Here is a 72,089-nt window from a genome sequence, read left to right on the forward strand (position 1 = left end):
CCACTGCCTGAACCTTAGAATTTTCTCTTAAATATGATGTGATTGATGGTGGTTGGTACCCATAAAGTGCCATAAATGGGGTCATTTTTGTTGCTGTATGGAAGGAAGTGTTATACCACCATTCAGCCAGAGGCAACCATTTGACCCATTGTGTCTGTTTATCAGATACAAAGCAACGAAGATATCCTTCCAAACATTTGTTTACTATCTCAGTTTGCCCATCAGATTGAGGATGATAAGATGAGCTATGAGCTAACTGAGTACCAAGACAAGAAAATAATTCTGTCCAAAAATTTCCAGTGAAAATGGGATCTCTGTCACTTACAATAATCTTTGGGTTTCCATGTAGCTTTTGAACTGTTTCCATAAATGCAGTAGAAACTGTACTGGCTTTAAATGGATGTGATAATGCACAAAAGTGTGCATACTTGGTAAGTCTGTCAACTACCACCATGATGACACTCTTTCCCTCAGACTTGGGTAAACCTGTGATAAAATCCATTGAAACCTCCTCCCAACGTTGGCTTGGAATGGATAAAGGTTGTAATAGACCCGGTGTCTTAATTGTTTCAACTTTATTTTGTTGGCAAACCAAACATTCTGCCACAAACTTTTGAATATCTGATTTAAGGCCATCCCAAAAAAATTCCTTCTTAACCCTGTGGTAAGTTTTTAAAAATCCTGAGTGCCCTCCTAAGGGAGAAGTGTGCAATTCCATAAGAATCTTTTGTTTTAGCTGGGAATTCTTACAGAGGTATAAGCGATCTTTGTACCATAACGAATCATTTTTCCAGCTAAATGTATCAGAAGTACTGGAATCTTGTTGTAGCTTTCGAATAAGTGCCCACACTTCTTCGTCATTCTTCCATTCCTCCTTTGCTTCGTTTATCCAATCTGGTTGGATAATAGAAATGGCACACAACAATGCTTCCACATCCTCATCCTTTCTTGAGAGTGCATCTGCCACCACATTTTGCTTCCCTTTTTTGTAGATGATTTCAAAGTCATAACCCAACATCTTTGTGACCCACTTTTGTTGCTCTTCAGAGGATAATCTTTGTTCTAAAAAGTATTTAAGGCTATCATGATCCGTTTTTACCTTGAAGTGTCTTCCCATTAGGTAGGGTCGCCATTTCTTAAGTGCATGGAGTATTGCCAACATTTCCTTCTCATAAATAGCTTTGCTTAAAAACTTTCCCTTGATTGGACGACTTTCAAAAGCAATGGGTCTTTCATCTTGCATTAGAACAACACCAATTCCATTTCCTGAAGCATCACATTCCACAATAAAGGTTTTTGTGAAGTCCGGTGTAGCTAAGACCGGTGCTTGGCACATTGCCTCTTTAAGATGTTTAAAGGCCTTTGTTGCTTCCGGAGTCCATGAAAATGAATCTTTCTTCAATAATGTTGTTAGAGGTGCTGCTATTCTCCCATAATTCTTAACAAACTTGCGATAATACCCTGTCAACCCAAGAAATCCTCGCAGATGCTTTATGGATGTGGGGATTTTCCATTCCTTAATGGCTTTAATTTTGCTAGGGTCTACCTTAACTCCTTCATGAGATACAATATGACCCAAATATTCCACCTCCTGGACTCCAAAGAAACATTTGGATCTTTTTGCATATAATTGTTTCTCCTCCAATAGTTGTAGCACCTTGTCAACATGTTCAACATGATCCTTCCAAGACTTGCTGTAGATTAGTATATCATCAAAAAATACTAACACAAATTTTCTAAGGAATGGTTTGAAAATTGAATTCATCAAACCTTGAAATGTTGAAGGTGCATTGGTAAGGCCAAAAGGCATGACCAAAAATTCATAATGACCCTCATGAGTTCTAAATGCCGTTTTCGGAATGTCTTCAATCTTCATTCTGATTTGATGATATCCCGAACGAAGATCCAACTTGGTGAAGTAAATTGATCCATGCAATTCATCCAGTAATTCATCAATGACAGGAATGGGGAACTTATCTTTAATAGTGAGCTTGTTGAGCTCCCTATAATCTGGACACATGCGCCATGATCCATCCTTCTTGTGCACCAATACTACTGGAGCTGAGAAAGAACTTTGACTCGGTTGAATTATACCAGCCTCTAGCATTTCTGCAACCATACGTTCAATTTCACTTTTTTGGACATATGGATATCTGTACGGCCTGATGTTTGGAGGAACACTTCCTGGAATCAGATGAATAGCATGATCATGATCACGCATAGGTGGGAGACCTTTGGGAGTCTCAAATACCTTGGAATGATTGTCCAGGACTTTTTGGAGATCTGGAGAAATAGATGATTCCAATGTGGAAACATCTAGCGAACATAATTGTGCAATTACACCTCTTTGCTCCTTTTTTAGAAGCTTTGTCATGCCATTAGAGCTGATTATCTTTCCTGGTTTCCCTGCAATACCCCTTAATTCAACTTCCTTTCCTTCCACAGAAAATTTCATGAAAAGTTCTTGAAAATTAAAAGCTATTGTACCCAAGGATTGTAGCCATTGGACTCCTAGTACAACATCAACACCTCCCATTGGAATGGAAAGCATTGGGCTAGTCAATACATATTCTCCCATGGATAGCTTGATATTATGGCACTTTCCAGAACAATTTATTGTTCCTCCATTTGCAATCATCACTTGACACTCTGGTGCTGGATATAGGAAGCAATTCAATTCTTTTGCTACCCTACAATGAATAAAATTGTGGGTGCTTCCTGAATCAATCAACACTATTACCTTTTTCTTCTTGATTTGTCCTTCTATCTTGATGGTTTGAGGAGTGGTAATTCCCGCCAATGCATTACAAGATATGGTCGGATTTATTTGTTCTTCATCTAGGCTTTGTTCCTGGAATATATCCTCTTCTTTTGACCTTTCTTGCTCCTTTTCTTCTTCCTCTTCACAATCTATGTAGAATAATTTCTTCTCAGCACACTTATGACCTTTTGTGTATTTGCTATCACAATTGTAACAAAGCCCTTTTGCTCTTTTTTCTTCCAATTGTTGTGGTGTCAACCTTGTAGGTTGTGGAAGACTATGGGCAACAACACTTCCGTCTTTATAGTTGTGAATGGTATGCTTCCTAGTTGCCATAATTTTGCTTTCCATTTTTCTTGCTAACCTGAATGCCTTCTCTAATGAATCAGGTTCCCAAAGGCACACATCATGTTGGATATTATCCTTTAAAGACCCTATGAACACATCAATCCTATGCTCCTCTGGAATATCTTTTACCCTTATGTTCAATTTTTGGAACTCCTCAATGTGCTCCATTATTGAACCCTTTTGTTTGAGACTTATCAATTGGCTAAAAAAGTGTTGCTTTTTGTATCCTCATAATGTGCTATCAATTCTTCCGTAAAAATTGCCCAAGTGATAAATTTTTTACGAGAACAAAGCCATTGATACCATACAAACTGATTTGGTTCCAAATATAAAGTTGCCATACGTACCTTTTGTGTGTTTTGCACATTATTGAGATCGAAGAATTGCTCCATCTATAATATCCATGTGGCAGGATCCTTGCCATCAAACTTCCTCATATATATTTTTGGAATATGGTGGGTCTTCGATCCAACATTAGAGTCTATGGAATCATGATTAACATTTCTTTTGTTCACATCATGAGTTTTCTTTACAACCTTTTCACCATTAGTAAGTATTTCTTGTAGAAAATTTGTCAAATCTGTCTTCAAATCTGCCATGTCTGTCTTCAAATCTATCCTCAAATCTGTCTTCAGATCATCCATCTTAGCTTCCATGCCATTTATCTTAGATTCCACGCCATTTATCTTAGATTCCAGGCCATTTATCTTAGCATCTGTTAGCTTTTGTGAGCGTGACATTTGTTGCACTTGTTCTTGTAATTTTGATATATCATGTAGCATTTCTTCCTCTTCTTCATGAGTCATGCTAGAGCTTTCAGGTTCCTTACTAGGTGTTTGCATTTTCTTTCCTCGGGGCATCAGTTACCGATAATAATGCTTTACTATGCCCTTTGAATTCCTTCAAACCAAGCTTATGCAAAAATTAAAAAAAAAACTACACACCTTTTTTTACTTTGTAGAAGCCTAATATTGAATCTGATGTATCTCTGTAATTTCGAATCATCCAGTTCTGAAATTCTGACCTGTAGTAGCCTTGTATGTCCTCTTTCCAATGCCACTAGTCTGATCCAAATTGGATTCTCCAAGGAAGAGTTATGCACAATCTCCCGCAGTGACCTGATTATAGACTATTTCAGTAGAGCGAACTTGTATGAAGAGCCATGTGTCACTTCTTCAACCTTTGACTCTAAAAATTATATAAAAGAAAACTACAGACCGTCCTCTTTCTGTAACTTCTTACAAAATTTCAATCCGATGCTCAAAAAGAAAGTTATGACGATTTTCCCCAGGTCACCTGTTTTGAGTGTAATTCAGGAGTCTGCAAAAAGACCAACTTCCTCAGATCCTATCTCCGAAAATATCACGCGAAAAGCTCTGAAATTCGGACCCAAGGTTCAGCGCGATTTCTTCTCAAATGGGTTTTTTTTTTTGCGACTTCTGAAACGTCACAGAAAGAAAGTTATAGCGAAAATGCCACGATGACCTGTTTGGAGCAGCGAAACCCTAGAATCCAAAGCTCTGATACCAAATGTTATGAAACCAGCTCAAGAAAAGATAGAAAAGAAAGATCAACGCCTTAGAATTCAGCCTCTTCGAGGGGGCAACCTCCTTTACATTACATAAATGAACAATTCTTGGATGATACAAATGACAAAACCTCCTTTCTATATATAGGAGTCTAAGGAGTCACAATATAATCCAGCCGACCTAACAATAATAATATAAAGCCACAAAAATAACAATAGAGGGATTCTATGGGCACAGAAATAACAATATGGGGGTAATAGGGGCACAACAATATAAATAAGGGGCATAACTACAATAGTAATGGGGTAATCACTAGTATTATAGGGACCCAACACTATTACTCATACCTTCTACCATACCTTTACCATGAAGTATTCAAAGGCCCTTCTCTCTAATATGTCCAAGCCTTTGATGCCATAACATGGTCTTCTCTTGAGAGACCACTAGATTTTCTGCTCCACTTTCAGGAACCATAGAACTATTGCACCCATCAATAACAGTGCTACCTGGCAGATTGTATAGAGTTCCAATTCGAACTCCCCACATCAATACCAGTGCAGCCTCCCTGAACCATTTTGTAGGTATCCTTCTCGAACATTATTTTTACAGCAGCATCATACAGCTTACTTACAGAAATCAGATTTCTGGCCAATGCAGGAATATGCAGAACACTTGGAAGTGTTCTAACCCTTCCACCTTGTAACTTCAACTTTACTTTTCCGCGATCAATGATTCTAGCCTCCCTATCATCCCCTAAGAAGACATCACCACCATCGTATTTCTCATACTTGCAGAACCACTATCTATGGGGAGTGATGTGAAAGGATGCACCTGAGTCGATCAACCATGCCTCATGATCTACATGTGTACTTGAAGAAGCCAAGTACACATCCCCACCTTCATCTGAGGTGGTTTTTGCCTCTGCAAAAGGAGCATCATCAAATCCCTTTCCTTTATCAGGAGCATTAGATTTACAGTCCCTTTTTTAGTGCCCTTCCTTTTCGCATTTCTAACACACCACCTTTATAAGTTTTCCTGGAGATTTAGATCTCCCTCTAGATTTAGATCTCCCACTCGATGATTTATTTTTGTTTCTATTTTGGGACCATCCTCATACAAACAAGGCATCACCATTCTGGCTCTCCATATTTTTCTGTCTCATCTCCTCTGTCAACAAGGATGAGACTATTTCATCAAACTGCAAGGCAGTTGCATTGCTACCTATTGCAATAACCAGACTATCCCACGAATCTGGTAGAGAACACAACAAACTGATGCACTTATCTTCATCTGAAATTTTAATATCAACAGATGCTAACTGACTTACCACAGTATTAAATGCATTCAAATGCTCATTCACCGAGCCTTCATCTTTCATCCTCAGGTTATATAGCTTTTTCTGCAATAACAATTTATTCACCATAGACTTATTTTGGTACAAAGTCCCTAACTTTTCCCACAAAGTGTTCGTCGTAGCTTCCCCTAATACATTCAATAATACTAAATCTGAGACACACAATCGTATTGTTCTCTTTGCCTTCCGATCCAACTTCTTCCATTCTTCATCGGACACTCCCATTGGTTTAGTACCCGGATCTACCACGATCCACTAATCTTTATCCACCAGCAAATCCTCCATCTTGAGTTTCCACAACTCAAAACTCTGACCATTAAATTTCTTGATCTCTAACTTTCCACTGCTCGCCATATTCTTTCACTACCAGAATCGATTTCGCAGATCTCCCACTGAACAAGGTCTACCACAGGCCCGAGTGAAACCCCTCAACAGCAAAGGCATCCCCTTGAAGCCAAAACTTCTCTCATACCAAATGTAGGTTTTAACCTCATACAAAAATTACCTACATACGAATTCTAAAACAAAGAAATCAACAATGCGAGAGAAAAACACATAAAACACATATACATAAAGATTTTCCCCTAAATCCCAAAACCAGGACTACCAGCTTGATTTTTCATTATGTTCCTTTCAATGTTATAATACATATTTATACATGCCAAAGCATCTAATAATATGGACCAAAAAGCATCGCATCCAACACAATGGACCAAAAACCATCATGTCCAAAAAACATGTGCGAAAATCATGCACAAAACCATAGGTGGGTCCGCCCAACCTAACATAGAGTCCAAAACGAAAATTTTCCGAGGCGCTGCCCCAAACCCCATAAAGTGGGGTTACAAGTATACCTCAAACCCCCTGTGACCCCCCCCCCCCCGCCGCTACACAATCGCTGCAACGAAGGGGAGCTCCGCCCCCCCTCTAACCCCCGGCTTAACTATGTGGGCTAGTCATGGAAAGAATATAACATGAACCAGCAGGCATTCTATGATGTGGGTATGGTCCATCAAGGGTTTTCAATATGAAAGAGGTCTGCCTAATATTAACACAAGCACAACTGGAGGCACTTAATCCAACTTGGAAGCATCTTTGGAGACTCAAGCATTGGCCCAAGATTACCTTTTTTCTATGGCTACTCTTAAGAAACAAAACTCTAACCTAGGATAAACTTCGAAGACGTGGCTTTGTAGGTCCCTCAATTTGCAAGTTTTTCAAGCTCACGAAGAGGATCTGAACCACATTTTCCTTTCCTTTTCTTTGTCCTCAGTGTTATGGGATTAATTTTGAAGCACATTATGAATATATATCCGTATAGCCCAACCCATCTCGACCTCATTAGAGAACTTCAGATGCTCACCCTTCTCAACTCCCATCCTCAATAGCGCTTGGTTGTTAATTCCAGGACTCATAACCTAGAACATTTGGAAGGAGAGGAATTATCATATCTTCAAAAGTGTCTCCTCCTTAGCGAAGGATGTCTAACATTTCATCCTCTCGCAGCTTCAGGAGACAATCGCCTCTATGAAATAGGCCTCTCAAGATTGTGATTTTCCCCTAGCAAAACAAATTATCATGTCCCTTCTTGGGATCAAATCTAAATCTTGCATCTTTGTAAGTTCCTTTTGCACTCCTAAGCTTATTAATCCTTTGATCAAGTTTCCCCCATATAGCTTCATAAATCTTAATTTTTATGGAGCATATTGTGACAATCTAGGTCCAACTGGTTATGGCAGAGTGTTGAGGAACAACTCAGGACCAATCCTCAATATTTATGCAAGTAAGCTTGACACCACCACCGACAATGAGGCAAAACTATGGGGGCTTGAACAAGGCTTGATTTTTGGTTTGAAGAAAAATTATCATCGACTCCTAATAGAAGGAGATTCTTTGCTCATCATTTCCATTTTGAAAAACCTCCAATGTGGCTCGCCTCTCTCCAAAATCTTAGGATTTATGCACATTGAATTGCATATCACTAAAGTGCTCACTTCTTACGTATATCCATGCTCCTATTCTCTCACATGTTCGTCGTTTAGGAAACAAGTTAGCAGATCATCTTTTTAACAACGCTCTTGATTTAGATGGCCTTTCACTGGATGCTCAGTGTTCCGAAGCTCTTCCAGATTAGTTGAAAAAATCTTTTATCACCATTTCTCTGCAATAATTCTCCCACATAGTGAGTGATGATTCTATTAATATGTCATTACCATGATGGGATAATCTGGAATCATAGGCCATCTATCTTGCTAAACGTTTTCATTTGAGCTAGTGCGCATGTTTTGAAATTCTCTTTCGAGAGGAGCATTTACAGATTGAAGGTGGTTTTACTATTCGCCTTGAAAAATACTGATGGTAGTGAATTATGATTCAGAATACCTGCTTGCATGGATGAAAGTGCTCCACATCACTCAACGGTGGAGCTCTCCCTTAGATGTGTCTCTGTTTGTAGGAAGAAGTACTATCAATCTTTCTTTCTGTCTACACATGCAGTTATGAGGTAACCATGTTAATAATTTACACTGCTTATATGCACCCCAAGGTCGGTCCAACTATGGGTATCTATTGATTCTCTTGGGCTTGGAAAATTTAGGTTGTGTTGAATTTTTCTTTGGGCCTTCTATCTCCCCCACAATTCACTTGATTTCTTTTTGGCTCAAGTTGGACAGCTCACCTTATGCTAATAATCCATCTAACAAATTGCTTCTCCTACAAAATCTCAATTCATAAAATGCTTTGATGGGTCCTCTTCTCATTTGTGCCTCCATTTGTAGCTTTGGCGCAAGTTTCATTGACCCAAGGAATAACTATAAGGTGTTCCATAACCCTGGGATAATAGCATTTAAAGGGTCTATCATCCTGCTCCATAATCAATTAGTTATTCTACTCAGGCTTTAGAGAAATTGGAGTAACGCAGGCAATGGAAGCGAGAAAATAATATTACATTTATTTTTTCTTGGTGAAAATTCAGAATCTTACTAGGCTGGGTGGTAGTTCGTGGTATTTTGCAGGTGATTTCTAGTGGCTCCTAACTCCAGTGTTCATGGCTCATGGTTCGTGGTACCCAATCTCATGGCTTGTGTTTTCGCTCATGGCTTAATTTTTGGTGCTCGAGTTGGTCTTCACAGGTTGCTCAACATGCGTGGTTCCAAGTATATTGAGGCCTCTTGGCCTGACCTTATTCATGGAAATCCTTTCAACCCACTTGTGCTCTTGGAATGTCCCTCTTTTACATTATGAATATTCTATGTTATCTTATATTTTGTTTTAAAAAGCAAGGCCTATCTGTCTGCTGCCTCTCAACATCTTCTGTAAACATGTGGAATGTTTTCATACTATCAAATGTCTTGTTTAAGTAAGGACAATGTAACCTCAACATCTTAAACTTATGCTATTGGTCTGGTTTCCCTTCGAGCAAAATAGTAGCACACGACAACCTCTTATGTATTGCCTTCTTTGAATAATAAGTAAGCGAATAAAAAAAACCAATAATTTTTAATAAATATTAAAAAATGATTATTTTTATAATTATTGTAAAATTTTAACTTGTACATTTGGCAAATTTCTTTTCGAAATATAAAATATATTTCTGTATAAAAATGTATCTAGTATCTTTATTTCAACATTTACAAAAAGGATGCCCACGGGTCTTTGGATGACGGTGAATGGGTGCACTGTTAAGGCAGTCCTTGCGATAGGTCTTTCGATGGCGGTGAATGGGTGCACTGTTAAGGCACTCCTTGCAATAGGTCACTGGTTCAAATCCCCCGTGGGTGCTTACTTACCAAAAAAAAAACATTTACAAAAAGGACCGTGATATCAAAAAGTGAGAAAATTTTCCTATTTTATGTTATTATTAACACAATGATATAAATTATATTACTAGTAAATATTAATATACATAAAGAAAAAAAAAAAAATTGCATCATACATCCATATTACCAAAATTTTAAAAAATAACTAAATAAATATATTATGACTTTATTATTATTAATCACTGTGAAAATATTTAATATCTGAGTTAAATAGATATACATTTAAAAAAACATGTAACACGATTCTTAACTATGGAGATTTAAATCCACTTTATCATGGAGATTCATGTAATAGGATTTGTTATAATACCAAAAAATAAAACTTATTCCATACTCAGATTATTTTATATAGATTTTATTTTTATTTAATTTTATAATATTTTTTTAATAAAATAGGAAAAATAAATAAATAAATAACTACTTTTAAAATAATTTTCAACATTTTATCTATAACTACAACTAAAAATATTCCATAAATATTTTATATAAGTTAAATCCTTACCATCTATCTATTTATTACTTATTGATAATTAAATTAAGATTATAAAAACTTTATTTAAAAATAAACATTTCTATTAATATAATTCTAAATTTTCATGGGTTACTTGTATTTATTTGAAATGGCAAGGAAATGATTTAATTCGATAAAAGTAATACATAAGTTCTCCATTTCATATTTTATAAAGATAATTAATATAGTTGGAAATAATTATATTATTTGTGTATTAATGGAGAAATGGTTACATAGTTGTAACGTATCTCCTTAGTTTAGAATTAGTTCCTAGAATATAGGAGTCTGTTTACAACTTCCTAATCTCTTGTGATGTACTTAAAGATGTATTTTCTGATTAATGAATGTAGAGTGATCTCTCCATTTGAGTGTAGTCTCCAGGTGCAGTACTCACCTGTGAGCTACAACTCCTTCTTTTCAATTCTGTGTATATTTTATCTTGGTATCAAAGCTCGGATTGGGTGAGCTTGATTTTTTTTATATAAATCGCCTTAGTGGCTACATCGCCTTTGTGGCTAAATAGCCTTTGTGGCTACGTGTACACAGGAGCTTTGTGCTTGGTCAAGCAGGTGGACTACAGTAACACCTCGCTCACGATCTCAGATGATTCATTAATCTCTGAGCAGAAGGGTGTTGGCGCTTATTTTCTGTTGACAGTCACGCTGAGAAGTGCAATCAGCGCGACTGTTAGGTATACCCGCGCCGACGCGCCAAATCACGGGATTGGCGCGGAAGTGCACGAGATATCCACGCCAGATTTGGGCCTTGCATAGTTTTTATTCTGGGCGCAGATTTTTCACGCAGAAAGGTGTCGCCTTGCCTTCGTTGGAAGTTCTACAATAAGTTGCAGATCGGAGAAGTTGCAGATCTGTCCAGAGGGGGAAGATCAGACCAGTTTGGTGGTCGCATTTTGAAATCGTGGATATTCCCAGTGGAGGCAGATCGAGATTGTCTGTTGATGGCGTATTGAACACCTGATTTACCCAGAGGAGCAAAATCAATTTGCAGATTTGCTTGGTAGTGCTGGATCTGAATCGAAGATATAGTTGGTGGATCAGGAGAACTAGCAGATCAGTGGAAGCTCGATGGTCAGGAAATAAAAAGTGTATCTTGTACAAATCAGTTCGGTAGATTTATTCATTTATAGATCAGTTCAGAATGAGTAACACTATGGAATCATATCTCCACGAGTCTGGAAAACTCGATGGATCTAACTTCACCAATTGGAAGTTCAAGATACAGACCTTGCTTGAGGGTGCAAATGCATGGTCGATAGTTACAGGAGATGAGCAGAGACCAAATTCAATCACATGGCTCACTATGCAAGAGCGAGATTGGGATAAGAGAGAAAACAAAGCAAAAGTTTTGTTGAAGATGTCCGTCAAGGACAACATTATCCCACATATCAGAGAGTGCAAAACGTCCACTGAGATCTGGATGACCATCAAAAATTTATATCAGACCCAGAACACAAATCGTATTATGGCACTCAAAGGAAAGCTGTTTGCAATGAAGATGGACGAAAATGAGACCGTTGCTGCATTCATCGCACGAGTTAAAGATGTGAAAGACGGATTGGGAGACATCGGAGAGAAGGTATCTGATTCCGATCTCGTCACAATCACGCTGAATGGGATGAGGGATGAATACTAAATGTTCATCACTGGATTGGCGGCAAGGCAGAAAGCTCCTACGTTTGAAGAATTGACAGGGATCTTGCTGCAAGAAGAAGAGCAGCGGCAGAATTTGAAACCGTAGAGCGATGATCTTGCTCTGATGGCGAAATGACGACACTTCAGAGGGAAGCTGCCACAGCAGCAATCACAGTCACAACAGCAACAACAACAGAGAGGAGGAGGTACATTGCAAAAGAGACCGTATAGAGGTATGCCTGCAAATAATGCTTTAAGAAGATGTTATTATTGTGGGAAAGCAGGTCATATACAGATTGAATGCCTTAAGAAGTAGGCAGATGATGCAAAGAAAAAGAAGGCAAAGCACAGAGGATACTTTGTTGAAGAATATGAAGATCTCAACCACGAATTTCGACTGTTCACAGCTGACTATGCCCTTTCAGCATCTAATGAGGACGACATCTGGTATGTCGATTCTGGTGCATCCTCTCACATGACAGGTAAGAAGGAATGTTTTGAAACTCTTGAAGAAAGTTCATATGGATCAAAAATTTATTTAGGAGATGATAGTGGATACGAGATCAAAGGGTATGGGGATATTCCGGTAAAGTTACCAAATGGTGACATTACTCGTCTTAAAAATGTTTTATATGTACCCGGGATTAAGAAAAATTTGATATCTATATCTATGATAACTGATCAGGATATGCAAGTTGAATTCTTCAAGACTCACTGTGTCATAAAGGATTGCAAGAAAGAAATTGTTGCAATAGGCGTGCGTGTAGGGAGCCTATACAGACTAGATGTAAAAAGTATGCCATAGCAAGCCATGGTTGCAGCTGGATTGACAGCCGAAAAACTCTAGCACCAGAGATTCGGTCACCTGAATTTGCAGGACCTCATGTTATTACAGAGAAAGTCGAGGGACTCCCTATTTTTCACAGTATTCAGTTAAATTGTGATGGATGTGCCTTAGGAAAAATGCATAGAGAAGAGTTTCCTGTGCATGATAGAAGGAAGGAAAGAGATATCCTAGAGCTAGTGCATACTGACATATGTGGACCTATGCAGACAAGGTCGCTAGGTGGTGCATATTATTTTCTTTTATTTACTGATGATTGCACTAGATACTCATGGGTCTATTTTTTGAGTAAAAAGAGTCAGACTTTCCAGTACTTTATAGAATTTAAAACCTTGGTGGAAAAACAGTTAGGAAAAAGCATAAAAATTCTCCGCTCAGATCAAGGGGGAGAATACAGGTTATGGGAATTCATGAAATTCTGCAGATCTCATGGGATTGTTTAGCAGTTTACAGTGCCTCACACACCACAGCAGAATGGAGTGGCAGAGCACAAGAACAGAACTCTTGTGGAGTGTGCAAGGAGTATGCTACAAGGTAAGGGTCTATCTAATAGTTTTTGTGTAGAAGCTATTAACACTGTGGTCTATTTAAAGAACAGAAGTCCTACTAAATGTCTTGGCTTCAAAACCCCTTTTGAAGCATTATATGGACTCAAACTAGCAGTAAATCATTTGAGAGTATTTGGGTCAAAATCCTTTGCTCATATACCCAAAGCTGATAGGAAGAAGTTAGACCCTAAAGCCATCAAATGCATCTTTGTAGGATATGGCACTGAATTTAAAGCATATAAGTTATTCAATCTTGAGTCTCATAAGATATTTGCAAGCAGGGATGTAGTATTTCATGAACAGGTTCAAGAAGGAAAGGATGACAGTGATGATGATTGGCACATTCCATTATTAATGGAGGAAAGCAGTGAGGATGATCGAGAGCAGGAGCAGAAACAGGAGCAAAATGAAGAGTGGAAAGAAGAGCAGGAAGAAGGTGATATAGTCAATAATGCGAGCCTGAATAAGTCTGAAGCAAAAAAATTTGAGGTAAGTCCCCTACCAAGGAGATCAGGTAGGAAGACTCAAATACCATCCAGATTGAAAGACTATGCTTTGATGTCAAACATTTTAAACATTGTAGAACCCACAAATTATAAAGAAGCAAGTCAATCTGAGGCATGGAGGGCTGCAATGGATGAAGAGATTGAATCTATTATTAGAAATAACACTTGGGATTTAGTTGAACTGCCTAAAGGTAAAACACCCATAGGATGTAAATGGCTGTATAAACCTAAGATGAATGCAGATGGAAGTATAGAAAAACTAAAAGCTAGACTGGTTGCAAAGGGGTATTCACAGCAAGAGGGAATAGATTTTGATGATACCTTTGCTCCTGTAGCAAAATTAAACACTATTAGAATGCTTATTTCTTTAGCAACAAAACACAATTGGGAGCTACACCAGCTAGATGTTAAGTCTGCATTTTTAAATGGTGAATTGAAAGAAGAAATTTACTTAGTACAACCTAAAGGGTTTGTTAAGAAGGGGCAGGAACATCTTGTTTGCAGATTGAAAAAGGCACTATATGGCTTAAAACAAGCACCCAGGTCATGGTATGAAAATATTGATTCTTTCTTTTTACAGCATGGTTTTCATAGGAGTATGAATGACCCAAATTTGTATACCAAGTATAATAAACAGGGGCAGATTATTTTGATTTCTTTGTATGTGGATGACATGATTATAACAGGCAATGCAGATAATTTGATCAAAGAAATCAAATGGCTGATGGCACAAGTTTTTGAAATGAAAGATCTCGGAAATCTCCATTACTGTTTGGGATTGGAAGTATGGAGAGATTCTGGACAGACTTTTCTTACTCAAGGAAAGTATGCCAGAAGTCTGCTGGAAAAGTTCAACATGGAGTAGTGTAGGTCAGCAACAACACCATTGCAGTAGAATTTGAAGTTGTGCAGTGACAATGGCACTAAGGAGATGGATGCCACTATGTATAGACAACTAGTTGGGAGTTTGATATATCTCACAACAACTAGACCAGACTTGGCATACTCTATTAGTGTGTTGAGCCAGTTTATGTCTAAACCACTTGAAAGTCACTGGGTTGCAGCAAAAAGCGTGTTGAGGTATCTTTGTGGTACTAGTAATTATGGTATTTTATACACTGACACATCTGATGTTACTCTAGCAGGTTTTTCAGATTCAGATTGGGTAGGTAACCTGGATGATCGAAGGTCTATCACAGGTTACGCATTCAGCATAGGATCTGGGGTCATAGCATGGAGCAGTAAAAAGCAAAGTACTGTAGCCTTATCTTCATGTGAAGCTGAGTACCAAGCATTGTGTGCAGCCACATGTGAAGCGATCTGGTTGAGAAGACTTCTCAATGATGCAGGAGAAGAATAGAAAACATCAACTATCATTAAAAGTGACAACCAGAGCACCATCAAACTAGCATACAATCCAGTATTTCATAAAAACACCAAACATATTGATACTCAGTTCCATTTTGTTAGAGAGAAACTACAGTCAAAAGAAATCTTTGTTGAATATTGTAAAACTTGTGACAATATGGCTGATATTTTTACTAAACCTCTTGCACATGTAAAGTTTGAACTGTTTAGAGGGATGTTAGGAGTTCAGGATAATCCTTTCTCCATTAAAGGGGGGAGTTGAAAATAATTATATTATTTGTGTATTAATGGAGAAATGGTTATATAGTTGTAACATATCTCCTCAGTTTAGAATTAGTTCCTAGAATATAAGAGTCTGTTTACAACTTCCCGATCTATTGGGATGTACTTAAAGACGTATTTTCTGATTAATGAAGGCAGAGTGATCTCTCCGTTTGAGTGTAGTCTCCAGGTGCTGTACTCACCCATGAGCTACAACTCATTCTTTTCAATTCTATGTATGTTGTGTATATTTTATCTAATATAATAATATAAAAATGAATTACACGACATCCTTAACACATCATTCAATTATATTTAAATTAATAGAAATAAAAATGAAGCGAATAGATTATAACTGACATTTAATTATTGTTATAATGGAATCCTTCGCATCATTCTGGAGAAAGTAACACATAAAATGGCATAGAAAGTTATGTGTACTACACTATTTTCTTTACTACTTTTCCACGGGCAGAATTATTATGCACGTCCTATAGCATACAGACTGGAACATTGGACATAGAAAGGGTCGCTTAATGATAGCATTTAAATGAATATCAGATATCTGGTTTTGTGATATTCATCATATCAATCCAAGGGTAAAGGGAATTCCTGCAGCAGGAATCCACAAATTACCAAAAATGAATTGGCCAACTGTGAATCTAGCCGCTTCAGTGGCGCTTTTGATAACATGAAATCCATGCCAACGGACACGTCTTGATGTTACTGCACCGACGCCTGTGTTCATATACTCGCCATAGTACAATGTTTGAAGCGCAAAGCTTCCTTGCCATTCGAACCAACCGGCGGGATCGATCAAATCGTCCAGAATGGATTGCATGAACACTGTGCGAGAGTATTGCTTCCACGGTCTTCCGAGGTATGTTTGGATGGACTTTTTAACAGCTTGCAGATCGGGAGCTGGGCTTACCCTGCAATTATGAATGGAAATTCCGGTGTTTTGATTGGGATCAGTTCTTCCTTGAGCTGTAATTGTGTTCTTTTGTTGTCTCATAGGCCTTCTAACCAAGATATTGCTATTTTGGATTACCACAGCTGCGTTGCCAAAGATAAAATCAACGGTTCCATAGATATCTACTTCTCTGTAAAATTGGCGAAGGGAGTAAACATATAAAGTGTCCTGGTATCCTTTGATGCTGCAACGATATACCACCGAGAAGTCTGCGCCTACTCGAAGTGCTACGGCCTGGTGCTTTTGAGGTCCAGCAGTGTTCTCGAACGTCATGTCTCTCGCAATGAACCCTCTTCCAGAAACAGCTATCGCACAAAAGACAATTTGTCGTTTAATATGGGAAAAACAAGAACCGTTAATACATTTGAGAAGTTATACATTAGATCCTGATTCAGAAACAACTATCGCACAAAGGCTAAATACATTTGATAAGTTATACATTAGAACCTCATTCAGAAACAACTATTGCACAGAGGCAGTTTGTCATTGCACACAGAACAAACAAAACAAACGGGAAAAACATTTGGGAATTATACACTACCTAAATTTATGAATTTTTTAGAGTCTAAGTAGAGTTAACGACATCAAATCTTTTTTGAAATGCAATTATATAAATTATATAATTAAAAAAATAGTGTGTTGTTACACTGATATCATATCATGTTTAATATATAAATTTTATAATGGTACCTAATTGATTTAATATGTGAAACAAATTTTAAGAACATTTGGAAATTATATATTATCTAAATTTATAAATTGTTTAGAGTCTAAGTAGAGTTAACGATATCAATTTTTTTTTGAAATACAATTATATAAATTAAAGAAATTGTGTGTTATTACATTGATATCATATCATGTTTAATATGCCAATTTTATAATGGTACTTAATTGATTTAATATGCAAATTTCAAAAACATTTGAGAATTATACACTACCTAAATTTATGAATTTTTTAGAATCTAAGTAGAGTTAATGACGTCAATTTGTTTTGAAATTCAATTATATAAATTAAAGAAATTGTGTGTTATTACTCTGATGTTATATTTTTTTAAAAATGCAAATTTTGTAATGGTACATGATTCCTAGGAGAGATAGGAATAAAAAGGACAAGTATGTGTTATATTGTGATAGTCAGAGTGCCATTCACTTTGGCAAAAAACCCAACATTTCATTCAAAAACCAATCACATTGACTTAAGGTACCATTGGATCTCGCATGTGTTGGAGGAAGAAGATTTATCCTTGGAAAAGATCCATACAGATAGAAACCCTGCTGATATGCTCACTAAGATTCTACCACGAAATAAACATGAGTTATGTAGAGGCATGGTAGGACTTGGTGTGACTTGATGACTCTTATTTGGCTTCAAGTGGGAGAATGTTAAGAGTGAAGCCAAATTCACGCAAGATTCTAGATCCTTCTAGATCAGATTTTTCTAGATCTCTAGGATTCTAGAAAGATCTGATATAGAAGTGTAAGGCCTTCAAAGATGTGCGATGGTTAGGCGCCGGGTGACTGGGCACGCGCACAAGGGCGCGCGCACACGGACGCGTGAGGATGTGCGACGGACGATGGTGCGACCAACCGATTATGCGATGCGACGGAGGTTGTGCGATGTGACGGAGGACCTTGCGACGAACACTTGGTGAACAACAAGTGTGAGCATTGGCTTATACCCATGATAGGGGCGCCTTGCGATGAGGGTTGGCCGACCTATGATGGAGGGCGAGGCCGACATGTTAAAGGCATTCAACAGGTGTGTGTGGCATTGTGTGGGCAGTCGGCTGGGCAGCCCACCCACATGTGATGAAGCATATATATGTTTGTGTTTGGAGCGTTCAAACTCATTCAACTCGCTCATTCGATCATACGCACTTCGCTCTTGGAGAAGAGGTACTTGTGCGCAGATTTGAGGAGAGGTTTAGGCGCATAACTCATGCGCTCTCCTTGGGTCGCACTTGGTGGAAACGCTCTTGGTGAGAGGTGAACGCGTTGGGCAAGACGTGCCCGGGGTGATCGTGCGTAGGTGTTGGTTGTGCCTAGACTTGGCGAGGGTGTCTTGGTGGCTCAGGTGAGCACCCGCCCATCGTGCAAGGGTGCACAAAGATTGTAAAAGGCTGTTTTGCCTCTATTGTAAAATTGGCTAAGTATAGACTTGGATTTTGCCAAGGATACTTGTGAAGCTTGTATTATTGAAGAAAGATTGATTAATATATATTGTTGGGCAGACTCATTGTTCAGGGAGTTGCCCCTCCCTTTATACTGTGCAATTGTTGTTCTCTTTTATAATTGCTGATGATAATGAATGAGTATGGGTGTTCATTAGTATAAAGGTTATGCTTAATAATACTTGGTTGCGAAACACAAACTAAGTAAGAGAAAGTGAATTAGGTGTAGTCCATGAACATTAGTATTGGTGAAAAGAAAGTGTTCGGTGGTGCCGCACCTCGCCAAGAGCGGTTGGAAGACTACCGCAGGCCTGGGGGCGTGACAGTTGGTATCAAAGCAAGGTTGCTCGTGACGAAGTGCAGACATTGAAGTTGATTCAGGGTTGAAGAAGCTTGACGATTGGTGATTGAGAAGGGTTGCTCATGACAGGTACTTGCAGGTGAAGGAAGCTGTTTCACATACAAGTGGAACAAGAGATGGTTCATGGTTGCAAGGTACTTAGTGAACATGGAGAAGGCTGGAAAGGCAGAGATGGTGGATGAACCTACGATAGGTGAGTCTAGCCATAATGTAGTTGAAACCTTCCAGTACAAAGTGTTGGAACAGATGAGTCGACGGAGTTCTAACTGGGTTTCGATGAAGGCTAAGAACATGAAGATTCAGGAGAGCTGTTCAGAACTAAGAAGGGAACTTGAAGAACTCAAGAGCCAATGCGAAAGTATGACAGATGTTGAACTCAAGGAACTTAATGAGGAGATCCAACAGAGTGGTCTTGGTCTTCAAGAGATCTTCGATGAAAGAGGCCGGTTCAGGAAGGAAAGTGCCAGGGTGGAAGCCGAAATCAAGAAAGTTGAGGAAGAGATAAAGAAGAAGCTTCTTGGTAAGAAGGTTGTTGTGATTGAGCAGGAAGAGCTCGACTACATTGACAGGTTGGGAACTCACTACCGAGACAATCCAGAGGACATTCGGAAGTTCAGTTCTATGAACTTGGTCAGTGGACACTTGGTGGGTGCACTTGAACAAAATGTGATGGAGGGCAAGCTTGAAGGGAATCAAGCTAGACCATGATCGAGTTGTTTAGAAGAGCCAAGCAAGGAGGTGAAGTACCTTAGGAGGAAAGTCAAGACGGAGCATGAGACAACTGACACTTCTGAGGCATAATTCTTGAAGAAGGTTGCTGATGTAAGGTGCAAGACAAAGCCAACGGAGGAAGGTGATTCCTTGAAGCTAAGTTTTGTGCAGGTAATTGTAAATGGCAAGAGATTTGCAGCTTTGGTGGATACGGGAGCTACTCATAGCTTCTTAAGCATGAAGGCAGCAAAGTCTTTTGGGAAGAAATCAAAGATGGAGAGGGAATGGAGTGCTTTCAAAGCAGTCAACTCTACCATAAGAGCTATTGATGGTGTGTTGAAGGACACTCAGGTGAAAGTAGGGTCATGGTTTGGAAAGTTGGACTTGAGGGTTGTGGACATGGATGATCATTCTATGGTGTTGGGGCTAGACTTTATGGAGCTTGCACAAGCCATACCAATGGTGGACCGGGACATTCTCTTGATCACAGCTGAAGGGAGAACCATGATGGTACCGATGAATAGAAGAAGTTGCTTGGGGTATAGGCCAAGGATGACTTCTATGGTTTTGTATCCCAAAGATCCGAATGTGAAGCATGAGGATGTGGAGCAAAGAGGACTTGGGAGTGTGACTCAAACAACGAAGGAAAAGAAGTTGATTGACTTCGTTGCAAGAGCCGGGAAGAAGGATGAAGAAGGTGAGAAGGCAACCTCACGAACATGGAGACACTTGATGGGAGCATCTTCTACTAATGATCTTCACAATGGAGTTGCAAATGAAGGGAGTCCGAGTACTACTTCAGAGGCAGTGGTTGATGAGGATTATGGAGGTAGAGATCCTGCTGGGATAGTGGACTTCTGCAGGTATGCCATGGGCATATATGACTTTCAGTTGACAAAGGACAAGCTAGGTGAGCTTGGATGTACATGTGAGGAGATTGAGGCTGTGCATAGATACTTGAGGACACAACATCAATCTGACACATGGGTAGATGAGAGTCAGAGAGGAAACTTCCTGGCCCTCCTTTCTCTATAGACAACCTTGGAGATGGGTTGGTGTGGAGGCCTTGGTAGGGAGGAACCACACCAACTTTACAAGAGGCCTTGGGGGAGGCTTCTTTATGACAGATACAAACATGGATGCAGATGACAAAATGTTGGGATGGAGTCTACATGGGTTGGACATCATGGACAACTAGAGTCATGGACATCAGGTTGAAGATATGGAGCATGGCAGTTGTGCAGGGACATGAAGCAGGTGCATGTGTGGAAGTGTCATTTATGGACATTCTATGAGGAGTGCCGAAGCAAAGGATGTTGTGCAGGTGCTGTTATGGAGATGTATGAGCTAGTGGAGAGGTTGTACACTCTTGTGCAACAAGACCATGGCTTGGACATGTTGCAGATGGGATGGAGTTTCCATGGACCTGAGCATGGGATGATAGATAGATTCTTGATGAGTCCGAGATGTAGCAGAAGTCAGGGGAAGACTTGTGGTGGCATAAGGATGTGCATTCTTATGATTTGGGCGTATGGTTGGACTGATCACCCGACTAGTTCGAGTCATGAGGGGTACCAATGTACAGAGAGATGTGACTATCAGTTTTACACTTGGCAGGGGAATACAGAGAGATGTTGTTGTTGGGTCAACATGGTGACACATGGTACGAATGTGTTGGCATGGTGGAGCATCTGATGAAAGACTACATGGAGGGATGACACATGATGAGGTCGACACAGGATGTTGTAGTGAAGATTGTGGCAAAAGGGGTCGATGATCATGGATCGAGATGATATCTGATACATGACATACCGATGAGGTGTATACCTTGGTATGGAGAGCTTGGTGGCAGTTGGTCACTAAGGTGAGACATGATGGAGATGGAGTTCTGCATATGTTGCAGGGATGTTTGCCGTTTGTGGAGGAGTTGACATCATGGATAATAATAATCTTGGTGGATGGCTACCGGGATGGTATGTTGACGAGGATGACAACGATTTCAGGTGGAGGATGATGTAAGGCCTTCAGAGATGTGCGATGCTTGGGCGTCGGGCAACCGGGCGCGCGCACACGGGCGCGTGTGGATGTGCGACGGACGATGGTGTGACCGACCGATTATGCGATGCAACGGAGGTTGTGCGATGTGACGGAGGACCTTGCGACAATATGCGACGAACACTTGGTGAACGACAAGTGTGAGCGTTGGCTTATACCCACGATAGGGGCGCCTTGCGATGAGGGTTGGCCGACCTATGATGGAGGGCGAGGCCGACATGGTAAAGGCGTTCAACGGGTGTGTGTGGCGTTGTGTGGGCGGTCGACTGGGCAGCCCACCCACATGCGATGAAGCATATATATGTTTGCGTTTGGAGCGTTCAAACTCATTCAACTCGCTCGTTCGATCATACGCACTTTGCTCTTGGAGAAGAGGTACTTGTGTCCAGATTTGAGGAGAGGTTTAGGCGCATAACTCATGCGCTCTCCTTGGGTCGCACTTGGTGGAAACGCTCTTGGTGAGAGGTGAACGCGTTGGGCAAGACGTGCCCGAGGTGATCGTGCGGAGGTGTTGGTTGTGCTTAGACTTGGCGAGGGTGTCTTGGTGGCTCGAGTGAGCGCCTGCCCTTCGTGCAAGAGTGCACAAAGATTGTAAAAGGTCGTTTTACCTCTATTGTAAAATTTGGCTAAGTATAGACTTGGATTTTGCCAACGATACTTGTGAAACTTGTATTATTGAAGAGAGATTGATTAATATATATTGTTGGGCAGACTCATTGTTCAGGGAGTTGCCCCTCCCTTTATACTGTGCAATTTTTGTTCTTTTTTATAATTGTTGATGATAATGAATGAGTATGGGTGTTCATTAGTATAGAGGTTATGCTTAATAATACTTGGTTGCGAAACACAAACTAAGTAAGAGAAAGTGAATTAGGCGTAGTCCATGAACATTAGTATTGGTGAAAAGAAAGTGTTCGGTGGTGCCGCACCTCGCCAAGAGCGGTTGGAAGACTACCGCAGGCCTGGGGGCATGACAATAAGGATCTAGAATCTTGCGTGAATTTGGCTTCACACTTAACATTAATGTGCAAATTTTATAAACATTTGAGAATTATACAATACCTAACTTTATGAATTGTTTAGAGTATAAGTAGAGTTAACAACATCAAATCTTTTTTGAAATGAAATTATATATATTAAAGAAATCATGTTATTACACTGATATCATATCATGTTTAATATGCAAAATTTATAATGGTACCTAATTGATTTAGTATGTAAATTTTAAAAACATTTGGGAATTATACATTACCTAAATTTATGAATTGTTTAGAGTCTAAGTAGAGTTAACGACATCAAATCTTTTTTGAAATGCAATTATATAAATTAAAGAAATAGTGTGTGTTATTACACTCATATCATGTTTAATATGCAAATTTTATAATGGTACCTAATTGATATATTTGGATTAATAACATTTTTACATGGCAATTTAAATGTTGAAAAGATAAAATATAAAGTAATTAATATTTAATATTTTGCGTATGGATGTAAATATGCTAATGTTTTTTATTTATGGGTATAAAATAAAAATTTTGATTAGCTTAACCATATATATATAAATTAAAGTGTAAATAAATATGGATAGGCATTAATTTATAATAAATTTTAAAATATTTAGTTCTCCATTATACATGTTTAAATTTAATAAATTAATTTTAAAAAATTATATATATATATATATATATATATATATATATATATATAATTATAATTATAATTTTATTATGGTTCGCTCTCGGTCGCAATGGAGGACTTTCCGGTAACGGACCTCGTGGATTATTCCGAGGATCCGCTATCCGGACAGGCGGTGTTCACCGACCCTATATTCTCATCTCCGTTTCAGGCAACTGTTACAGATTCTGACCTCCTGTCTAGGGCAAACTTGTCGTCTATTTCCACTGCTGATCAGGGTCTCGAGGCACCTCCCCTATCGCCTGCTACCGCTTACTTGCTCGCATCTTCATACCCAGAGACTCTGACTCTGGATGACATTCCTCCCACACCGATTATTCTTCCTTCCTCACTCCCGGATCCTAAGGTTCATGTGCCCCCGCTGTCGAACCCGGCTACCCCTCTTGCGTCATCCGGGTCAAAGCCCTCTGGATGTTTTGGCACACCAGTGATAAATTCTAGCGCTCCGGGGTCCTCCTCGGCGGGCAATACAAATCCCCTCTCTGAACACCCATCCGCCCCGCGAACAAAGAAGCCGAAGGCAAGATGTGTTAGGGCTATCAGGAAGGACACCACCGTTACCTTTGGGAATTCGACAAGCTTCGAAGAGACCATGGCGCTCGCCTGCACCGTCTTGGTGGGTCACGTGCGAGGGCGCACATTCTCGGTTGATCGTTTGATTCGATGGGTGAAGGAAATCTGGGGCTCTTTGCTTCCAAAGCTCCCAGAGGTTGAGGTACTCCCATGGGGATGGTTTACACTCCAATTTGCGCACGAAGATCACACGAACATCGTACTTGAGAACTATTGGCACATAGAAACAGCCCCTGTACTCCTGAAACGTTGGACCCCGCTATTTGACCCTGAGCGGGAGCAGATCGCTGCTGGACCTCTGTGGGTAAGATTGCCTGGACTCCCTAGGCAATATTGGTATGAGGAGGCGTTCATCAAAATAGGAAACGCTCTGGGGACATACCTGGATCATGACCGCTCTTATATAGACACTCGGAGAAGAACCTTGGCTCGCATCCTGGTACATCTTGACACCAGGGAAGGATTGGAGGAGGACATCACCCTGCAATGGGGAAGGCACAAGCGCATCCAGATTCTGGACTACGAGGGTGTCCCATTTCGGTGCAACAGATGCCACCAGGTAGGGCATCTCTATAAGGATTGCCCTCTCAATAATCGTGTGAACAGTCCACCAAAGCATACTCCCATTGTTTCCCGAAGATCGGCGCCACAGATCTCCCCGCCTCAGATGGCTTCATCAGCACCACAAGGAGGGTTTCAACATCCACCGTCTTCTGCAAAGGGCACAGCCACTCCTCCCATGACGAGGACAAGGGCAGCTGCGGCAGCTTATCAGAAATCAGGTACTGACTTACCTCCCTTATCACAATCTCTCTCCCTTACATCTGATTGCATTCACTCTATCTCTGTATCTAAGGCTCAATGCTCAATTCCGCCGCCCCCTCCTACTACTGCCACTATCCCCCCTTCCCTTACCCATGATCGCTCCCTGTCCCCATCTCGCCCCAATGTGCCTCTTTCTGGATCAAATCCGCCTCACCATTATTCACTCCGGCCCCGTCCCTCTCAATCTGTATCTGAGGGTACCTCGGGGTTGTGCATTATTCCCCCTGAACCTGGTCACACCTCATCCAGGGGTCGAAAATCCAATTTGAATAAAGCCATTCGGCGTGCTGGGGCTGAAGTTGCTTCGGGACGTCAATCCACCATTGTCGGGGCCCTTAGAGCTACAAACCCCCCTCGGAGGGTTCCCCCATGAAGTGTCTCTCATTCAACTGCAGGGGTCTAGCTAGCACCCCGAAAAAGCTAGCCCTAAAACGACTTTTTCAGGTCGAAAATCCTGACATCATCCTCCTTCAAGAAACCCTGGGTTCTGCAGAAGCCATATCTCTTGCCTTGAAATCGATTGCGCCAAAGTGGCAATACATGGGGTTGGATGCTATGGGCCGTTCAGGTGGTCTGGCCATTGGGCTCAACCCTCTTTCCATCAGATTGGACTCCTCATGGGGCGGACCTGGATATTTGGGTGCTGACATTTTTTCAAAAGACCTTGGGATGCCACTGCGCATCATCAATATTTATGGTCCTTGTCAGCAGAGGGAAGGATTCTGGCGCACCCTCCTTAATCGTTCTTTGCTGCAAGAGGAAAACCTGATCATTGGAGGCGACCTAAACTTCTCCTTGGGATATGGTGAATCTTGGGGCTCATCTGCTCAATCAGATCCCATTTCAGACTTCATGAGGAATCTGCTTGAACAGCACGATCTCATCGACATCCCTATGCATCACCCTCTTCCCACATGGAGGAACCGAAGGATCGGATCAGCAGCCTTGGCTCGTCGACTTGATCGTTATCTGATCAAGGGACCGTTGCTCCGCAATCTCCATCACTATAAACAGTGGGTAAGTTCGGGGGGAATCTCGGATCACTCTCCCATCCTGATGGAAATTCTGGGCCCTCACCCTAAACCAAAAGCTCCTTTTAAATTCAACCATCATTGGTTACAGGACCCTGGTTTCTCTAAGCTGGTCACTGACTTTTGGGCAGCTCACCCTATTGACAGAGAACCCTCTTTGGCCAGGGGATTTGTAAAAAATTTGACGGAACTCAAGCATATTGTGATTGAATGGGCCAAGAGGAAAAAGGCAAGGGAAGATGAACTGCTCACCACGATAGAAGCAGACATTCACGCCCTGTTGGATGAACAAAACTTGGGCTTTATCTCTGTGGAAAGCAAGCATAGGCTGGTTGATCTAGAAGAGCAGAAGTCTAGCATTCTCAGACTCAGAGAAGAATCGATCAGGCTGAGAAGTAGAGCTACTTGGCTCAAGGCTGGGGATGAAAATTCCAGATTCTTCCATAATTTTGCAAATGGGAGGAGGGTTGCAAATACCATCTGGAACCTTCCCTATCCGGATGGGGGTCTGGCAGACTCTTTCAACAAGCTCTCTAGCATGGGTACCTCCTATTTCAAAGGCATCTTCAAATGCCCTGAGGGCTCCAACCTGGCTGAAATCTTCCGTGTCGCTTCCCATTTCCCGAGGTTCGTAAACAATGAAGACTTGGAGGATCTAAATGCTCCTGTCACCATGATTGAATTGGAGAACACCATTAAATGGTTTCAGAAGGAAAAGAGCCCGGGCCCTGATGGATGGACCATTGAATTCTATCTGGCCTTTTTTGACATCTTGGGTGAGGACATATTAAGGGTGGTAGAGGAAAGCAGAACCTCAGGTCAGATCTATCATGCTATAAATTCTACCTTCATTGCGCTTATTCCCAAGTCCGACTCGCCATCATCCTTTGCTGATTTTCGTCCCATTTCGCTATGCAATGTACTCTACAAGATCATATCCAAGATCATAGCCAACAGGATCAGACCCATCCTTTCCAATCACATTGCTCCTCAGCAATTTGCTTTCTTGGAAAACAGGCAGATTCATGAAGCCATTGGCTCTGCCCAGGAAGCCATTCACTCTATCTGGACCAAGCACCTCAAGAGTATTCTTCTCAAAATCGATCTCTCAAAGGCTTTCGATAGAGTCAGCTGGCTTTACATCAAAATGATTCTCATTCACCTGGGCTTTCCACATCAGCTTATCACTTGGATTATGGCATGCATTACCTCTCCTACTTATAGTATTCTGATAAATGGTGCTGCATCCCATTTCTTCCACTCTGAAAGGGGACTTCGTCAAGGATGTCCCCTTTCCCCCCTCTTGTTCCTATTGGTTACAGAAGCGCTCAGTCGTCTCATCATTGATGCAAAGAGGGAAGGAACTATCCGGGGCCTAAAGATCTCAGAAGCTTGCTTCCTAACTCACCTTCTATTCGTGGACGATGTCCTTATACTTCTCGATGGTAGTATTCGGGATACCTCATCTTTCAACAGAATCCTTAATCTTTTTTCACATGCCACGGGCATGGTGGTCAACCATGAGAAGTCTTCCATCACTATGGTTGGTACATCTGTAGCTGAATCACAATCGGCTATGCAGGCTTTTCCATTTATCACACAACCTCTGGATCGAGGTCTTAAATACCTTGGATATTGGCTAAAGCCTACAAACCAAAAAATTGCCGACTGGGTATGGCTTGTCACCAAGATTGAAAAGAAAATAACTTGTTGGTACTTCAGATACCTATCCAGAGCAGGCAGATTAACTCTGATCAAATCTGTGCTGGAAGCAACTCCTGTTTTTTGGATGGCTTTAGCATGGATTCCCCGAAACATTCTCTCAAAGATTCAGAGACTCTGCAACAGATATTTGTGGGCTGGAAAGGAAGAGAAGCGCACCTTTGCTTGGATCTCCTGGAGTAAGATTGCCCTCCCTAAGAAGTGGGGGGGCTGGGGATTAAAGGACCTGGCATCCTTTGCAAAAGCCCTCGCTGCTAAAATGGGTTGGGCATTGCTGACTTCCCGCAGTTTATGGACAGAGATTGTATACCATAAGTACATCTGGCCTCTCGACATCATCGATTGGGCCAGACTCCCAAGCTAGAACAGAACGGGCATCTCTTCCATTTGGAAAGCCCTCCTACACTCCCTCCCCCTCCTCAGGAGCAACATCATATGGCGCATAAAAAGTGGGAACAGAGCACGCATCGGAATGGATCCATGGAGTGGATGCGGAGGAAGACACAGACTTCACTCAGACCTGATTGCCCTCCTAAACTCCCGTGGCATTAGAGTGCTTGCGCAGATCGCTGACCCTGAGGGCTCGGACATATTGCATCAGGCTTGGAAATCTGGCACACAGTTAGACATCCCGATCAGATGGCACGAACCATGGAAAGCATACTGTGACGCCCTCTCAGAATCCCATATCAGAATTGTGGATGGACCGGATGAACTCATCTGGCAGATTGCTGATAGTGGGATTTACTCTCCTCGTGAGGGATACAAAGTCATTATTTCTCACAGAAAGCCGGAGGTGCTTGATAGATGGTGGCACCAGATTTGGAAGCTTGATGCATCGCCCAGGTCTAAGTTATTTACTTGGTGTGTCCTTCGCAACCGCATTCCCACTGACGAACACCTCAAGCGCAGGGCGGTATCCGGTCCTTCGCGTTGTGTGCTGTGCAAAGCAGACACAGAGACCACCGAACACCTATTTTTAAGATGCCCCATTGTAAATCAATTATGGCATCATATCAAACATCACATACAGTTTTCGGGCGATTGGTCTGGTACAGACCTTATCAAAGCGTGGATGGATTGGGGGAACAGACACAGTGGTTCAAAATCTGTAAACCTTCCGATCATAGTAAATTGGTCTATATGGAAGACTAGGAACAGAATGATATTCGATGGATGGGAGCCTACATGGTCTCTCGTTGAAGCTGGTATCATTACAACATATAACGAACTACCGAATCCCCCTCCCCCAAAACAGCGACGGTCGACCCCTCCTCCCAATATCGACATGAGCTCACCTTGGGCTTTCTTCGATGGGGCTGCAAACGAACATGGCTGTGGAGGGGGCATCATTATACACAAATCATTGAGGCACTTCTATCACATCAAAGTAGGACTGGGGGCTGGCACAAACAATTACTCTGAGCTCATATCTCTCCGCCACTTACTTCATTTTGCACTCAGCCATCATTGCACCAGCATCAACATCTATGGAGATTCTCAGATTGTCGTTAATTGGGTCAATAGAGTTACTACATGTCACTCACACACTCTAAATATACTGCTTGATGAAGTCTTTATACTAATGGAGGCTTTTAACTCATTTCACATATCTCATATATACAGAGAACATAACCAGACTGCTGACAAGCTTTCCAAGGAGGCCGCGGTGATGGAAAATGGCTTATGGGAAATCACTGAATCTTTGGAACAGCAGGAGCAGAAATACCACCATCGGCCATATATAGACCCGTCATATCCTACTGCGGGTCTACAAGCGACTTAACAATCTGTCTTTTTTGTTATTTGACTGCACAATATGATATATATGTAAATAGATCGAGGTTTGCCTTAAATGGCACCATTTTTGCACAATTTTTGTAAATGTAACAGACAGATATACAGCACTGAATCTGCAAATATCTTGAAAATGCACTGAACAGTTTGGCATATGCGACAAAGCATCTACATATGTAATCTTTCATATTTATAATGAAATATTACGGATTTTTCCAGTGGAAAAAAAAAAATTATAATTTTATTATATATATATATATATATATTAAATTGTAATTTCTCTTTTATATATATATATATTCAGCAAATAAAGTTTATTGCAAGAGTTATATTGTAATATGATGATTTATCAATAAAATAAATTAAAAATATTTTGTAACGACATATTTAAAAAACAAAACAATTATACAATTTAATATTAATCCAATAGAACAATATCCAGAGCAATGTATAAATATAAGAAAGTATATTCGAAAAACTATTTTTAAATTCTTACCCAAAGTGGCAGACTTGAACGTAGTTGAACCATCTAGAACATTCTTGCTTCCCGTGAGGATATCGATATCGTAGTCCTTTTTTATTACGGTAATGCACGTAATCCGTAAGGTACAAGATACGTGCATCACTGTAATAAAAAAGGCACCTAACAGCTAGATGGAAGTAGCGAGATTCCACGCCGTAGCTCATCCTTTTGATTTGCCTCGTTTCATTCAGCAAGTGGGCCAGTTTTGTACTTTGTTTGTACAGCGAAATATTGGGAAGTCTTTTAGAAAAAATTGAACATAGTGTAGATTTTGGAATTAGTTTTTCAACGGTTAAAAAAAAGCCAGTTTTGTAGATTTGGGAAATAGGTTGTACAGGAACTAGGAGTAAATTCTACTATTATTCATCAAATGTAAAATATTCCAAAAAACTATAATTAATGGAAAAATCCACTTTAAACAAATTAATAATAAAGCTGAAATTGATTTAGGGTTTTTAATTATGTCATTAATAGAATTTAGACAAAAATATATTCATTTTAGGAGGAAAGGTTGTTTGAAAAAGTGTGCAAAGAAAGTAGACTAAGGTCTTTTAATCTAATTATAAGGTTTTTTTTGTTGTTTCATCCTGTGTTTAGATTTTTTTATGCATGCAAACTTTTATGCCAGGAAAATCTTTTATGATTTATAACATTTTGTTTTTGTTGAAAATGTTTCTTTAGTTCTGTGTTTACATCTTTTTTATGCCTGCAAACTTTTATGCAAGAAAAATCTTTTATGATTTATAACATTTTGTATTCGCTCTTTTTGGGGTTTCTAAAAGTAATATGCTGTAGCTGAAGTTTGTTTTTAAAAGTAATATCATGTAAATGAAGTTGAGGGGTTTATGTAATTGCGTTGGGATTTAAATGTGAGGGCTGTCCATCCTGTTTTGACGAGATAACGAGAATCTTTCAAGATTAAGTTTTGCATATGAAATGCCGAGAGAATTTTCAAAAATGTAAAGTTACAATCCTTTTGTACAGAAAAATGCGCCGAAGCTTCGAATTATCCTGTGTCTTATTAGACCCTTACAATGTAAATGATTACAGTAGACTTACGCATCACCAGTAACATATGCCAACAAAACACAATTTACGCATCACCAGTAACATACAAATTGCTTAATTAATATAATTTAAGTTTGGCTGCATGCATTAAATGATTGAAAAAGTTCCAATGGTATTTAATATTAGATAATGAAAACACTTTTGTTGGTCAAGTGTGGCATGAAATAGAAAGCTGAAACGAGAAATATAATATTGGAGGATGAAAAAAGCGATGTGAGTGGATATTTCATTAAAAGATTTCTTTTTAATTTTTGATTTATTATATTATCAATTATAGCTTTTCGAATTATGAATATTTTCGGAAAAAACTGTTTATATTTAAAAATATTTAATTCTTAGCCAAAAAGTAAATTTACCATAATTACATTTGTTTTAATCACAATCATTATATAATATTTTTCAATAATATATGTTTACATATTATATTATTGCATTTTTTTTCTTACGGCTATGATTATTTTATTCATATACTTCACAAATAACTTGAGGATACCATTTAAAGTTCATTGGAGAAAAAGAAATCATTTAGACCAATCTGTTTGTCTTTAATGGTGCGTAGTGTCGCGTAATGTTAGACTAATCTGTTTGTCTTTAATGGTGCGGGTAACGTTAACACTAGGGTTACGCGTAGTGTCGCGTAATGTTAGACTAATCTGTTTGTCTTTAATGGTGCGGGTAACGTTAACACTAGGTAACCCTATTTAATGGGTAAACAACCATTTATGGTTCGCACCATTTAGAGGGTTTTTCTCTCTCTGAAAAACCCTCTAAATTGTGCGAACCATAAATGGTTGTTTACCCATTAAATAAAAAATGAAAAATAAATGGTTGTGGGAGAATATACAAAATATCTAAATACATCCCTGAAATATAATCAATTACTTTTATTTATACATCAATCAAATATAATTAATTATATATATAAATATATATTTTATAATTAATTTTAATTTGATTATTAAATTGGTTATTAAAAATTTTTAATATAAAAATAATTTTTAAAATAGAAAATATATGCAACTTGAGGATACCATTTAAAAGTCCATTGGCAAATGAAGCGAGAAAACGAAATCATACCATTTAAAAGTCCATTGGAAAATGGAGCGAGAAAAAGAAATCATTTAGACTAGTCCAATCGAGCGAGAGAAAGAAATCATTTAGACTAATCTGTTTGTCTTTAATGGTGCGTAGTGTCGGGTAATGTTAACACTAGGTAAGCCTCTAAATTGTGCGAACCATAAATGGTTGTTTACAAATTAAATAAAAAATGGTTGTGTGAGAATATCCAAAATATCTAAATACATCTATGAAATATAATCAATTACTTTCATTTATACATCAATCAAATATATTCAACTATTTTTATTTTATTTTTTATAACTAATTTTAATTGGATTATTAATTTGGTTATTATAAAAAATTTTATATATATATATATATATATATATATATATATAATATGTTATGAATATTAATTATAAAAAAATAATAAAATTAAGATTTAATAGAGTTGGTTGGTGGACTTGATCCCACTTCGAGGTGACGGCGCTGCGGGGAAAGCACAGAATGAGAGTTTGGACCAACATGGCATTATTGCTGGTAGCCATGGAGTTCCACTCCCTCCTACAACCATGTAGTGGCAAACAAGGGCAAGGAAGCGGGTTCGAATTGCTTCAAAAAACCAATGGAGGTAGAAACAGAGAGGATTATCACAAAAAAGCGGAAAAACATCAGTTCTCATGAGCAGGAAGAGAATCATGAGGAAGTTAGAGGAGAGAAGAGAACAAGAGGCAGCAGTCAGAGAACCGAGCCTAGGAGTGTGATAGGACTCTGCAAACCCAGCTCAACCATTAAACCCCCGGGCTATTTTAAATAATGCAGCGCTACAGGAGCACAGGTGTGACGACCTGCGGTCATTGGATGACCGGGCGCGCGTGCCTACCTCTGCAAAAAACAACTAAGGCAGAAATGCGATGGGCACCAACGATGTGGCGCGGTTATGATATAGCGTGCAGACAGATTGGCGCCCTACTTATAGGTGAGTTGGGCGTATACGAACGGTGTGCGAGCCGACTTGACATAGGGGTGTCGCACCATCGGTTGAGGGCGTCGGCTCATGTTGAACAATGGCGTTTTGGAGGGTCAGCCAGTTGGAGGTCGCCCACGGTTGGAGGCGTATATACACTTGGTGGAAACGCTCATTTCAACCATCGAACTTCGCACTCTTTCATCGCATAAGGAGTAGTGCGAAGTCGCACTTAAGGCCGCAGCGCGCAGTAGTGTGGAGATGCGCCCGCCGAGTCAGGCAAGGCACGGGCACGTCGTGTAGGGCGGTTGAGGCGCGGGTGGAGGGCGTAGTAAGGCGCCCGCTCGCCGACTTGGGTACATGGTCTCGGTTGAAAAAGGGGCGCGGGTGTGCACGGGTGCGCCCGCCCGTTTGGGCATAAGATTGTGTGTATTTGTTAGGTGAACGAGTTCGGTTGTGAATGGGCACGGGTCGTGCACGGGCGTGCCCGCCCGTTCGACATAAACTTGTGTATTGTATTTTGGGTGGAGTGTTGTGGTGTGACCGCTGTGCGCTCTTGCATGGGCGGGCGCCCAACCTCGTTTATGAACGCTGGTGGAGCGCCGCTCCCGGTCATTGTAATATTTCTTCATATATAATAAAAGAAGATTTCCTCTTGCATATTGTTGGGTTATTATTGTTGTTCATGTATTATTAATGGATTCCGCACATTAATAATGTTAATTCATGGTTATTATGAATTGTTGAAGGCGTAGTTCGTAAAGTTAATCTAACTATGGAAAGAGTTGGTAACTTAGGCGGTGCCGCACCTGGCCAATTTAAGGAAAAAAGAATTGGGGGCATGACAGGTGGTATCAGAGTAGGTTCATAGGGAGTGAAGCCGTTGCTTGATGATGAACGCAGAGAACAAACATGTATGCAGGGAAAAGTTATGGAGAAATCATGGATGAACAGTCTGGGTTTCGTGGACTTGATGGTTCATGGCAAGACCATTCAAGATCTGGTGGACACGGGGGCCACTCATAACTTCATGACAACACGGTTGGCAAAAGAGGTTGGACTGATGATCTTCCCATCGAATGTGGAAGTCAAGGCAGTGAACTCTAGAGCTAAAGTGGCAGGTTTGGTACACGAAGTACCTGTGCAGATAAAAGACTGGAAGGGTCAGTTGGACTTCACAGTGATGGAGATGAATGACTTTGATATGATACTCGGACAGGATTTCTTGAAGGGAAACAAGGCTATTGTTGTCCCCTTCTGTGATGAGGTGGTGCTAGTTGGACAGTCACAAACTTGGACTTTTCCCACTCATAGGCAAAGGGGGGAAGTCAAGGTGCAGCATGTTTCGGCACTGAGTTTGGAGAAGGCTATGAAGGAATTAGATATGGAGACATATGCGGTGATGTTCAAGGATGTCGAAGGTGATGGAGTAGGGACGCCTGCTCCAACCGAGATTTCCGAGGTGCTGACCAAATATGCAAATTTGATGCCTGATGAGCTACCAAAGAAGCTTCCACCAAGGCGTGCAGTGGACCATAGCATTGAGCTTGAGCCAGGAAAGCAACCCCCGGCTAAAGCACCTTATCGGTTGTCAGGACCTGAGTTGGAGGAGTTGAAACGACAGTTAAAGGAGTTAGCTGATGCAGGTTTCATCAGACCTTCAAGGTCCCCTTATGGAGCTCCGGTATTGTTCCAGCAGAAGAAGGATTCGAATGAGCTACGGATGTGCTGTGATTACCGTGCATTGAACAAGCAGACGGTAAGGAACAGGTATCCTTTGCCATTGGCTGCTGATTGCTTTGACAAGCTTGCGAAAGCCTGAGTGTTTTCCAAGCTGGACTTGAGGCATGGGTATTATTAGGTGCGGATAGCTAAAGGAGACGAGAAGAAGACTGCGATAGTAACAAGGTATGGTAGCTTTGAGTTCCTTGTTATGCCATTCGGGTTGTGTAACGCTCCTGCTACATTTTGCACTTTGATGAACGATGTCCTACGACCATACTTGTATTCGTTCATAGTAGTATACTTGGACGATATAGTGGTGTTCAGTGACAACATGGAGGATCATAAGAAGCACTTGGCGATGGTGTTTGAGGCACTGAGGGCAAATCGGTTGTTCTTGAAGAAGTCTAGGTGTCTGTTCGCTCAGACTGAGATTCCGTTCCTTGGACATATTGTTGGTCAAGGGTACATACGGATGGAGCCGAGCAGAGTGAAGGCGATTGAGGACTGGGTTGAACCGAAGAATGTCCATGAGATGAGGGTGTTCTTGGGCATGACCAACTACCAACGGAAGTTTTTAGAGGGGTACTCCAAGGTGACATCGGCACTGACATACCTATTGAGGAAAGACAAGAGGTGGAGTTGGACGGATAAATGTCAAAAGGCATTTGATGACTTGAAGAAGAGGATGGTTACAACACCGATACTGAAGTTGCCTGACTTCGAGAGACCATTTGAGGTACACACTGATGCTTCAGATTTTTCCATAGGAGGGGTTCTTATGCAAGATGGGCATCCGGTGGCGTACGAGAGTCGGAAGTTGCAGGATAGAGAACGGAGGTATCCGGTCCATGAGAAGGAGATGACTGCGATCATTCATTGTCTTCATGTGTGGAGGCATTTCCTAATTGGGAAGCCATTTGTTGTCAAGACTGACAACGTTGCAGCAAGTTATTTTGCATCACAGCCAAAGCTTTCTGCGAAGCAAGCTCGTTGGCAGGACTTCTTGGCAGAATTTGACATGACTATCGAGTATAGACCAGGAAGGCACAATGCGGTAGTAGATGCCCTTAGCAGGAAGGGACAACTTGCAGCATTGGAGGGAGAAGACCGGGCAGCTAGGAGTAGGAGTCGAGTTCAGATGTCAGAAGAGATGTAGAATAAGATCAAGGAAAGTGTTGAAACCGATACTTTGGCGCAGAATATAGTGAAGCAGATAAAGGAGGGGAAGACATGAAAGTTCTTTCTACGAGATGGGTTCTTGTTCTTTAGAAACCGACTCTATGTTCCAAAGTCATCTGGACTTAGGAGGCACCTTTTGAAGGAGGGCGATGACTCGCCATGGGCTGACCACCCAGGGATGCATCGTTCTTTGGCATTGTTGGAGAGAGGATTCTTTTGGGAGAAGATGCGAGAGGATGTAGAGTATGTACATACGTGCATCATTTTTCAACAGGACAAATCGGATACTCAGAGACAAGGAGGACTGTTGCAGCCTTTACCGATTCCTGAGAGACCATGGATGAGTGTCTTGATGGACTTCATCACTCAATTGCCATAGGTTCAGGGGTATAATGGGATAATGGTCGTGGTTTATCGTTTTTCCAAGTATGTTGTCTTTGTTCCTACAAAGATGCCTTGTGGAGCCGAGCAGACTACGGAGTTGTTCTTTAAGAACATAGTGAAGTATTGGGGAATTCCATTGAGCATCGTGTCGGATAGAGATCCGCGTTTTACAAGCAGATTTTGGACCACATTATTCAAGTTAGTCGGGACAGAGTTGTTGATGAGTTCGAGTTACCATCCGCAGACAGATGGGTAGACCGAGAGGATCAACGCATTGCTGGAGGACTACTTGAGACATTATGTGATGGTTGATCAGAAGAATTGCCCTAAACTCTTGGATATTGCTCAGTTTAGCTACAATATTCAAAAGAGTTCTGCGATGGGGTATAGTCCATTTGAGTTGATGAATGGGTAGATGGCGGTTGCACCGCATACCGTAGTGACGTGAGGCTTCTTAAGGAGTCCTCATGCGAAGAAATTCATGAAGGCTTGGGAGGAGACCTTGGAGTTAGCACGGTTGCGCTTGCACGATGTTGCAAGGAGGATGAAAAAGTATGCTGATCGTGGGAGACGGGAGGCACACTTCAGTGTGGGAGATATGGTGTTTCTCAGGATTACTGGGGAGTAGTTTCATCCAGCCAAGGGGACTGCGAGCAAACTGACACGGAAGTATGAGGGACCATTTCGAGTGAAGAAGAGAGTGGGGGAAGTTGCTTACGAGCTGGAGCTTCCACACCATACACACATGAAGCATCCAGTTTTTCATGTGAGTCATTTGAAGAGATGTAAACTTGATTCAGACCATCCAGAGAGAGCTGAACCGCCGAGAGGACCAGCCAGGATTATGGACAAGCTAGGACTGGAGTTGGAGAATATTTTGAGCTACAACACTACAGGGATTGGTTGCCACATGAAACGGGAGTATCTTGTCAGATGGAAGAATGCACCAGAGGAGGAAAGCTGGGTATCGGAGGACTCACTTTGGATATGGATGAAGAAGATTGCGAAGTATGAATGGAAGATACTGAGGCAGTCGGGATTGTCGAGGGCGACAATGATTTCCAGTGGGGGAGGATGTGACGACCTGCGGTCATTGGGCGACTGGGCGCACGCGCCTACCTCCGCGAAAAAAAACTAAGGTAGAAATGTGACGGGCACCAACGATGTGGCGCGGTTATGAAATAGCGCGTGCACAGATTGGCGCCCTACTTATAGGCGAGCTGGGCATATACGAACAGTGGGCGAGCCGACTTGACATAGGAGTGTCGCACCATCGGTTGAGGGCGTCGGCTCATGTTGAACAATGGCGTTTTGGAGGGTCGGCCGGTTGGAGGTCGCCCACGGTTGGAGGCATATATACACTTGGTGGAAATGCTCATTTCAACCATCGAACTTCGCACTCTTTCATCGCATAAGGAGTAGTGCGAAGTCGCACTTAAGGCCGCAGTGCATACTAGTGTGGAGATGCACCCGCCGAGTCGGGCAAGGCACGGGCACGTCGTGTAGGGCGGTTGAGGTGCGGGTGGTGGGCGTAGTAAGGTGCCCGCCCGCCGACTTGGGTACACGGTCTCTGTTGAAAAAGGGGCGCGGGTGTGCACGGGTGCGCCCGCCCATTTGGGCATAATATTGTGTGTATTTGTTGGGTGAACAAGTTCGGTTGTGAACGGGCACGGGTCGTGCATGGGCGTGCCCGCCCGTTCGACATAAACTTGTGTATTGTATTTTGGGTGGAGTGCTGTGGTGTGACCGCCATGCGCTCTTGCACGGGCGGGTGCCCAACCTCGTTTATGAACGCCGGTGGAGCGCCGCTCCCGGTCATTGTAATATTTCTTCATATATAATAAAAGAAGATTTCCTCTTGCATATTGTTGGGTTATTATTGTTGTTCATGTATTATTAATGGATTCCACACATTAATAATGTTAATTCATGGTTATTATGAATTGTTGAAGGCGTAGTTCGTAAAGTTAATCTAACTATGGAAAGAGTTGGTAACTTAGGCGGTGCCGCACCCGGCCAATTTAAGGAAAAAAGAATTGGGGGCGTGACAACAGGGATCACATGGCGGCATACGCAATTATATGTAAATGTATGGGGCTATGGCCAACAGAGAAGGCTTTGTAGGTTTGGATAAGAAACCAATGGAAACCTAAGGCGGAAATAACCCTCCACCTTGGGTCCAAGGGTTTCTTCACAGTGGTGCTCACAAACCTAGAGGACAAAGCCAGAGTGTTCGAAGGAAAACCATACATTTATGCTACGTCTGGATTCTATATGCAACCATGGGTGATGAATTTTGTCCCGGAATGAGAAACATTCACATCAGTACTGATATGGATACGACTCTACTCCCTACCTTTAGATTACTAGCTACCTGAATCCTTAAAAGTCATAGGCAATAAATTATGTCATTTTTTAAAAATATTAGAGGTGACTCTGCGAGGAAAATACACCTCCTTTGCTCACATATGTGTAGAAATGGACCTATCAAGAGCACTTCCGAATGAAATCATTCTAGAAGTATACGATGAAGAATGGGTATAAGCAGTGGTCTATGAACATGTCCCATTCAAATGCCGTAAATATCATGAACACCGGAACCTCATCAAAGATTTCCCTTTAAACAAACTGGAGAACAACATGAAAACCAACACAGGAAAATACCCCGAAAGACTTTACCAAGATGGGAGGCAAAGGGAAAGGAGGGAAAAAGTACGAAAGGAAAACTAGTGAGGATAAACACCCAAGTCATAATAGTTTCAAAATTTTAGAAGAAGAAGGTGGGAACAATGCGATGAACCAAGCATCAGAGGATAATCCTGCAGAGAAGGAAAAAGATGCTAGTATGGAGGATGTTCCTAACAACAAAAAACTAAAGGAAGATCTGCCAAGCATCATGGAACTCGGCAAAGACCATGAGATGACCCCTAGTGAAGTTGGAACATAGGACCACGAACTACAGGAGATTCTTGAGAGGGAGAATCTCGATCTAGTTAGAGTAGGGAACCACCATAGGGGTTGATTCTCTACCACAAGACGAGTTTGACAAAGTACAATAGCTCTTCCTCTAGAGATCTCAAGCAAAGGGTTGTGGAGTCAAAAGAAACCATGAAAACCAGGAAAATAGAGGGGTTAAGACGATGGAGGCAACATCAAGACACTCTTCCAAGAACCCAGGAAGGAAAAGAGGAAAGAAAAGACAGAATGGTCTGATGACAGAGTGTGGGAAACTCATGATTAACTCAGGTAAGATGAAAGATCTTACTAGTTACTCATTTATAAATCTTTCATAATGAAGCTCGTGACCTGGAACATTAGGGGTCTAGGAAGTAAAAGGAAACAAAGCAATCTTAACAATAGAATAAAAGAAGAAAAACCAGACATGTTGCTTATCCAAGAAACAAAATGTTGAATAGATAAAATCAGAGAGATACACAACAAATGGCTCATTAAGTATGAGTATCTAGAAGTTAAAGCAGACAACATGGCAGGAGGGATTCTCACACTCTGGAATCCCCAAAAACTTGGAATCCTGGATGTTGAAGCTTCCAGGAACTACCTTTCAATGGTGATCCAACATTTGGGTGATAAGGAAATATATATGATCACAAATGTCTATGGTCCTCAAAAACTTGAAGACAAACTCAGGCTTCTCACTTCATCGAAGGAGTTGAGAGAGAGACATCTTGTTATGCGCTGGATTCTAGAAGGGAATTTTAATATGATTAGATCTCTTATAGAAAAAAAGGCGGGACCAGAACACTAGGCAGAGACTCCATTGCCTTCCAAAACTTCCTAAATGACATGAGGCTAGTGGAAATGGAGACAATAAATGGTACGTTCACCTGGAACAATAAGAGGGGAGAGGCTTCCCAAGCTTCCTCTAAACTAGATAGATTTATAATCTTGGAGGACCTCCTTCTCCCTAGCCCTGACTTGACTGCATCAATCCTTCCTTTTGGAGGCTCAAATCACTCACCTATCCAACTTCAAGCTTCTTTTATAGGCACTCCGAGGAATAGAACTTTCAGGTTTGAAAACTTTTGGCTCACCCACCCTGACTTCATTAGTAATATTCGTAAATGGTGTGTGGAAGATTTTCCCGTTCAAGGCACTAACATGTTCCTTCTACAACAGAGACTAAAACACATAAAACTTAGGCTTAAAGAATGGAACAAAAAGGAGTTTGGAAATATTTTCAGAACCAAAAGAGACGTTGAACAAAAGCTACAAGGAATTAATAAGATCCTTATCACAGATGGCTTTACTGAGGAAAGAAAAATGCAAGCTGATGCTCTTCAACGAGAACAAGAAGACAGATGCAAGCAAGAGGAGATCTTCTCGAGACAAAAATCGAGAGTGTAATGGCTTAAAGAAGGGGATAGAAACACAAAGTTTTTTCACAACTCAACCATGGATCGCAGGTCACATAACAAGATTTCCAAACTCAGAGACACTAAAGGGAAAGAGCTCAACACCCACGAAGAAATGGAATGTGCTATGGTACAACATTTCCAAAGCATAGCAAAGGAGCCTCTCGTAGACCGATCATGATTTATGAACAACTTCACAAAGTACATTCCAAAGCTTGTAACCAGGGAAGACAATTACACTCTCAAGAGGCCAGTGACTGAAGAGGAAGTTAATGAAGTCATCAAACAAATGCAAAATGGGAAAGCTCCAGGACTAGATGGGTTCAATATTGACTTCTTCAAAGCATGATGGGAAATAGTCAAATAAGATATCCTTGAAGTTGTGGAGGACTCGAGAAGATCCAAAACCATTTTGAGGGCGCTCAATGCTTCTTTCATAGCTTTGATTCCAAAGGAGGAAAAAGCTATGGCACTAGACAAATTTAGATCCATAGCTTTATGCAATGTGGTGTAAAAAATTGTTTCCAAAGTAATTGAAAACAAACTCAAACCCCTACTTCCAATGTTAGTGTGTGAGGAGCAAACTAGTTATGTGGAAGGAAGCCAAATTCCAAACAACATCATTCAAGCTCACGAGGTGGTTCATTCTCTTAAGAGCAATAAGAAAGTGGGATGATCATACAACTTGACCTAGAGAAAGCATATGACAAGCTAAACTGGTCGTACATCAAGAAAGTAGTAATAGCATATGGCTTCGACCACAACTCGATAAGATGGGTAATGACCCTTCTTATTAGAGCTAGTTTTTCAATCCTGCTTAATGGCTTTCCATCCAGAACCTTTAGGCCTTCGAGAGGCTTCCGAAAAGGACATCCGCTCTCCCCCTTCCTATTTATACTCATGATGGAAGGATTAGGCAGAGCGATTAAATCTTCCAATATAGAAGGAATAATCCAGGGTCTCAAACTCACCCCGAATGGGGAAACCTAGACTCATCAATGATTTGTGGATGACACTATACTGCAGGGTACAACCAAAGTCAAGGAAGCTAAAGCGTTCAAACAAATCCTGAACGACTTTGCTATGGCAGCGGATATATAGGTAAGCCTTGCCAAATCAAAAATTTTCTTTTTTTAATACTGACATTGCAATTCAGAGAAACCTCTCTAGAATTGTTGGCTTTCAAAGAGATCAGTTACCATCAAAATATCTGGGAAAACCTCTCACTAATAAAACTCCGAGCAACGAAGTTTGGGAGCTAGTGACTAATAGACTGCAGGATAAAATCAAGAAATGGTCAAGCAGGTCTTTGAATTTAGCAAGACGACTAGTGCTTATAAAGGTTGTCCTATAGACTATTCCCACCTTCATGTTTTCAGCTCTTCCTGCCCCCAAAGCAGTTCTACAACTCATTAGGAATATTCAAAGAGATTTTCTTTGGGGAAAAGGGGAAGAGAAAAATAAATGGGCTTTGGTAGCTTGGGATAAGCTCTGTAAACCTAAGAAGCATGGGGGTCTGGGACTTCATGACCTTGAAACCCTTAGCAAAGTCTTGGGGGGAAAACATTGGCGGAGATGGCTAAAGGAGTCGACAACACCATGGGCCAAGCTCTGGAAATAGAAGTATGCAAACAATTGGCAAGAAAGGGATCATATTTGGATGTCTGGGCACATCAAGGGCTCCCACATTTGGAATAGTGCTTGGGAGAATAGAGCCATAGTTCAGAAGCACAGTTTCTAGGAGATCAGAGATGGAAACCTAGCATGGTTTTGGGAGGATAACTGGTAGCAGTAACCTAACCTGTGTAGAGAAGAATTAGCCAATATTAAGAATGACATTGACAATAAAGGTTTACTCAGGGTAAGTGATTTCTGGGATCAAACAAAATACAAGGATACATGGAGAACATGGAATAACATAGGATACATTGAAGAAACCCCTTTGAAGGCCCAAGCAGAAGCTCTTGTAGTCATCTAGGAACAAAGAAAGATTTTAACATCTACATTGTCTGACCAACTAAGATGGGGAAGAAACGACGAAGGTAACTTCAACCTCAAAGAAGCCAAAAGAATTACCTTTCGGCTTGAATTTCCAAACCATGATAAGATATGGAAGGACCTATGGCAGAACTTGCACTGGATGAAAATTAAACTATTCATGTCGTTGGTGCATCGTAAAAAGATTTTGACTTGGGAAAATCTTCTTAAAAGAGGTTTAGTTGGTCCATCTAGATGCTAGTTGTGTGGTCTAAAAGAATAAACGATGGATCACCTACTTAATCTCTGCCCATCCACCTCTACCTTGTGGAATTGGGTAGCCTCAATCTTCAGGCAAACTGATAGGGACACATCCAGTGTTACTGGCACTCTAAAAAATTGGCAGAAAGATTTCTCAGAAAATGAAACACTCAACAAAGCCTCGACTCTGATTCTAGGTTTTTTGATCTGGGATGTCTGTAAAGAATGCAATAACAAGATTTTCAAAAACAGAATAGGCCCAACACAGAGCATCATAGCTCAGATTATAAGACAACTCAAAGAAATTGTAAGTACCTGCCTAAAGAAACCCCCTGAAAACCCTCCTCTAAACCAGGATGCACATATTCTTTTGTAATTGGGTCTCTAGTTGCCGATCCCCCAGGGCATAAGAAAGATAGTAAGACACACAACAACAGGAAAGGACTTCTGGCAACTGCCTCCTCATGGATTTTCGAAATTGAATATAGATGGGGCCTCAAAAGGAAACCTTTGGGTGGCTGGTTATGACAGAGTCATAAAAGATGAGCAGGGTTACATAAAAATCATCTTTCATAGTCATTTGGGAAAGACCACTAATAATATGGTGGAACTCATGGTCTTAGAGCAATGCCTAGAAATCTTGATTAACTCCAATTTTCACAATGCCATCATAGAAGTAGACTTTGAGCTGATAATAAATTTGGTCAAGAAGATAGGCAATGGCACAACACCAGAAAAAGTTTCAAATCACTAGCGGTTATTGCAGGTCTATCAAAGAATACAATCCCACCTAAGAACCCTGAGAACACTCAGATTTGTTCATGTGCACAGAACAACTATTAGGTTAGCGGATCGTCTAGAAAATGGAGTGCTCTGCACTAAAAACAACAGAAGTTATGCTTGGGAGTCGACACCCTCAGGAAATTTGCGGGAGGAATGTAACAGACAGGTGATCGAAGACAAGGAGCATTATCAATCTATGAAAGATAAGTAGTAATTAGACCAATGGTAACAGAGGAAAGTGAACCAATCACAGGAAAGAAGAAAAGGGTAAAAAGCGGGCAGGTTGACAGGCAGCCGACCAATGATTGTAGTGAACTCTGGCATCCTACGGATTTCGGGCGGATAAATGCTCAAAGGATAAGCCTTCAAACGGACCCCAAAAACTTTAGAGCGGTGGTTTATGCTACTCATCGGGTCCGAATGGAAAAATATCGAATGGGCATGTTGCCAGCCCAAAATCGGCTCAGGACCATTAGATCAGCAAAGGCTAGATTGCACGGTATTCGGGCCATAAAGCTAATAGATAGTTAACCCTAAACCGGACCCGAAATTGTATAGAATGGTGGTTTTGGCTTCTCATCGGGTCCGTAAGAAAATTTAAGGAGCGGGCATGTTGGTGACCCGAAATCAATTTTAACCATTGGATCTGCAAGGGCTAGCTCGCTCAATTTTCCCACCATATTAATGCTTAATTCTTAAATGCTTAAGGATTAATGCTTAATGCTTGTTTTTAGTTTACATATTGTGGGCCCTCAACATCAAGGCTTCGAGTTCTTCGAGGCTCGAAACTTTTGTCGTTCAGCGGACCCAAAAGGACTTTATAACCCTTTAATTTTGTCTTTTGGGTTAAGAAGGCAAGGTTCTTAAGCGTTGCTTTTAGCGCTGGTTAAGAGAGTCAATCCTTTTGTAGGTTTTTTTAGTTAGGTAAGGGGTTATGTTTGCCCAACTATCTGCTGAGTATACATAGGGCTGGTGTTGTTGTTCTTGATCCCGTACATTATGTAATTTTCTCGATTAATGGAAGGTACCACTCTTACTCGATAAAAAAAAGTATTAAGATTTAATAATTTATTTGTGTGTTATAGTTAATCAATTACTTTTATTTATACATGAATGAAATATAATCAATTATTTTTATTTTATTTTTTATAGTTAATTTTAATTTGTTTATTAATTTAGTTATTAAGAAATTTTAACATAAAAATAAATTTTAAAATAGAAAATATGCTATGAATATTAATTATAAAGGAATAATAAGATTAAGATTTAATAACTTATTTGTGTGTTATAGTTATTTTCTTTTTTATTATGATGAAGATGTAATGTTTTTTATATAATTGTGTTATTGAAGGGGAATTTTTTAGCTGAGAGGCTTATTTTACAACCCAGTATAATGTGTAAGCTTGTTCGTTCGTCATCAAATTTTGCTCAAGTTAGCCAAACTAGAATTTTTAAAAATATCTTAAAAAGAAAACAAAACATTATACAAAACATTTAAATAATATGTGCTCATAAAAAAAATTGCAAGTGAAAAAATTGGATCTCTCTCAGCTCATGTTAGATTCGTAATTAAGATGGATCTATGCTACTTTAATCAAAATTTTATTTGTGTAGAGTTATTTTACTATAAAACATTCTTCTTGAAGGGAAAAAATTTTAACATAATGTTCTTTGACAGGAAATATGAAGATTTAAGAAGTTAAAAAAAAAGAGTATGTCGAGTAAAGAAGAATCCAAATTCCAACCCTGGTGACTTTTGCCATTGTCGAAAAATAGAATACTATAGCATTCGTAATTTGTAAAAGGTTGGGACCATTGATTCATGCTCCACGTGTACCACGATCGGGCCCCATTAGATTACATTGTTTTCACTGTCGTCTTCATTTATTTGGTTTAAGTGTTAGTTATTAAATTTATCAGTTGAAAGGTTATTATTATGTTTTTCTTCATGGAAGGATGAAATCAATTATGCCTTTGAAACGAAAATAAAAAACTCTAGATCAAATGTTTCTAGAGATATTTTGAATAACTAAAAAAACAAATTAACTAACCTCTCTTAATTTAACCATATATTAAATCTATATATTTTTTTCATAATTCAGTTATATATTAAATTCATATAAAAAAATATGAAAAAGTGATTTTGGAACTTATCCCAAATGAATAAACTTGATAAAAAGAGATTATCCAATATCTCTCCTAATTTGACCATGTATTAAATACTTTTTAAGAAACGTGAACAGGTACTTTGGAACCTATTGAGTTTTGTTGTTAATTTAAATGATAAAACTTAATAGAGAGGGAAATATTATCTATTAACCATGTTTTATATTATTTTGGAAATAGAGAAAAATGTTTTTTTGAGTTGATTTTGAATTATCAAATTTTGTTATTCAATTTATCATTTGACTAAGTATTATATTTTTTTCGAAAATATGAAAAAAATAGTTTTGGAAGTTGTTTTGGTTGTATTTTAATTGTTTTTAAATTAATTTTTTTTTATATATTATTTACAAGTCACACATGCATCTTTGCTAACATCGAATCTCTGGAAATCTGTTTGGTCTCTCTTTTTCCTCTCAAAGGTGAATTTCTTCAGTTGGTTCCTCATGCATAAAAAGGCACTAACAGGAGAAAATCTTAACAAAAGAGGCTTCCACATCTCTTTAGATACTGCCTATGCATTTTTGCTATCGAAACCTCTGACCATTTATTGGTTCACTGTGTTTTCACACAAGAAGTATTTAAGATGGTCCTCCATGGACTTAGTGTATGCAACCCCTCCCAGATTTCAGTCGTTTCTCTCTACACCTCCTCGGTGGATCAAAACCCTGAGAAAATTTCTTAAAGCATAGGCTGGAAAAACATTTGGCAAGCTATTCCAAAATTCCTTTGGTGGAAAGTGTGGTTGGCTCAAAATGAGTGTGTTTTTAACAATAGGATCCCAAAATCAGTGGAAGTGGTTGCCAAAGTAAAATCTCTCTTATTGGAAATAATAGATAAATCAACTCTTTCCTTTATATTATCTATAGAAGTCTTTGCGTGGCTAGGACCATGCGTGTTAGGAGAAACGAAAGATTCAATCAACAAACTGATGAAAGATCCTACTTGACGCCTACATCTCACTAAAGGTGACTTTCTTACGTGGTGGCAGGGGACCCAAAAAGCCACTATCTTCTTTGATGGAACCTCTAAGGGGAATCCAGGCACTGCAGGTGTAGGGCGATTGATTCTTTCCCCAAATAGATCGAAAAATACCAGCTTCATTTGGGGCCTAGGCATAAGTTCGAACAATCAAGCAGAGAGTTATAGTCTCCTAAAAGCTTTTCAGATTATGAAGGAGTTAGATTACACAGCAATCCAAATATTCAGAGACTCAGAGCTTCTGATAAAGATCAAACTCCAAAGATTATTTTCATAACCCAACTTTAAACAAAACCTTGCTGACAAATCGAAACACTTTGAAAGACTTTGACACAGTCGACTCATATCATATCCTACAAGATTTAAACAAACAAGCACACTTGCTAGCAAATAAAGGTTGCCTGCTGTCTCAAGGTAATCTTAGCCTTAATGGAGGACCCTATACGATTCATCCTTTGCCTTAGACAATATTCAGAAGGCAGAAGGAACAACAACCAAAATAAACAACAGCATAAGGAATAACACCAAAAGGAACAAAAGAAGAAGGAACAACACCCAAAGTAACACTAGGTCGAAGGAATAGCAACAGCAGAAGGAACAATAAGCATATTAAGGAAAAACAACAGAAAGAACAAGAATCAGAAGGAACAACAGTAGAAGGAACAACAAGCAGATTAAGGAAAAACAACACAAAGAACAACAATCAGAAGGAACAACAGCAGAAGGAACAACACCAGAAGGAACAACAAGCAGAAGGAACAACACCAGAATGAACAACATCCGAAGAAACAATAGGCCGAAACAACAGTAGGAACAACATCCAAACGAATAGCAGGTCGAAGGAACAACAGGCCGAAAGAACAATAGACCGAAGGAACAACATCCAAGGGAAAAACAGACCGCAGGAACAGCAGGCCGAAACAACAGCAACAAAAGGAACAACATTCGAAGGAACAACAGGCCGAAGGAACAACAGACCAAAGGAACAACATTCGAAGGAACAACAGGCCGAAGGAACAACGAGCAGAACGAACAATAGCAAAAGGAACTACAAACTTAAGGAACAACAAAAAGAAAAACACGAGGAAAAGGCTGTTGAATTTGTTATTCCGGAGATAATATGTAAGACAAAAACAAGAATAGCCAAAAAACTCACAGAACTTTTGAATATAAGCATAGGAAAAGGGACTACCATCAGCTCATTCTCATTGCTCAATTTTTAAAAGCTAATGTCGATTATAATAGAAGCTTCCTCCACTTTTAGAAATAAATACATTAATCATCCTTGTATAAAAAATATCTATCTATATAAATATATAACTTAAAAAATAAAATTGAAATAAAAATGTAATTTAATCTAAAAAAATTAATCATTAAATTTATAAAGAGAGAAAAATCATACCATGCCTTATAATTTGACCTTGTACTTAATCTTTATGAAAAATTAGAATAATGTATTACAAGGAATAGGTGTTAACCACGTTCGAACCTCAATCCCTATTAGGCCTATGAGTGAAAAATACAAGGGTGCCCTGCATTTGAACCTCAATTTGTGAAAGTTCCTACGGGCCCTATCAAATCCACCACGTTATGACAATCCCAAAACAATATGCCCGCTTGTGGTACAAAACAGGAAGGATAATAATAGAAGAATGTGTAAATTTAATGTGAAGTAAAATTAAAATATATTATATTTATATTCTATTCGTTTTTTATTTGAGATAATTTATATCAGCGAGAAATAAAATGTTATATATATGGTTATGTTGTTGAGTAAACTGAAAGAATTAATTTCTTAAGTGATTTAGTTTTTTAATAAATATCAAATATCACAACTGTGGTTAGATAGGTAAGTCACGATAAAATATTTTGTTCTGATGATTCTACAAATGATTTTAGCAATTTTTAAAGTCAGCAATATAGGTTTCTTTAAATAGTGGATTTGGTGAATTTTGTCTATTGTCAAGTAGACATTTTAAACTAAAAGTAAAAGTAAGAAGGTGCAATGGGCTTAAGTAATTCCACAAATTGATGTTAAATATTTTGGAAATTATTTTCTTTTAATTCAAAATTTTAAAATGCCCCATATTTTTAGATTTTGTTGTATTTAATTATTTTGTATCTTTGAATTTTTATTTCATTGTTTTGAATTTTAAAATTTATATTAAGTTTCAATTTCTAGAATGATACAATCATAAAATTGTCATATATGCTATCAAATAGCATATTACAAAATATAAAATAACAAATTACATCATACAAAAAATAAATTATCAAATAATAAATAGTATATTTCATTTTGAGAAATATAGAAATTATTAAAAAATGTAATATTTAGCTAAATTATTATTTTACAGTGCTTAAGTTACATAACTTGTAATCTATTGGTTCTTGAAAGACACCTTGAATGTCTTTGATCTAATGTTTAGTTAAACTATAATTTTATATTGTTTAAATGACATTTTTAATATCAGTTTTTCCAAATACTTTATTCATTTCGAAATATCATAAGGTAATTAATGCAAATGAATATCTTTTATATTTTTTGCAATACATTGGAATCTAGTTATGTAAATCATGGTCAAATTATCACTAGTGAATTTTGCCTAAAATCAAATAAAAATTAATTGAAATATCTTTAAATTATTATGCATTCAAAAACACATTATTAAAAAAATATATATCACAATTTTGCTAAAAATTATGTCACCTAAAATTAATATTTTAAGTGTACCTTTATTATATAATATTACGACATCAATATTTTCTTAATTTATTAGTTCGTTTATTGTGTTTGGTAAAAATCTCTACTTGAGTGTTCCTTTCACCTTTAGTATATTCATATATATTTGTGAAGTTTATCTTGAGCATATTCATATGAATTCGTACAAATGTAATATTGCGTAAAATACAATTTGATGAGAGGTTATATATATATATGTTTTAGCAGTTTTAGTTAGCAAATTTCCAATGCAAGATAACAATAATTTTTTTACTACTTTTGGTAGAAACATTTTTTGGTTTGGAAGTATGGTTGTAGAATTTTGGTTTCAACTTCAATATCAATAATGTTTTTGCGACTTTTGTTCGAAACATTTTTTTGTTTGGAAGTATGGTTCTAGGATTTTGGTTTCAATGTTCAAGTACTAAATCTCAAGTCATTAGCAGTATTTTATGGCTACGAAAAAACACTTTCTTCATTCATTCATGTCTATCTTATTTGTTTCTTACTCTAATTTAAGGATACAGAAACTAAGCAAGAATATCTACAAAGTAGCCCTTGTTCAAATACAATAGTTAGTTCATACATTTCAAAATTCAATAATTGAACTAAGTGGCAGGGAACACTCCTTGTTAAAAATCTAATTTTTAATCTATTCGTTTATTTTAACTTTAAAAGAAATGATAATATTTTATCTATGTACATGTTATTGCGCACTATGGTAATGAGTAATTATTTAGCTGAAGATGCTGATTAAAATTTGAGTGGAAGCATAAAATTATATATATATATATATATATATATATATATATATATATATATATATGTGTGTGTGTGTTAGTTAATAGATGGTAATATTTTGACTAAAGAATTTGTCTCTTGACATGTGTACAACTTGAAAGTGAGAAAAGACGGGAGAAAATGGCGAGGGTTCACGAGAGGGTTTCTGCTAGGGTTCACGCGAGGGTTTATGCGAGGATCTCAGCGGCCAAGCTCTGCGATGGCGCTGGCTCATGGAACAATGGAGGACGCGGAAGGGCCAATCGTAGATCCGGCAAGAGGAATGGAGGAGCTATGAAATTCTTTGCAAGCCAGAACTCAGATCTGCAGCTCTGTGACGCAGATCAAGCAAACAAAGGGTCCAAGCAACCGTCATCGAGCTGTGATCAGGCTCCGTTTTCCTTGATCCGAGGGCTGATACATAGATCCAGCCTAAGGCACCCTCTTACAGCCATCCGATTGACAGATCGACCTCTGCTATGGTCAGATCTGGAAGTTTTCTTTCGGGGAGACCGAGATCTTGGAGCAGCAGACAGTGCAGCCGAGGGGATCGATGCCGCTGCCCTGAAAATGGATTTCCGAACCCAAAAACGAGCCATAAATCAGATGGATTTTCTTCATAGGAGGCCAGATCTGGGAAACGGATCATCAGATGGTGCCAAATGTTGTAGATTCGGGGTGGATCTACCAGATCTGGCCAGATCTAGGCAGAAGCAAAAGGAAGTTTCGCCAGATCCAGAATATCAACCCGAAAAATGGGATCTGATCAAGGCAGACACAGCGGATCTGAAACAAATCTTCATCAGATCAACAGAAGGCAGACACGTTTGTGTGCAGATCTGGGAACGGATGAGTGTTTTGGAGCTAAAAGAAGAGATCCAGGACAAACTGGGAATTCCAGTTGCTTTTCAAATTCTAATATTTTCTGGGATATGTTTGCAGGATCAACAAACTCTTCTGCATTACAAGGTTGCAAAAGACTCAACTATTATCCTCAATCACCGATTGCGAGGCGGATCTAAAGGATCTACCTCAAAATCTACAGGCACCTATCGCGATGCAGCCAAAGGGAAAGAACCCCCAAAAGGGGAAGCACCCAAAGCAGTTAATATACCTCCAGGGCAGTATATCGTGGATCAAATGCCAGAGAGCCCCTCCATCTTGCTGGATACTCCAGAGGTAAAATGCATATTCTCAGATCTACAAAATAAAGCTGTTATTTGTAGATTTAACGGTTTCTGGCCCAGAACAGATGCTTTATACCAATGGATTCACACGGTCTGGACAAAAAACTGCCAGATCCACCTATGCTCGAAGGGTTTCTTCATAGTCATCTTCCTCGGAGAAGGAGAAAGGGAAAAAATTCTCAATGAAGGACCATGGTTTTGGGGCAGTGCAGGATTGTTTGTTACCCCATGGTTCCCGGAGTTTGATGCCAATACTATGGTAGTATCAAGGATGCCAGTATGGGTAAGGTTGCATAATCTTCCGATACATTTTTGGCACTTCAAGACCTTATCAGCCATAGGGAATACTCTTGGAAGAATGTTAAAGATTGATTCTGAGAGACATTTAAAAGGAATCTTTACATTTGCTAGGATATGCGTCGAGATAGATCTTAGCCAAGGTTTACCGGAAAACATCATACTGAATTTTAACAATTCTCAGTGGAAACAACTGTTGGACTATGAGAATACAACATTCAGGTGCAGGGGATGTCAACAAACAGGTCACCTGTTCAACGCATGCAGAAGCCCCAACAAGAGCAAACCACAACAAAGAAAGCCCAAAGGATGGCAGAACATAGATGATGTCATAAAGAAGAGAGATGCGGGAAAGAAAGCCTCGTCGGTAAGAGAAGACGAAGGAACATAAACAGAAGAGAATGATACCACTATAGAGGAATTTGAAATAGAGAACCAGAGGGAAAAAATAGCAGTCAACAAGGATCCACAACCCCACTCAAATCAAGCAGAGACCCAGCAAAATCAGGCAGAGATGATAAGCGTGGATCAAAGCATGGGAGGCATCAAACGGCATCATCATTCAGACACTTCAGACTCAGACAAAGAAACAGGGACGCCGAATGAAACAACACAGATAGTTATTGCCTCGACTGAACCCACTCAAGGAGAGTGGCGCAAGGTCGAAAAGAAAAAGGGGAGAAAAACTTGAAGCGTGAGTTTTACTCACAACTGGAATTCAGGTTTTCACCCCTTTTTTCTCTTCTCTTTTCTTCTCTTATTCTTTGTGCACGTTAGTCCTCTAACGTTGCGAGCCCATGTGGCAATTTACTGAATGCTTCATTGCATCTGCTAGTGTAACTTTTCATTAATTTTTTAATAAAAGGTTACCGTTTTTTTTCCCTGGAAAAATAGATGGTAATATTTTATTTTTGGTAAATATTTTAGAATATTCTTAGTAATATTTAGAAATAAAAGATGATATTCATCTTTAAAGTAGTTATGTTTTTTTTATCCTTTTAATTAAATTAATTAATTAAAAAAATCATATGAACATGTGCCATATAAAATGAGTTATTTTTCTTTGGACATGTAATTGATAAGACATGGTATAGTAATGAACCCTATCTATATCTTAAAAATCTTGTTACATATTATTTTATATATATGTTTAACTTATATACTAATTCTTTTGTTATTTAGTGCAACCATATAAATTAAATGGTTGGTAAACGGAGTTATGAATCCATTCGTAACAAGCACCAAAGTCCTTACTTCATAATACATTTCACATTGTTAAAATTAAAAAAATCATAAAAGTAGCTCAAAATAACATATTACAACATATCGTCCTTCATTAATAAACACAATAAAAAAAACTATGTTTACTACATTCTCTATATATTCATCATGGATTTTTCCTTTCTTCCTTTTCTTCTGTGGACGTTAATCCATTCCACAGAATTGTCATGAACAACTGTAGGGGGAACATTAACACCTTTCTTTGAGATAATTATGATTCTTAAGGTTCCTCCATATTTGTCATTTCCCTCTCACTATCTGATTAATCCAACTCATGTGTATGTTTTTTCACACTCATTGTAGAAGGCACAATTATGTCTAAGTCTTTTTTGTTTTCATTTAAAGGATGGGCTCCTCCAGTAATGGATGAGATGGTCCCTACATTGGCTGAGTTTAGTTTGAAGTATTTGATTTGGTTGTAGATGTCTTATGTTGTTTAGGGTTGTCCAGGTTTTGACCTAAAGTATTCTAGGGTCCTTTTTCTCCCTTCGAATGTTTCTATCCACTGCTTGCAAAAAGGGGCATACAAATTGAATACGACTGGGCTATTAATAAGCTATATAGTAGAAAGAAATATTATTTTAATCTAATGGCTGCGTGAAAAATATCACCCCTCCACTTGACTAGGATTTTATCTAATAACAGTTTATTGAGGTTCACCTCGACACATGTGAACAAATGTGAAAATTCCTTTTGAAATCCTTCCAATATATATTTTGATGAAGCAACCTATTAAATTTCCCACATATTTTAAGATATCTGGACGTTTCATGGTAAAGGTAGGAAGCCTTACCCATACTATAGTTGTGGAAGATGTCATAGAAAGAGGATTAAAGTCAGGAAACAATGGTTGCATTAAGAAGCCCGAACGAACAGAAAACTAGGGCCCCTTGAACAAAATCTTCTGTTGGTCCTCTAAATTTTTGAAGAGCACCACAAAGAATCCTTTTGATCAAAATAAGAGCTCTATGTTTGGTGATCATTTATAGTGTACCCATTTTCATAGAGTAGATGTTAAGGAAAAAAATACATTAAAACGACATATAATCACTTATATTTCATAATATGTAGCCACAAAATTGGTTAAATCAATTTACACTTTAAGAGATGGGATATGTGTTTCCTGATCCACAATGAATTATGGCCCTTATAGAATGTTGGGGATTGAGATGAATGTCCTAACCTTAGTACTTGAAGTGTTGGCTTGAGAGGAGGAAGGTGTCTCCCATCTCTTGCATCCACCTACTAATATGGTGATTTAAGAAATGGATGCATCCTTGGATATGGCATATTCTTTGAGGGATTTCAGATCCTGAAGCTACCTTCCACCACATATGATTCAGAATTTTCCACACGATATTCACAAGTAATCCTAGATTCTAGCGGCAAATGAAGAGATAATATCTAGCGCTTTGAATAACATGCATAAGGAACCCACTTAGAATGGCCATATAAATATTGGAAAAGTCACCAAAAGTAGGATAAAATAATCATTTCAGCTACAAGAAATATTTTAAATAGAATAAGAGCTCTTCTAATTGGCCAAATCTTGAATCTGGATGACTTTCTTCAGACCCTCATGAGAAAGTGAATTAATGCCTACTAAAGGTGCAAATTCATTGATCTGAATCCTCGTAGTGGTCTCCTCATTTAGACTCTTTGTCATTCGAACATGTAACCTATCTCTTTGGCCATGGCCGAGAGCTTGCAACACAGAGATGATATTAGGGTTTGTTGTTTGGTGTCTTCCTTGATATAGCCCCATATCTTCTTAGTGGCCTTGGTGCAGCAGGTCCCAAAGATGACTAAGAATATGTGCATGGAATGGGATGCAATTGAGTAATGCCTCCTCCTCTATGAATGTCAATTTATTCTTGTGTTTCTATGCCAAAAAGCCCTATAATTATTTTTATCATTCTTATTAATTATAAAAGGTCATATATATATATATATATATATATATATATATATATATATATATATATATATATATATAAAACATGGAACAAAATTCTTATTCATGGGGATTCACTCTCACTTGTAACAATATTCTTAATTTAATATAGCTTTGTTACAATGCAATGCACCAATACTATGACTAATCAATACCACATGCCCAAAAAATCATAACTCCTTTCATATGAAAATTGTTTATATGGGGTTTTTTAATTAATTGATTTAATAAAAATAGAAAAAAGGCATAACCAGTTTGGAGATAAATCTCCACCATAGACTTAATAATTATTGATAATTACATTAAGATTTTAGAAGTACTAATCCAAAATGTACATGTCTATTAACATAATAATAATAATAGTTTAAAATAGATTTTCAATTTAGTTTATTGATTGATGCTTACACATATTTTACAAAGGAAGAATCAATTTTACATATGTTTCTCTAGCTATTCTTAAGATAAAAAACAACTATAATGTTTAAGCATTGACTACCACATACAATATGCATGCACAATCTTTTCCTATATATATACATAAACAACAAAAGAATACTCATCAACATGACATCCCAAATATCGCCCTTAAGTTGAGGTGACACACGCTTCCTTAACCCATCAAGAGATTGCTCTAGTTTTTCAATTAAGGATATAGGTGTTAAAGATGTCTTTGGCCTTTCTTCTCGCGAAGGTTTCAACATAAGCTCATGTTTTTTGGATAGTACAACATATTTCTCTATAGGCTTTCTATTCCCCAACCCCAAAAAACGCTGAAACTATAAAAAAAAAAATCTTCAGAGCTCCTGAAACTTTCTCCCATTCGAACTACAGCTGAAGATATAACGTTCCATACAATTCCAAAACTCCCAGCGGCATAAAAACCATTAGAAAAAATTTCCCACCTCTCAAAACAATTTTGGTGTAACAAAACATATATAACTTCATATGTGTTCACTAGCCTTGTACGAAAACATTAGCGAGAACGCTGATTTAATCTCAAGTTCAACTCTTTGCATAGTTGTGAATCATGGAGACTATATTGATGATCCATTCAAGTAAAATACAACCATTAATTGTCTTGGTTCTGCATATAATGAGAGTTCTGCATATATGGTTGGTATATCTTTTTTGAAGTCTGTATGTAGGTAAGTCCGGCTTAGTATTCGTTCAAAGTTTGGTGCTCGAAGGGAAAGATTGTACTTACATGAAGTGCATTGAACCCTTCAATTAATAGGATGCACACAATGGCTTCATAGTAACATTTCGTAGTATGGACCACATTTAATGTTCATGCATATTATAATGATAGTAACATTTCGTATTATGGACCACATTTAATGTTCATGCATATTATAATGATGAAGTGTGCCAATCAAATCATTTACATATCGAATTCTTTATTATTATGAAAATATGTTTCCACTCTCTCCTTCACTGAACTTTTCTTTAAAATTTTAAACGTAGAATGTAATTCTACGATTATTATTATGAAAATATATTTCCACTCTCTCCTTCATTTTTATAGTATAAATTTTTTTGACTGGGAACTTTTCTTTAAAATGTTAAATGTAGAATGTAGTTCTAGGATTATTATTATGAAAATATGTTTCTACTCTCTCCTCAACTTTTATAGTATAGGTTGTTATTATACTTGCTTAGGTAGGTATATAGCGATAGGTATGCCGTTGACTGTATATTAACTGTGTTGATTTTTTTTTATATCATTCATTTAACCCAGATTTGTATATAACCGAGTAGTGAATGCGGGAATGATAATATTTAATCAAAGTTTCATCACCATTTGATTGGGTAAGACGAATGCACCTCTTATTGCAACCTAGTTTTAGATTTAAGTGAGAGGTGCATTTACTTTGTCGTTTTAACTTAAGTTCGAGCTTTAAACTTGTTATATAAATTTTTCAATATAGTATCCTAAGTTTTATTTTGAAACCTTGTTTTAGATTTAAGTGATCAGTTCATTTACTTTTCCATTTTAACCTAAGTTCAAGCTTTAAACGCGTTATATAAATTTTTTTGAAGATCTTATCCAAAGTTCGAGCTTTAAACTCGTTATATAAATTTTTGAAGATCATATCCTAAATTTTATTTTGCAACCTCATTTTAGATTTAAGTAATCAATACATTTACTTTGTTGTTTTAACTTAAGTTCTAGCTCTAAACTTGTTATATAAATTTCTCAAGATCATATCCTAAATTTTATTTTGCAACCTCGTTTTATATTTAAGTGATCAGTGCATTTAGTTTGTCGTTTTAACCTAAGTTCGAGCTTTAAACTCGTTATATTATATAAAATTTTGAAAATCGTATCCGAAGTTTTATTTGGAGGCCAATTGCGTTTTTGTATGCAGGTTTGAGGTTGTTAAATTAACAGTGCGCAGGGAAAAAACAAAGACAGACATAGCAATACAATCATACACAAATGACACAGTAAGTTAACGTGGTTCACCCAACCAATCTAAGCTACGTCCACCAAACATAGGCATCGGCAATTTTATTATTAATCAGGAGATTACAAAATGATCATTTTCCTCACAAACTCTCACACACTCCACCCAATCCGTCTGGACACCTGTTTTATAGCTAAGAGGATCTAACTGCCTCATAAATCCTCCTACATCAAATATAGGATGCCTTAACTCACTCCCAACAAAATAGAGCTAATATAGCAACCAAATCAGATTGTTGTCATCTACTGAGATTTTTGCCTATTTTATTAAAACAGAAAATCTCAACAATCTCCACCTTGACAACAATTAGTCTGATGCCATGTTTCTTTATTATTTATTTTTTCTGCAAGCCAAGAGAAGCCAAACACCAACGCAGCTTCTCCAACAAAACTGGTTTCGTGAACATGTCTGCATAGTTTTCCTTTGTATGCACTTTTTCAAGAGAGACTCCCCTTTCAGTGATAACATGTCTTACAAAATGGTACTTAATTGGAATATGCTTTGATTTACTATGATAGGCTAGATTCTTAGCCAAATGTATTGCACTTTGACTATCACAGAGTAACCTGATGTTGTCCTGTAACCTACCAAACTCACCAAGCAAACCTTTCAACCAAACCGCCTCTTTGCAAGCATGCGAAGCAGCAACGTATTCTGCTTCAGTAGTGGATAAAGAAACAATGTTTTGTAGCTTTGACATCCAGTTAATAGCTCCACCTGCAAGAGTAAAGACATACCCTGAAGTTGACCTTCTCTTATCCAAATCACCTGCAAAATCAGAATCAACATACCCGCAAACAAATTCACTACTCTTATTGTAAGTAATACAATAACTAGTTGTGCCTCTCAAATACCGAAGCACCCATTTCACTGTTGACTAGTGTTCTTTACCCGGATTTTCCATATGCCTGCTGACAACCCCAACTGCATGTGAAATATCTGGTCGAGTACAAACCATCACATACATCAAACATCCTACTACATTGGCATATGGAATTCGAGGCATAAAATCCTTTTCTTCATCTGTATTAGGACATAAACTGGAAGGAAGCTTAAAATGGGAAGCTAAAGGGACTGACATAGGCTTCACATTATTCATACCAAACCTCAAAAGTATTTTCTCAACATACTTCTGTTGTGATAGCCACAACATACCATTGCTCCTGTCTCTGAAAATCTCCATACCCAAAATCTGTCTTGCTGCTCCTAGATCTTTCATATCAAACGTCCTTGCCATCTGAGTCTTCAACCTGTTGATTTCTTCAATACTTTTGCTTGCTAAAAGCATATCGTCAACATACAACACTAAGATAATGAACATGTTATTCCTTAACTGCTTAAAGTAAACACAATGATCATATTCACTTCTTATAATTTTTTGACTCAACATGAAAGAACCAAATTTCGTGTACCACTGTCGAGGCAACTGCTTTAGACCATATAATGACTTCTTGAGCCTGCAGACAAATTTCTTATTGCGATGCTGAACAAACCCTTCCGATTGTTCCATATAAATTTCCTCATCTAAATCTCCATGTAAAAATGCAGTCTTAACATCTACTTGCTGTAATTCTAAATCAAGCAAAGCAACTAATGCTAACACAATTCTGATTGAAACTATTTTTAACAACTGGTGAAAATATCTCATGGAAGTCTATGCCAGCTTTCTGAGAAAATCCTTTTGCAACCAGCCTTGCTTTGTATCTGTCCTCTGAATCATTCACACCCCGTTTCACCTTGAAAACTCATTTACATCCCACAGTTTTCCTGCCTTTCGGAAGTTCAACCAGATCCCATGTGCCATTCTTACCTGAGGCCATCATTTCTTCCTTCATGGCTACTTTCCATTTGTCACTCTTTGAACCTTCTACAACTTCCTGATAACACAAAGGTTCATCATCATTAGCGGTCAAAGCAACTGAAGTAACATAATCATCATACCTTCTCAGAGGACGTTTGATCCTTGTAAACCTCCTTAAGGATGTTTCTGGTGCTTCCACAATTGGCTGTCTACCATCTGTAGGAACTTCTTCATGATCACCATCTGAGACCTGTTCATGACCTCCATCTGAACCCTGTTCATAATCTGATTCTGAAACCTGTTCATGACTAGAATCAGAACTATGGTCGTCATGACTATCATTAGAAGTGCTGTCAAACTGAATGTGCTGGAAATCAAATACATCATCCTGTTTCAATTTATTATCTACATCTAACTGTACAAGAGAGGATTCATCAAACTTTACATCTCTGTTGATGATGATTTTGCTGGTGGTAGGATCCCACAATCTAAATCCCTTTGTTCCATCACCATACCCAACAAAGATATACCTTTTTGATTTTGGATCTAATTTAGTTCGCTGATGTTTAGGCACTAGAGCATATGCATCACAACCAAACACTCTGAGTTTAGAATAATCACAAGGGTGTCCTTTCCATACCTCTTGAGGAATCTTGCAACCTATCGTTGTCGATGGCGATCGATTTATCACATAACAAGCTGTAGCCACTGCTTCTATCCGCAACTCCTTCTGCAAACCAACGTTACTCAACATACTCCTTGCTCTCTCCAAAAGGGTCCTGTTCATGCGTTCAACAACTCCATTTTGCTGAGGAGTATAAACAGTAGTCTTATGTCTCTCAATCCCTGCATCCTTGCAATAGTTGTAAAAACTCCTTGGAAGTAAACTCACCACCATTGTGAGTTCTTAAACATTTTATAGTTCTACCAGTGATGTTTTATACCAATGCTCTAAACTGCTTGAAAACTGTAAAAACATCAGACTTCCTTTTCAACATGTAGACCCACAGTTTCCTAGAAAAGTCATCAATAAACGAGACAAAATACGACGAGCCACCATACGAGGTTGTAGGTGCTGGACCCCAAACATCTGAATGGATATAATCAAGTATTCTTTTACTAGTATGTTTGCCTGTTTTAAACTTTTGTTTACTTTGTTTTCCAAACAGACAATGTTTACAGAAATCTAACTTTCCATACCTTAGATTAAGAAGTAACTTGCGATCAGCCAAAATCTTTAACCCTCTTTTGCTCATATGTCCCAACCTCTGATGCCATAGGCGAATGGAACTATTGTCATGTTTAGACACCGTAGACACATGAACTAACCATGTTCTTCCTTCTAATTGAAATAGATTTCCTACTTTCTTAACTTTCATTACTAGTAAAATACCTTTGTAAATTTTCATTACTCCACCTTGAATGACAGTTTTATATCCATTTGTGTCAAGTGCCCCCAGTGAAATTAGATTTTTTCTTAAATTTGGTACATGTTTTACATCAGTTAACATTTTGGTTGTCCCATCAAACATTTGCAGCTGTATACTCCCTATTCCCACAATATTAGATCTGACATCATTACCCATGTACACGACTCCATCATTCACTGATCTATATGTATTAAACCAGTCTCTATGAATACACATGTGGTTTGATGCACCGAAATCTAACAACCAATGTTGATCATGATTTGACAAATTAACTGACAAGACTTCGTCGCTTATACCTGAACCAGATGTTGAACCTGTATCAGTCGTGTTCGCTTCCTTCTTTTCTGTCGATGAAGCTTCTTTAGAATTTTTTTGTCGCTTCCAGCAATCCTTCTTCAAATGCTCTGATTTGCCGCAAAACCAGCACTTTACTTTACTCTTCTTCCCCTTGGACTTTGAACGCGAATCACTGCGCTTACGAGAGCGTCTTTCTCTAGAATGACCTCTAGCCATCATTGCCTCTGATGTAGAGGTGTCAGCATTCGACCGCTTCCTGGTCTCCTCGGACAACAAAGCTCCGACGACATCATCAAATTCAATGGTTTCGGATGAACTAAGACATATAGACGTAACAAAATGATCCCACGACTCAGGCAACGAGCATAATAAAGTTATGGCTTTATCCTCGACTTAAAATTTTACTTCTATGCTTTTTAATTGCACCATTAAAGTATTAAAAACATTCAAATGATCAGTAATGGAAGTACCTTCCTTCATTCGCAAACTGTATAGCTGCCGCTTCAGTGGAATCCGATTTGTCAAAGATTTTTTCATATACAGCTTCTCCAACTTCGTCTACAAACCAGCCGCAGTCTTCTCTGACACGATGTTAAATAAAACATCATCAGCCAAACACAATTGAATTCCGCTCAAGGCTCTTCCATCCAATTCATTCCACTCATCATCTGTCATGGGGTAAGGCAGTTTGGATCTGCCCAACAACGCCTTTGCCATGCCTTGTTGTACCAGCAGATCATGCATCTTTACCTTGCAGATCTCGAAATTATTTTTGCCATTAAATTTTTCGATTTCAAATCCGGCATTTTGAGTTTTTGCCATTTCGTTTAAAAAATCAAAGAGTCTCCAATTCCAACTTTTTTAAAAAAGTGAATCTATAACAAATGCCAATGCTTTATTGTATAATGCTTTTATTCTATAATAAAAACCAACAAACCCCTTTGCTGTCTTTTAACCAAAAAACCCGCGCCGGAAGCAAATACACACGCACCAGAAAGGGACTTGGCGCTTGCTAAAGAACATAAGATCCGCGCCAATGAAAAAACGGTGTAAGGCAAAAAACTTGGCGCGATTTTACCTTAAAATTCTGCGCCGATCTGAAACTTGGCGCATTGGCGCGCTTAATTGACTCGGTTCCACGCCATTTCAGTATTTTGGCGCGACTGTGTTAATTTATTCCGCGCCAATCCCAAATAAAAATTCAAAACAGAAAATACGCTACTCATTAATTCATATGCGTGTTCTGGCAATCAACACGTACCCTCTGCAGCCGTTGTGTGTCACGTGGGTTATTGAACCAGTGTTAAGAACAGATGGCGTGTATAAAGATGCGTTCCGGTTCTGCTATTTTCTTATACACAACGGCTTTTCTACTCTGATCTGCCCCGGTCCCTTTATCTTCACAAGGATCGAGAGCTTGCTGCAGGTAATTCAATGTGCACGGGCGATTTCTGTGACGAGCTTACTTGTAACATTCTTATGGCATCATATACGTTTGACAGCCACGCTTCAACGCTTCAACGCTGCATAGACAGCTACGCTTCAACGCTGCATAGACAGCTACGCTTCAGCGCTTCAACGCTGCATAGACAAAGCCTTTGCCACCACTGTCTCACGCAGCAACAACGCAGGTTAAAGTTCAAGACCTGGTGTCTTTCTCACGCAGCAACAGCGCAGGTCCACGCTTTACCTCCACGCAGGTTCAGTTGGCATATACAGCGAACGCACAAGCAATCTATGCCAGACTTGGGCAGGCCACTCCTCCGCTGCGCAGCTCTGATACCAATTGTTAAATTAACAGTGCGCAGGGAAAAAACAAAGACAGACACAACAATACAATCATACACAAATGACATAGTAAGTTAACGTGGTTCACCCAACCAATCTGTGCTACGTCCACCAAACATAGGCATCGGCAATTTTATTATTAATCAGGAGATTACAAAATGATCATTTTCCTCACAAACTCTCACACACTCCACCCAGTCCGTTTGGACACCTGTTTTATAGCTAAAAGGATCTAACTGCCTCATAAATCCTCCTAAATATAGGATGCATTAACTCACTCCAACCAAATGACATTGTTGTCACTTACTGAGATTTTTCCTATTTTATTAAAACAGAAAATCTCAACAAAGGCCAGGTGCGTTTTTGCATGCAAGCACATTGATAAAAGCGTCCAGCTGTGGCTTGCAGCAGATTGGGTATAATATCATGAACTACTCCAACCCTACTACGTAAATAGTGGTCGTCTATGACTTATAGCTCCGGTCGGTTCAATTCTGATAAGAGCCAAAAACAAAGCCGACGAACACAGGAGTCCCAAGAGTTGAGTCGTGCCAGTTGCATCTCGAGCTGTGCCAGTTGCATAACTTCCAACAACAGAGTTGTGCCAGTTGCATGTCGAGCTGTGCCATTCGTAAGGAATATTAGGCGCATCAACCTCATCGAGTACTGTGTAGAATTTTGTAAGGAATACAGATTCACAATGAAAGTAAAGAGAACAAAACGACAAATAATGAGTTCTAAAGATGGAGAAATCGATAAGAATGGCAGTGTCGAAAAGGACAAACAGAAGAGAATTGTGAAATGTATTTGAGATAGGCGAGTATGTTGTCAGACTGTGAAACCTCGCAGGTTATTTTGGCCGACCATTCGATATTTCCAACACCTATGCATTACTGTTAATATTTATTTATTCAACTCAACTTTGGGTTTCTGTTTCATTAGGCGCATGAGCAATTATTTTTTCCATCAATTAGAACTGGGTCACCATCTGTGTAGGTACATTACTTGCAGCAGATAAAAGATTTTAATCCTTATTCCGCAGGTATACCGTCCGCAACGCAACGACTTGTTTTTTTGCGTGGGAACTTTTCTTTAAAATGTTAAATGCAAAATGTAATTCTAGGATTTTATTTGTAACTACTTCCAAAATATCAATACAATATTTGTGTTGCATGAGAAGACTTAAATTAATAAAATCATGTGTCATGCTTAGTTAACTTCAAATCACTACAATATCGTTTGGTAATTGGGTGTTATACCGGCTAGTTAATGCAGTTCAACTTTTTTAATATACAATTTATATGTTTCATGTATGTGAAACTCTAGACTCCATTTCTCATACTTTAATCATTTCTTTCTTTTCCCATTTCTTGGGACCGATAACATATCTATCTACCACCACTAGAAGGAACTTGCAAAATTTTTGGATGTTATTTAAAGCTTCTTTAGAAATCAATTTAAGTAATAGGAAAGTATGAAGCTACCGTCAGTAAATAAGTGTTTCCTTATAGCCCAAGTTAGGGTTTCAATTGGGTTTAGATTAGCCTAACAATTGTTACAAATTTGGATCAACCCAACGCTTTGTTCAAGCCAAAGCACAAAAACTATTATACAAGATTTTCCATATCTACTTCCCTGATCCAAGTTGATCACACAATTACAATATCGGCTGAAAATATTGAGTCACTAAATGCACGTTATGAGTATATTAATATTATTACAACGATGAATTACAAAGAAAGGCAAATAAAAATATCATTTGTATATACATGCCATTGTATTGAAAGCTTGGATAGAATTTGCAATTGTTTGAGAAACAGATTCTTCATTAATTAATATGGAATTTTAACGAAAAATATCAACATTGATATTAACAATTTAATACTTTACCAGTAAGAATTTATTAATAAATATGGAATTTTAAAGAAAAATATTAACATTGATATTAACAATTTAATACTCTACTAGTAAGAATTTAATACTCTATTAGTGTCATCTGAGCTAACAAACTCTTCATGTCTCAATCACCTATCTTGATTTTTTCTTAAAGTGTCATTGGTGTGGACATGGTGATACTTTCCTATGGGTCTCATGCCACTCTTGAGCATTTGAGTGGGCCAACCATCTGTCCAACCATCCATAAGCGTAGGACATAAATCCACACCTTAATACACTTTCGTGGCAATTCCTTCAGAAATAATGCTTTCTCCTCATCAACTAAAACAATCAAGAGCTCCTCATAACTATGTACCTTGCTGGTCTATCATTAATGAAACAAACAATTTGTTTAAAAATAATGCTTTTCTTCTCATCAACTAAAACAATAAAGAGCTCCTCATAACTATGCACCTTGCTAGTCTATCATTAATGGAACAAACCATTTGTTCAAATTAGGGTGATTGGTATGCATTGAAAGTTATGCCACATGCAAGAAAAAACTTCTATTATAAGATCATACTGTCTTTTTTCTTCTCATACATATCATAAATTCCACCCATTTCCATATGCCTTTCCAGTCCATCATTAATGACACAAACCATTTGTTCAAAATAGGGTGAGTGGGACACATTGAAAAGTTGTGCTACTTGCAACAAAAATTTCACTATTACAAGATCACATTGTCCTTGCGCTTCACATACATATCATAATTGCCACCACTTTTAGTTGCCTTACATGATTTAGTTAGAATGTTGTTGGTGATTTTGGTGACACACAATCATCATCATCAAATGTCATCTATTTTTCTTCATTTGTCATTAACATTAAGGAATTCTACTTAGATTTTCTTCTTGAGTGCTAAACCACCAACTCTTCACTGATACCTTTGTGATTAAGGCAATTTCTCAGGGTCTTCAGGGTTGCTTAGGTAAAACTTGTTGACACCTAATCTTCATGATTGGGTGAATTTTATGTAAATAATTAAATTAGGAATGTGAATAGTCATCGAGAGATGAACTGAACAGTCACTCCCTATTGTATATAACAATGACCTACCTATGGAATAATACACGAATCAGTTTTTGTTTTGTGGAGTTACTGCCTGGCCTGACATGGTATTAGAGCCAACTCCTTTTTTTAGCCTTTGTGTCTTTGTAACTCCTGGTCTGCTCCACTGCTCCCCATATAATTCAACCACTGATTACCTGCATTCTGTCTGCCATCCCTGCGTTGTACTTGCGCTCTCTTCCTGACATAGTACCTGTGCTCTGCTCTATATTCCATTACATATTCCATACTGTACGCTGCCATACTACTACGTTACCTGCGCCGTGCTCCATACAGTACGCTACCCTACCATTGACTCCTGCTACGTTACCCTGCTGCGTTTGTATCCTTCTGGCGTTGCTTCCCTTTCCACTGTTAGGATTTGTTTGAGGCACCAACCATTTACGACGCTTGGCTCGCCTCCACTTGATCACTCTTCTTCCAGCAGGAGTCCACATCTGTAATCGGAATCCATGGGTTCGAGCTCTTGACTTACGGGACCTAGATCTCTTAGTGCAGCTAAGTGCAGCCTTACCTGCTCTTACCATCACTGTTGCATTATGTCTCCTTGACTGCGCAGAAGCCGAACTGAAGAAAGACGTGTTCAACCCCAGACGAGCAGCATTCAATTTGATGATTTGGAAATCCGTGATGGTCAAACATTGGAAGACAGTCACAGTTGGGAGAAGCACACGGTTGTTTTAAATACTTTGATTGAAATGGCCCAGTACTTAAGAAGATGTAGGAGGAAGTCTAAAGACATGTATTTATATGGCCTTGGCCTCTTCCAATGGCATGCAATTAGCTGCCTCGCTTGATCAAAGCCAAGAGCCATCTCCAATCACGCCTGCGTGCTTCTTTATATGGTAATGTCATATGTCATATGTAATATAATGGGCGTATATTACATTTAAATCGTTGAAGTGATATGTAATATGTAAATATATTACATTTAAAACGTTGAAGTGATATGTGATATGTAAATATATTACATTGAAGTGATATGTAATACATAGTATTTGAATGAAATGCTGGACGCTTTTATCAAACATTGGAGAGATTTGAAGAAAATAAGTTGGGAGAAAATATATTGCATAAAGTTTTAGCGTGAGGTATTGATGTACATATTGGTATATGAGGAAGAGATTTGAAATCTTTTGAGAATGCCCTTTTGAGTACAATTTTACTGTATATTGGCAGAAGTATTTTTCTATCAGCAGAAGTATTTTTTTTACAGAATGCATTCGATCATATCCATGGTGGGAATAGTTCTCACTGGCAAGGAGAACTATCCTGAATGGTCTCGGATGATAAAACACACCCTCATTTTCAATGAGTTGTGGAAAGGAGTGTGTGTCGGAGAAGGAGACAATGACCCAGTACAACCTACCTCAGACAAAGAGCTCATCATTTGGGAAAACAAGAACAGCAAAGCTTATGCATTAATCGCAACATCTGTAAATGAAGAGGTGAGTTGCCATATTTCATCATATTCAACTGCCTTTGAAGCTTTACAAAAGCTGAAAGAACTCTATGACTCACATTTTGCACTTGAAGCTGTTCAACTTATGATTAAACTCTTCACTCTTGAACTGCAAAATAATGATCCTCTTGCTCTTGCATCTGAAGTAAAGTCTATAATGCATGATATCAATTCCACTAAGGTTGAGCTGGATATTCCTCTTATTGCTTTTCTCAAGGCACTTTATCCTACTTATTCCAACTATCTTGAGTCATTGCAAGCAAATGGAAATCTCAAAGATATAACCTTTGACTCTCTTGTGAAAAAGTTTGCTGAAAGAGAGAAAGCTTTTGGAAAGAAGATAGCCCTTGAATCTTTTGAAGAAACTGTGTGCCTTGCTCATAAAGAAAAGCATCCTGCTCAAGATTCTACAAGAGGAAGAGGTGGACGAAGAGGAAGAGGAAGATATTTCAGAGGCAGGGGGGGCAGACATTCTCAAGGAGAAAAGGCGGATCTTCAATGCATTCGCTACAAAAGAAATGGATCACATGATGCTTCTACATGCAAGCTACCATGGGACAAAATTGAGCAGAAAAGAAACCAACAGAAAGGTAAAACTGATGATACAGAGACATGTAAAGCACCTGAATCCACTCACTATATTGGGGCACAATGTAACATTGGAGTAAATGAAGATTTGTTTAATGCTTCACTTGCTTCTTGGAAAAATGATTGGTTGCTTGATTTAGGAGCAACCTGTCACATGACTCATAGAAAAGATTTTTTGAAGATTTCACTAACAATGTTGATGGAGCAGTATACTTTGCAGATCAATAAAAAATCAAGCCATCAGGCTTGGCACAATCAGGCCTAAACTGCCTGGTCTTCCAGACTTTCTTCTGGGTCATTTTTAATATCTCCCATAGCTCAAGAGAAACTTGCTGTCCTTGGTCCACATCCGCCAGCAAGGCCACTCCATTCATATGTTTGATGGAAAGCATGAGGTAAGAAAAGCATCTGACCACTCACTTGTCATGAGGGGAATAGAAGAAGAAAGGCTTCTCAAACTCCAAGGAACCTCTGCTCATGCACATCATTTCTCATACAATTCTCATCATGAGGAAGGTACACTTACATCAAGTTTATTATGGCATGCTAGATTTGGACATTTGAACTATGACAGTCTTTGCTTATTGAAGAAAAATGGTGTTACTGGTTTGCCTACAATTCCTAGAAAACTTAAGCGATGTGATGCTTGCATTCTAGGAAAGCATAGCAAACAGTCTTTTCATGATTCACATTCAAGAGCACATAGGAAGCTTGAACTTATTCACTCAGATTTATGTGGTCCAATGCCTGTTCCTTCTACAAATGGAAATAAATATATCATGACATTTATTGATGGCTACACCAGAATGTGTTGGGTTTATTTATTGAAGAACAAATCTGATGCTTTTCAAACATTCAAGAATTTTCATAAATGGATTGAAAATGATGCACAATCTCATATTGGGTCTATTCGCACTGATAATGGAAAAGAATACACATCAAATGAATTTGAAAACTATCTTCGCCAACATGGGATCAAACATCAAACAATTGTGCCTTATAATCCCCAACAGAACAGTGTAGCTGAAAGAATGAATAGAACAATCTTGAATATGGTACGATCCATGCTTTTCTTCAAAAATGTAAAGATAATGTTTTGGGCTGATGCTGTTCTATGTGATGCATATATAAAGAATAGATGTCCATCTAATGCTATAAGAAACAAGACTCCTTATGAATTGTGGTATGGACATGTTCCTTCGGTAAAACATCTTAGGGTCTTTGGTTCCACCTGTTATGCTTTGATACCAAAGGTACATAGAAACAAACTTGGTGCTAAAAGTCGTAAGTGTATCTTCCTGGGGTATTCAAACACCTCCAAAGCATACCGCCTCTATGATGAAGTAAATAAAAAGTTTGTTGTATCTAGAGATGTAATTTTTCTTGAATCATCCAAATCTGACAATGTTGTTGAGTGGCAACTTTATCGCTTGGATAGATTCGCAAAAACAAAATCATTTCAAGAATTCGATAATCAGATTCCACATCTTGAAGGGGGGATTCCTATTCTAGATCAACATGTGGAATCTTCTTCTGAAGAACACTCTCCCCCGAATGAAACTCCAACAACGGATGATGCTTTAAGTGATGTAATTGATAGAATTGGGAGACTCAATCTTGATTCACTCCCAACTCAATCAACAGAGCAGCTTGGACCATCTCAGAAAGGTCCACCAAAGTGGCTGACGAAGACACTTGAAAGTGTTCATCCTGATGAAATTGGAAAAACAGGAACTAGAAATTCAAACCGACAAAATGGACGTGATGTAGATGACTCTAATTCACCTGTTGATATGGATGTTTCTTATGATTGTGAATTGAACTTGCCTATAGATTTTGAACCAACTTCCTTCAAAGAAGTTGCTTCTCATGATGAATGGAAAGAAGCGATGCAAAAGGAGTATGATTCCCTCATAAAGAACGATACTTGGATGCTGGTTGATCCTCCATTTTGAACCAAACCAATTGGCTGCAAGTGGGTCTAGAAGAACAAGTATAAAGCTGATGGCTCACTTGACAAGCACAAAGCTAGGCTTGTGGCAAAATGTTTTGCACAGAAGGAAGGGGTTGACTATGAGGAGACTTTTTCCCCCACAGAAAAATGGGCTACCATCCGAACACTCTTTGCACTAGCAGCTCAGAATGGTTGGAAAGTCCATCAAATGGATGTAAGAACTGCCTTCTTAAATGGAGATCTAAAAGAGAATGTTTTTATGTCCCAGCCTGAAGGATTTGCTGTGAAAGGACATGAACATAAAGTATGCAAACTTGTGAAGTCCTTGTATGGCCCCAAACAAGCACCGCAAGCCTGGTATGCAAAACTAACTGAGCATCTTCTAAAACTCAATTTCAAACATTTTGATCTTGATGATGCAACTTTATTTGTCAAGAAAGTTGGCAAAACAGTTGTATATCTTGTGGTATATGTAGATGATATTTTGATGACAGGGAACAATGAAAGCTACATTGCATCCATAAAGAAGGAATTGGGGAAAAGTTTTGAAATGATTGATTTGGGCTATGTTCATTACTATCTTGGCATTGAAGTAACCCAACATCCAAAGTCCATATTTCTTTCTCAAAAGAAATACATTGGAGATCTGTTGAACAGGTTTGGCATGACAGAGTGCAATCCTCTCACTACTCCAATGGAACAAAACTTAAAGCTCACATCTATTGAAGGAAAAGAATTTGAGGATGCAACAAAGTATAGACAGGTTGTAGGAAGTCTCAACTACCTAACTACAACCAGACCGGACATTTCGTTTGCGGTTGGAATCCTCTCCAGGTCTATGCAAAATCCTTGTGAGGGACATTGGTCTATTACTAAAGGAGTTCTAAGGTACTTGAAGGGAACTCAAGACTTCAGAATCAAGTATACACAGGTGGGCGACTTCAGTTTGATTGGATACTCTGATTTAGACTTCGATGGAGCCAAAGAAACTGGGGTATCAACTTCATGATATGCTATGAGTCTTGGATCAGGAGTTGCCTACTGGAGATCACGCAGACAATCAGTTCCAGTAGATTCCACAACAGAAGCAGAATACGTGGCAACAGCTGAAGCAACAAAATAAATTGTGTGGCTCAGGGAAATTCTTGAAGATTTGCACGTAAAACAGGTACAATCAACTCCACTCAACTCATGATTGACAACACTTAGGAATGCGAACAGTCATCCGGAGATGAACTGAACAGTCACTCCCTATTGTATATAACAATGACCTACCTATGGAATAATACACGAATCAGTTTTTGTTTTGTGGAGTTACTGCCTGGCCTGACAAAACTAAACACCTTTTTTTGGGAAGATGCATAAAATTAGTTTTAACTCTAGTACAACTACACATCCAATGTGGACAAAAAATCTTTGCATTATACGAAATGTTTTTTTCCCAAAATCCTTGGATCCCCTTGTTCTTTTTACATATTTCGACAACAGATTCAAGAAATTTGAGAAAGCCATTATGGAGAAATTTGAGTGAATATTTCAAGGAAAAAAAATTGAAAATGAAATTTCAAGGGTTGAAATTGCTTACAACATTTAGAAAATATTCCCACAATGGAAGATTTGAACATAAAAAACAATTGTTCACTTGGCCTCTTCACTATGTATTACCATCCATGAATTTGTTGCAAGAAACATGGTGAAATCCCCATCTTTCCTCTTCTTCACTTCTGTATTGTTTGGTCCTACAATATGATAATGAAAGGGTAAAGTTGAAGTCACTTTTTGTTCTTTTGAGTTAATAAGAGTGTTGGGAAGTGATGGATTAGAGTTTTGCAGGAGGGCACATCTTTCTTTTTAAAATTTTTGTTTTTTTTACTTAATTTATTATTTCATTAGAATGCAAAATTTTCCGTTAAGAGTACTTTATTTCAGCGTTCACATATAATCGAGGAATGTATTGTTTTTTGGGTTGAGGAGGTCCCTATCATTTTCTTTCTTTTTCTCTTAAAAACATTTTATGGCTAAGGAAATTTCAAAGGAAAAGGAAAATACATTCACTACCACATAATGGGGGGTTTTAAGACAATATTTTAGACATTTTTTGGGTATATTGTATTAACTTGAGACCAAAAAAAAACTCGTGTATTGTCTTAAATATTGTCTTTAAGTGGGTGTATAAAAAATTATTGTCTCAAAGGTTATTTTCTTAAAAAATTGTCT

General features: G+C 38.7%; 3 protein-coding genes across 3 annotated transcripts; 2 read left to right on the plus strand and 1 right to left on the minus strand.

The window, feature by feature from the left end:
- Window positions 1-16,064: 16,064 nt before the first annotated feature.
- Window positions 16,065-18,414, minus strand: LOC149223952 (pectinesterase 2-like). The gene is made up of 2 exons (XM_089388041.1): window positions 18,348-18,414; window positions 16,065-16,778 (listed from the first exon to the last, which is right to left on the minus strand). Exons 1-2 carry the CDS (start codon window positions 18,412-18,414, stop codon window positions 16,084-16,086), a joined length of 762 nt encoding a protein of 253 aa, XP_089244167.1. The 3' UTR covers window positions 16,065-16,083.
- A 6,819-nt stretch (window positions 18,415-25,233) lies between these two features.
- On the plus strand, window positions 25,234-27,981 carry LOC149223953 (uncharacterized). The gene is made up of 3 exons (XM_089388043.1): window positions 25,234-25,881; window positions 25,987-26,522; window positions 27,372-27,981. Exons 1-3 carry the CDS (start codon window positions 25,234-25,236, stop codon window positions 27,979-27,981), a joined length of 1,794 nt encoding a protein of 597 aa, XP_089244169.1.
- A 108-nt stretch (window positions 27,982-28,089) lies between these two features.
- On the plus strand, window positions 28,090-29,403 carry LOC149223954 (uncharacterized). The gene has a single exon (XM_089388044.1). It carries the CDS (start codon window positions 28,090-28,092, stop codon window positions 29,401-29,403), a length of 1,314 nt encoding a protein of 437 aa, XP_089244170.1.
- The last annotated feature ends 42,686 nt before the right edge of the window (window positions 29,404-72,089 follow it).

Source organism: Pinus tabuliformis, chromosome Q (assembly GCF_031772625.1).
Source record: "Pinus tabuliformis cultivar Carrire ecotype Pingquan chromosome Q, CPIR1, whole genome shotgun sequence".
Taxonomy (NCBI): Eukaryota; Viridiplantae; Streptophyta; class Pinopsida; order Pinales; family Pinaceae; genus Pinus; species Pinus tabuliformis.

What these genes read in the sequence shown, in the direction of transcription:
- LOC149223954 (XM_089388044.1), top strand. Translation starts at nt 28,090, where the DNA reads ATGGATCCATGGAGTGGATGCGGAGGAAGACACAGACTTCACTCAGAC.
- LOC149223952 (XM_089388041.1), bottom strand. Translation starts at nt 18,414, where the DNA reads ATGAGTTATGCGCCTAAACCTCTCCTCAAATCTGCGCACAAGTACCTC. An exon ending in CTTCTCCAAGAGCGAAGTGC is followed by an intron (nt 16,779 to 18,347) that starts GTATGATCGAAT and finishes TTTGTGCGATAG; the next exon opens with CTGTTTCTGGAAGAGGGTTC.
- LOC149223953 (XM_089388043.1), top strand. Translation starts at nt 25,234, where the DNA reads ATGAAGTGTCTCTCATTCAACTGCAGGGGTCTAGCTAGCACCCCGAAA. An exon ending in TCCATCACTATAAACAGTGG is followed by an intron (nt 25,882 to 25,986) that starts GTAAGTTCGGGG and finishes CATTGGTTACAG; the next exon opens with GACCCTGGTTTCTCTAAGCT. An exon ending in GTCGCTTCCCATTTCCCGAG is followed by an intron (nt 26,523 to 27,371) that starts GTTCGTAAACAA and finishes ATCTTTCAACAG; the next exon opens with AATCCTTAATCTTTTTTCAC.